The sequence below is a fragment of the Sander lucioperca genome, chromosome 1, assembly GCF_008315115.2.
Source record: "Sander lucioperca isolate FBNREF2018 chromosome 1, SLUC_FBN_1.2, whole genome shotgun sequence".
Taxonomy (NCBI): domain Eukaryota; kingdom Metazoa; phylum Chordata; class Actinopteri; order Perciformes; family Percidae; genus Sander; species Sander lucioperca.
In genome coordinates, this window is record NC_050173.1 from 20,941,639 (window position 1) to 21,013,727 (window position 72,089).

At 39.5% G+C, this 72,089-nt stretch overlaps 2 protein-coding genes across 2 annotated transcripts; one reads left to right on the plus strand and one right to left on the minus strand.

Moving 5' to 3' along the window:
- Positions 1-1,467: 1,467 nt before the first annotated feature.
- fbxo15 (F-box protein 15) lies at positions 1,468-12,354 on the minus strand. Its single transcript, XM_031282160.2, has 9 exons — positions 11,968-12,354; positions 10,070-10,174; positions 7,306-7,557; positions 5,064-5,267; positions 4,857-4,986; positions 4,655-4,737; positions 3,531-3,676; positions 2,284-2,408; positions 1,468-1,931 (listed from the first exon to the last, which is right to left on the minus strand). The coding sequence occupies exons 1-9, from the start codon at positions 12,138-12,140 to the stop codon at positions 1,665-1,667; spliced, it is 1,485 nt and encodes a 494-aa protein (XP_031138020.1). The 5' UTR covers positions 12,141-12,354; the 3' UTR covers positions 1,468-1,664.
- A 3,875-nt stretch (positions 12,355-16,229) lies between these two features.
- On the plus strand, positions 16,230-19,424 carry cbln2b (cerebellin 2b precursor). Its single transcript, XM_031282162.2, has 4 exons — positions 16,230-16,561; positions 16,933-17,465; positions 18,148-18,267; positions 18,371-19,424. Exons 2-4 carry the CDS (start codon positions 17,178-17,180, stop codon positions 18,566-18,568), a joined length of 606 nt encoding a protein of 201 aa, XP_031138022.1. The 5' UTR covers positions 16,230-16,561; positions 16,933-17,177; the 3' UTR covers positions 18,569-19,424.
- The last annotated feature ends 52,665 nt before the right edge of the window (positions 19,425-72,089 follow it).

Sequence of the window (72,089 nt, forward strand, 5' to 3'; positions counted from 1 at the left end):
CTTTTCAAGGTGATGATGACCCTCACAGAAAAAAGGAAGGGAAGCCTCTGAAATCCTATTACCCAGAGATATGTTATTGCCACAGCAGTGCTGGCCCAGCAGCACAGCAACTGTTTCCAACAATTGCTCCCACACTAATTCTAACGCTGTTGGCAGACTTGCCCAGGGTGTGGACATTAAACTCAATTGTCATCTAAAAGTGATTGCATAATGGCTGACAATGCAATTGAGGTAATGTGGTGTTCAGGTATAAATGCCACGATAAGAGGAAACAAAACTTGATTTGCGTGAATCATACAAAAGCAAAAAAAACTTTCATTCCATTTAGACATATAAAGCATGCCCACATTTAGCAAATCCAGAATAATCAAGATAATTAACGGGTAGATGCTTTAAAAATCTTAGTCCCTGCTCAGGGTTGCCGACATAATGGTCTTGGCAAGAGTGAATCCATGTACAACAAAGGAAAATAGCAAATACACCAAACACATGAAAGACGGAACTCTAATGAGAATTATTAGTGATTAAGAATGATTAATAATTAATATATCAGTAATTTCAATACTTTAAGTTAGAATAGATCTGCTAAGTGATGAAAGCAGCTATGAAGGAGGATGACAAAGATACTATTGAATCTCCTTAAGGTGTTGAGGGCAAAATTTCCGAAAGCATCCATGCAACAACCTACTCCTACTATCTTTCCTCCAACATGGGCACAAGGGTTTTCTGTATACAAAAGTGATTCAATGTAAATGGAGCATCCGATTTGGTGCCCCGGTAAAATTATCCTCTTAGAGTGCATGTCTTAATGATTTCTGAGTCACTAAATGTCATAGTGGAGTGGTGTAATACAGTATAAGGCTGGGCAAAATGATTGCAATGACCTGGATCACCTCTAAGCTTAGGTTTTTATTTAAATGTAGTCAATAGATACATATTCAATGTGAATACTACTAGGGGGTGAAGACGGTTGTCACCATAATAAAGATCCACATCTGTGAGAAGGCTTCTGACTTAAAATCCAACAGTGGTTGTCTGTAAATATGCGTCTTCACTTGCAAAACACTACAAACACTTACAAATGCAAAACACTACTTGTTCTTTGTTTAAGTACATTCAGAGCAACTTCAAACTGACTTCAGATTCCTTGTATGTGTACACATACTTGGCAAATAAAGCTAATTCCTACTAGTAATAAATCATTCATTCTATCTAAATTAGGCAATTCAAACTTTCCCATTCTTCTATATTCATGATGTAAGAAAATGATACAATAATTACTTAATAATTAATATATTAAAACTGTAAGTCGCAAGAGGAAAATAAATGACAGTATTATTATGGTATTAAGTCTAGCAGGACACATAATGTAAACTGAAATAAAAAAGGTAAGTAAAACTTCAAAGCCAATCATGAATTATTAATGTATTCATTAATGTATTCATTTAGTCAGCATTTAAAAACAAAATAATGAAAAAGTGTTATCACTGTGGTAAATATATTTTTGAACTGCAACATCTTCTGTATACACAAAATATCACTAAATAAATTCTGATGGTCTGATATAATGTTTAATTGAAATATTAAAAAGCAAAATCATATTAATACCTAATACCTCTGCAATGATTAAAAACCTCAAAACGTGTTCCAGAAATACTGCAGGTTCAGTATTCTCTACTGAAATGCTTGTTGACTTTGGAAACAGTCACATAGACAACTAAACTGGTAAGAACAAACTGCTTCTGTTCCTTCATCCATACAAATTTCATCTTCATCTGACCATCTGAGTCCTGATAGTGGATCAGGAAGTGCTCACCATCATAGTCATAGGAGACGGGGGTCTTCTCCAGCTCCATGGAAACAGGAGAGGCGACACACCAGAAGGGTTTCTTGAATTCATCCAGTAGAGTCAGACTCATGATGCAGCAATTCTGGCAAAAAGTTGACAGATAAACAAATGTCAAGACCTCTTTTCTGCGTGGACAGTCATCATTGTGATTTCAGTGGGGTTCCATTAAGTAAAATATGTATTGTATACTTCTTAAAAATCTTTATCTTCTGTTATGTTGTCAAAAGTCATGATCAAATGAGAGATAACAACCGTATTCTCCTAAGGCTGAAGATAAGAGGGAATGCTTCTAAACTTAACTTTTTAATAGATCTGTGAGCATTACAATAAAACTAGCATGTGGTATCTCTTTTTAATTTGCACTTTTACCACTTTCTTTCTTCCTATAACACATAGTGAAACCGTGTGCAAGTAGCCACCAGCACATGCTGTACCTCCACTGTGCCCTGCAGGGCCTCACACCTCCAGGGAAGGGTAATGCTGCCAGATAGAGGTGTGTGCCTCGATAAGATTGTCCTGCTAATGGCAGTCAGCTGGATTAGGCCGTCAGAGATCTGAGCTGGTCAAAGACAACAACACACAGCAAGTAAGTCTTTACACTATAATAATTAGCACTTTATTGTTAGGTCAATTGATTTGTTAAAAGTCCCATATTATGCTAATTTTCAGTTTCATAATTGTATTTTGGGTTTCTACTAGAACACGTTTACATGCTTTAATGTTAAAAAAACTCATACTGTCTGTGTAAATATACCTGTATTAAAACTCTGTCTGAGACGCTCTGTTTTATCACCTGTCTCTTAAAGCCCCTCTCCCGAAAAAGCCCGGACTGCTCTGATTGGTCGTGTGTTTCCGGGTCTTCCACATCTGTACTCTATGCCTCTGCACCGTCATTGCAGCCAGGGAATGAGTGTAATGGCACTATAGCAGCACTATCTACCTAATATGTACTAAAGTTGTGACATCACAACCATACAAAAGTCCTGACGGCTCGTTTAAAGACATCCTTGCTTAATATTGGCTGTGTGCCTTTCTCTGTGGATTGAGTGTTTTGGTATTTTTACAGTATTTATATAGCACCTCGACCTGCTTTATAATAAAAAAGACATGGAAATTTCACTTTTTACAATATGGGACCTTTAAGGCTAAAGATACTTCAAAGTAAAAAGTTTTGTCATTTCAAAAACATGGTAATCACATGAGATGATGTTACCTTGATTTCAATCTATGAGCAATAAAATAATCTTCAAATACAAGTAATTTCTTGGTGAACATAGCTAATAATATTTTTTTAACATGTCAAACATGCCACATGCCCGTACTATACAGGGTAGCACACTATTTAGTAGGGGTGCACGATTCAGAAAATGTCACGATTCGATATTGATTTTTAGGCTCACGATTCGATTCAAAATCGATTTTCGATTAAAAAAACAATTCACAGTATGTAAATGTAGTTACTTTTCCCATGTATATATATATGTATGTATGTATGTATGTATATATATATATATATATATATATATATATATATATATATATATATATATATACACACTGTCTCTAAAAGTTACAGTACATGTGAATAACACCTCTTATTAAAAAGACTAGAGTTTTTAAATGACCCTCACAATACAGTAGACATACAGTAACTTAATGAATATGAGCATGAATAATTTACTTCTCTGGCAGAAGAGCTTGGAAAAGCTTTGGGACATGATATTGCATACAGTGCCGTGGAGAACAATGTGTAGTTGGTAACCATGGAGACCGTATTCAGGGTCTATGTCATCGAAAGGGGGTTTGATGATTGGCATCACATAGGGGCTGGAGGAAGAAAAGAAAAAAAGGTAGATGAAACTAAAACTGTTAGTGAGTGAAGAGAACAGTCAAGAGGGGTGTTACTTCTGTGAATTGTAACCGTGATGTGCTACAACATTGTATTCCCACCTGAAACCAGGAGAGGGGGCTATGTCCACACTATACTCAAGTCCAACACAATAGGTATGGCAGTATCAAGAATCCTGTGTAGTCCTGCTGATACGTTGTCTATCCTCTCAGATGGTCAGTGAATCACCTTCAAGACTATACAGCAATTCTAGTACTAAATATCACATAACTTTGATTTGTTTATTTTTTAGATGCATGGAAAATGTTAACACTGGATGGTTTGGCCCAACAATGTTCCTAACATTTGTGGCTTGTGGACCTATAAAATAATGGCTACTTGGGACCAATCTACACAGGGATTTAAGAGGCCTAAGGTTGACAGTATACAGTATATGACAAGAAAGACAGCAAAATCTGAAAGAATGTAGACATTTTTGTTTAACATTTTAATCAGTTATTCCTCATTTTTTGTATTCTTTTTAGTAGCCCTAAACCCTGTATTGGCTTACACTGATCTAGCCCATTGGTTTTTAATGACTCAATTAAACTCGAACTAAACACTACAAAAGCAAATTCTAAAATGTATTACCCTAAAATGAATTACCCTCTCTCTGTTTAAAGCTCTGCTAATGATTAAATTGAACTGTTTGCAATACAAAAAAATAACTGGTGTAACTGGTCCTGACGCGTATAAAAATGTGGTACAGTTACATTATCCACTGTGATGATGCTATACAGGTGCCAGTGATGCTGACGCTTCAAGTCTCACCCTGCTGTGCATCGTAGATGGGTCCCATCAGGGGCATCAAATGAATGGCATCCTTTGAATCTGAGCCCTAACCATCTGATGGTGATACACTGCATGCCATGTAAACATGTGACTAAAAAGACTGTTCCTGTTCAAGTGCAGCCTACCAAACAGCAGATCCCAGGATGCTTCTTTCCACCAGCCTGTGGAAGTGGAGGGTGAACATGACAAAGGCAACAGAGCACCGGTCCTGCAAAGAGAGCCATCACTTAAATTCTCACCATTTTAAGTTAAAAGGTGTATTTTTTCAGCTACTACAAACAAATAAATAATACATTTAAAAAAAAAAATAGCAGGCAAAGTAATTACCTTCCAGACTCCGATGATGATACCAGGTTGTAGCAGTTTCAGTTCAACCAGTTTGTCCTGGCCAATGACCTGCGCGCTTTTAGTTAGATCCTGCACGTCTAACTTCGCCATGAGGGACCTAAAGCCAGGTCTGACAGAGCAAGCAAAAAAACAGTAGGTTTCACTGAGAGAAAAGAGGAAACAGAGAGTGTAGAGATGCTGTCTTACGCCTTCAAGCCGGGGCAGTCGAGGGCTACCCTCCTCACACCGTGGAGTTGAAGGGTGGAAATCTGCCGGTAGTTGGGCAAGCAGCCTCCTCCGCTCCAGCACAGTGTCACAGAAGTCTCGCAGAACTCAGACCAGCTTGGCTCATATGTGCCCTTATGCCCGGACTTATCAGAGACGGTCAGCTCCCAGGTGACGTTGATGCTTCTAGAATAAGATAACACAATGCAGAATTAGAGCAAAGAGATGTGACAGATATTCTGCAATAAAAGCATGTACAGTTGTTTATATGCAGTGTAGTATTTGTAGTTGGAGAAACTAATTGAAAACAGAAATGAACAGGCGTCTTACTTTGTAAAGTGGGAAATAACTCACTTTACATTCCCTAGTAGACACATGAAGACACCAGTGAATTGCAATTGCTGAGCAAAAATCAATCTTCACAAATGTATTTGAAGTCAACACAATGCAAATAATTGGGCAGTATTGAGTCTTGCTCTTTAAATTAGGCAAACTAGGAGTTTAATGGTGATAAGGTTTCTTTTGATAGCAGTGGGAGTAGCATGACTCTAGTTAAGCTGTTTTTACTAATGAAATGATATGCGACAAATGAAATTAAACCACAGCTGTTGTGATAAATCTCTTGATCCAATTCTGTCTAAACTGTGATTCAGATCTGCCCCTACTGGGATGCAGCCGGTGTCTCGCTGAGGCACCATCCAATATCAATTAAGTGGAGGAACAAAGCTAAAAACTGGAGCAGCCCAGGGGCCCCCAGATGACCCAGGGGATTTTGCTTAGCATTGTCTGTGTGTGTGTGATGTCTTGTGAAATGATTATTACCAAGGTAAATCGCATGCTCCTCAGTGTCTCTAACAGACAAAACTCCCCACAGGGAATAGTCTGAGATGATGGGAGGCAGGAGGAAGGGGAAAATGTGTGCGGATAAATGTGTGGCTGTGTGTTGTGGATGGGAAGTTGGGGGGGCTAAGTAATTTATTTCAACAATTCAGACAGCCTCTGCAAAGAACACAATTATTTCTACTTCCCCTCTGTACCACAGCGACTGCCGCAGAACTCGAAATTGAGTGCTGCACAGCCTCTAATCAGAGGTTATAAAAACACAGCAGAAACCGCGGTGGAGGCGATGAGGGAGCTTTCCCCTGTGTGCTGGCATCCCCCTGAGCAGGCATCTCGCTCAGACAGAGACCTCCTTTCTCACCTTTAATAAGAAAGTGTCATTATGTGCGATATGAAAAACAAACCACACTTTGTTTTTGATAGCCAGCGGCTTGAACTGTCCTCTGATCTCTACCCTTGAACTTTCTTGACAGCGAGGGTAGATCTCCAAAGTTTTACTGTTTGCAAACCACAAACAGGGCAGGGGTTCCCATAATGCCTCACAGAGCTGCTTTCAATTGTGATAGCAGCTGGACATTAGAGATGTTCTGATACCGATACCGGTATCGGTATCGGCTCCGATACTTCCTAAAACGCTGGTAACGGTATCGGGAAGTACTGGAGTTTATGCACCGATCCTATACCACGTAATAAAGCCCTAAAGAAAATCTACATTAAAGTAGTTTATTTATGTTCTTTTTCCGTTATAACTGACTGTCAAACTGGATAATAAAAGAAAGTTCTGGGGCGTTCATTGCTTGTGTTTGTTCATGTTTCAAATAAAGAGTTTAACATGAGCCAGACCGACAACAAAGATAGAAATCATATCACATCCATACAGGGATAGTAGTATACAGTTGTTAAAACATAATAAAATATATGACACACTGGTATCGGATCGGTACTCGGTATCGGCCGATACGCAAGTTCAGGGTATCAGAATCGGTATCGGGAAGCAAAACATGGTATCGGACCATCTCTACTGGACATACCACACAGATGGTAGATTATGGCATTGGTATACAAAGTATGATGCACACTCCTCCTTTTAGCTGAAATAAAGTAAAGCAGCAAACTGCAAAATATGAAACTAATTGACACAAGGATTCCTAGAGAAATACTGAGATCTTTTTCTCACCTCAGTAGTTTAGGGATTGAAATGCTTGAAAATACATGGTAAAAAAAAAAACAATTAGCTTAACTCACAAATAACACTGCCATGCCACGCTACCCAAGTGTCTGGTAAGTGAAATCAAGTGCCTGGTACATTTAGCAAATCATACACCTCAGGTACTTTATCTAAGTGGTTTTTCAAAAGCAGTTTTTGCCTCTCTCTGTCTCTTACCTGAGGACATTCTCTGTTTGATTGGGCAGTCCAGTATAGCGGCTGATGAGTCCAAGACGTCTTAAACCATAGTCCATGTCACATTTGGCTACAGTCTTGAAGTGCAGCCACTTCCAGTCGCCCGCATCCCGATCATGCACCGCCACTGTGGCTATCTTCAGCAGCATCTCGTCCCGCATCTCATCTATGCGCTTAGGTTTCCGCCTTTTATTCTTGCCCATCTCTGCTATGTATATCTTGTTCCACAGAGCACTACATTGATGGTATAGAAAGGTGAGATGTTAATAGACAAATTCAATTATGTGAAATAAGTGTGATATGCTAATTTGTTACAGGTCTGCTATTCTTTTCGCACATGTTCTTGAATGCATATACTGTATATTCTTCTGTTATTTGTGTGTTGGTTGAGAAAAATGATGCACTCTGATAAAGGTTTCATTTCCTGTTAGAGTGCTACTCATAGGTGGAAGGTCTCACTAAAGGTATAGTTTAGGTTTCATGGAAGGTAATATATGATTTTATAAGCCATAAAAGCAAAAATTCACAGCACAAATTACAACCTGTCAGGACTGACCCTTGAACATTAGTTTCTGTTCTAAGTATCATTACTCCTGCTAGTTTTAGAGAATCACTACTAGTTTTGGTACTGCCAATAGCAAACATTACAGCATTTTGGAGTGAAACAAGGTTAGGTGTCACTAGGGGTGACCCCGAATAGTCAAATATTCAATGCTTTGAGTGAAAGAGCCTGATTCAACTGCAAATCTCACTGTCAAATCTTCGCAAAGCCGTTCTGAAATGAGGATCATGCCATTTTGGCTATATGGGGGTGCTCAATGTCTGATTTTACATAGAACTACCTGTTTTCTCCCAATTAAGTTAATATACAGCATATAATGACATATAATAACATATAATGCTGTAAATAAAAATTTGATAAGAAAGAAACTTTTAAACAAATCTTTTTAAAGTGCGTAAAAAATAAATCCAACCGCTCCATGAAAGATTTAAGTTTCACTTTTCATGATCCGTGACCGATGGAGGAGCATCTTGGCGGCAGGGATTTAAAGGCCCAGTGTGTAACATGTTTAGTTGTTCATTATCAAAATCTGTGTTGCCTGTTCACGAATATTTACCACCACCATAAATTCCAAAATACCTTTTGGCTCGAAATTTTACATTTGCATTCGCATGAACTGGGGTAGACGCTCCATATTCATGCGCCATCTTGAAATACGTTAGCCAGTAAAGGACATACAGGACATACTGCTCCGCCTTTCGCATTTTCGCTGTCACATGATAAACTCACAGGTGCTGCTAATGCTGCTAATGGGTATCGTCGCTTCCCGGCCCCGGCAAGTTTGAAGAAGGAAACATGGAGGACCACACGTATTCAAAATCATAATTTCAGGAACAGGAGTCTTCTTCTTCACCCAGAAAAAGAAAAAGGATATTGAAAAGAGCAAGAGACCGGCTTTTTGAAGCGTGAAGGCTACCGTAGCTGTAATACGTACTGTGAACTGCGTGGCGCGAGAAAGTTGATTGCGATATATGATCTGAACGCTAGATGGGAGAAATTCCTACACGTTGGACCTTTAAATCTTTAACTGAAAATGTCTGGGAAAAGAAAATCTAACGTGTAGTTGCATTTTGAAAAGGTGAAAGCTGATCCCAAAAAAGTAAAATAAGTTGTGTTGTCCAAAAAAAACCTGCGTGAATGAGTCTCTCACATAATAGCTTAACGCTGAGAATACAGAGCTGAAAGTGCTTGTTAACATTCATAATTGTAGTGGATGAACATATTATTGTAACACTGATCGCTGGAATGACCACTGTGCCATTGTGCCACGGCCAAATACATGGGCACAGCCGTGATCCAGTGCGCCGCCTACAGCATGATCCGTCCGTCCCAATGATCGCCAGACACAGCACACTAGACAAGCAAGCCACGGCATTATATGTCGGGTGAAGTAGAAGCAACGTTTGCGATTGTGGCAGAAAAACATTATGACAAGAGGATTGTAAAAGAAGTAGAGAGCGCGTGCATCAGAAATGTTTGACTTTTAATCACAAATGTCAAACATTCACTGGTTTCAGCTCTAAAGGGAATATTTTAGTTATTTAAGTCTTCTGTGATAGCAAACTGAGTATTTTTGGGGTCACCTTGGGCTCTGGGAAACTGTGCTGAAATATTTTAGAGCAAGCAATTAATTGGGTAAATGATCGTCAGAGTAACGTAGAGAGTGAAGATATTTCACTTGCTTTTTCGCTAACAAGAAGGGTGCAGTGTTCAGAAATGCCCTGACTTGTAAGCTGTCTTTTACTTACTGTTGGATTAGATTCCTAACATTCTTATGTATTTATTGTACTGCAGTATTTTCCCTTGGTTTGTGGAAGACTTAGGTGCGCATATTTGGCGGGGGGGTTTAGGGGTCCTCCCTCAAGAAAATGTGATGTTTTTCAATAAAAGAAATATACAATTTCACGTAAATTTGGACTGTTATTATCACCATATCTGTGTCTAAAACGTTGGAAAAGATAGAGCAGATAATAGATAAAAAACACTCAAAAAGCTTAAAGACAAAACTTGTTAAAAATTCCAACTACAATCATTAGATCTGCAAAAAGTCTTTCAGTTTGTTTGATGCTTTTTTCAACGTTTTTGGCACTTTTTTGCGGCCAAAACCGGCTTGGGTGCTGCACCTAAGACTTATAATGGTAGGGAAAACCCTGGTACTGTGTATGTTGCATTAACAATACTTACTTATTATTAGCAAGCTGATTGAAGAGCTTATTGACGTGGCTGATGCTGAAAAGAGCGGAGGCATCCAGGTATGACAGAATCTTGAACAGGATCTCAGATGGCAGTCTACGGAGGAAAAAAAAGGTAATTAGACATCCCTACAAGGAAGTGACACCAGTGTTTTAATACCACCTTTTGTTCAGCATGCGGTTCTTTAGAGGCACTAGTGTATGAGACAAATGTGCTCTCGACAGGCTACTTGGCAATCATACATTTCTGGCAACAAAATGGAATGACCCGTGTTGGTGCTCTGATTCAGTAGATTTGGTATAAAATAAACAACATTAACTTCAGGATTCAGGTTTTTGTAAAATGCTCTTACAAAATTTTAATATGAAAATATGCCTAACTCAAAAAAACAACAGAAGAGGGTGTTACATTCTTAAAAGACACCCAGTACATCCACCACATCTGCTCAGATACAAGTGTGGCATCAGAAAAAGATGTGAAGAAGTGATGAATTATAGTGTGAGTGAGATCCATTCTCAAGTCACCAATGTTAGATATTTTATCTTTCTTGGTATGAGTATGTTTGGGTATTGAAAAATGCTGAAAAAAAGTTGTGGAAAGATGTTCTCCTTATGATCTGTTTTTTAAAAATATTGATCTGGTATGTCTGGTTGCACCTGTCCTGGTTAATGATGCCAATGCCATCCAATTTTAATCTCTTGAGTAAGTTATATATCTGTGTTCAAATTACCTGCCTGGTCAATCACTGACATTTCACTGCATATCAAGCAGCAATCAGATAAAACAACTTCTGGAATGAGACACCAAATAAATAAATCCGATTCAAATCACCCAAATAGTTAACCTCTCATTGATATTTTGAGCCAACATATACAGAGATAATGATTAGAGTAATTTTTGGAAAAGATGGCCAGTAGAGTTGATGACAAGCAACACAAGTCATAAGTTACAGTAGCCTATATCCACAATCCAAAATTGGTAGTAAATATTGTATTTTTATACTGTCTGTATGTTTTATAATATCCACATTATTCATGCTGAATGAACTAAAACTCTAACGAGTAGTCCATTAGGCCTCATCGATTAGGGGATCAACATAAAATGAATCAGTTTTGATCATTTACTATAAGTTTAATTCAAATAATGCAACAATATAAAACAATCTCTGTTCCAGCTTCTCAAATGTGAGGATTTGCTTTTTTGTTTTACTGTGACAGGCATCTTTCACTTTTTCCTGACGTTTTGTAGAATGAATTGTAAATGATTAACTAAAAAAGAAACTACTACTTTTTTAGTGGCTGCCTTCATCTCAACAAGGCTATATTTACAATAATGTGCCATTTTATTTTTTTCAGGGTAAGTCAGTCAAGTGTTTGCATTGCTTTAGATGAAATGTTCCAAGCAAACTGTGACCAATTGCAAAAAGGAAAGATTCATCTGTGCACAGAGGTCTTTCAAAAATAATATAGCCTATATAAAATAACTATTACTTTCGGTGTAAAACAGTAACCTTGCTAAATATGAACATGTCCCTGCTTTAACTGCATTACACCCTTGTTGTTTGACACAATCACAAAGAGAGTTAGTGAGGAATTGTATGCTAACGTTACTGTCTGACCTGTGTTTTCATTTAGCCTACTGCCTAACGTTACATTTAACGGGGAAAGAATAATTAATAATGAATTAATTTTGAACATGTATAGGGTCTTCCACCTGTATTGATTTTTGCTGTGCTTGTATTGTGTGTTGCTTTAAACACGGTCTATAAATCATTTTACAATACAGAGCAATAAGCCTTGAATAGCTAGTTGCCACAGGTTCTGAACACTGCCTGGCTGAAGTGTTGAATGTCACGCAGGTGAAAATATGAGCATGCTCTGATAGATTACCTTTCCATAAAGTTCAGAGTGGACGCTGGAGATGATTTGTCAGCTCTTTTGAACGTCCTCACTGCCCGCACTCTGGAAGTAACTGCTTTTGGTGCCGCCATTTGTTTTACTGGTCTTGACCCCTTTGAGTCAGAAACGAGATCATTTCTATAGGTAACGTTAGTTGAGGCCATGTTGCCATTTGTTTAAAGCGCTTGCCACGCGCGGAGTATGACGTTATGATGCTAAATGAACAACCGTTATTATGTAAACTCCGTAAGTTAGTTTAAAAGTCTCTTCTCCTTTTTGTAGCCACTTCTATGTCAAATAATAACTGTGATAGCGATATATTTCTAAACTGTCGGTCCGCGTCCAGTCGCCATGGTGACGTCCGGTCAATCTCCTTCCACGTGCAGATACAAATTTTCCGGTGGAAGTGGCGATATCTGCCTTCAAAATAAAAGCGGATAAACTGTTAATTTGAGTTTGACGGACTATGGTAATATGCACAGGCTGTGATTTGAATTAATTTTTTTTTTTTTTTTAAATAAGAAGAAAAAAAGATTTCATTCAAATAATGTTGGGCATTGTTTGTCGATTGTCATTCAATATCTAGGTCTGATGTCTGCAGGATTGCTGTGGTTTGAAAGATTTTGAACCAAATAAGAGGGACTCACAAGACTCTAAACAAATTGGTCAAACTCAGGGGCGTAGCACAAAATGCGGGGCCCTGTAGAGGCATTTTCTATGGGCCCCCCCTCCCCGCATCTACAGCTATTTATTCTAGCATCTTTTTGGGCCCTCCTCACATGTGGGCCCTGGGTACTCAGTCCCCTTTCCCCCCCCAGTCCGACTCCCCTGGTCAAACTCGAACCTGAGTGAATTTCAGTTTCTAGTATGTGTCAATATCATAAAGCACTGGCTCCTACATTTTCCTTGATGCAACTTTATTTAGACCATCCCTGCCTTGTAAACACCCACACCTTTAAAATGTCTCACCCCCAATTCATAATGCAGGCTTTCTGTTTTAAATTTGTAGCCTCATAGCCTAAGGTGAGATATCTTTTTTGACTAAATCAAAGTTATTTTCTCTGACTTGACAAAATTCCTCCAGAGCCACAGAAGACATTTACAGTTTTAACAGGCTGAATATTAACAAAAACGACATTAAGGTGCATAGAAAGGTGAAACTACACATGCAACACTGCACAATATGTAACCTATTGAATGTAATTATACACACACAGTGGTGGAAGAAGAATTCAAATACATTAAAATTAAAACCTCAATGTAAAAATACTCCATTAGGCTACACGTCCTGCATTCAAAATTCAAGACCCTGGATTTGGACAACCCTTTCGGTATTTCGCTATGAGTCATGTATGCCACAGTACACACAAATGCATATAAAGACACATAAAACATTTTTATCTGTTTTATCTACAAGCTTTTTTGATAGTTTCAGCCTGAATTGAAAAAGCTAACCAGGGACTGGAGCTGCAAACCATCTCCAGCTAGAAACCTGCTGCATTTCTTTGTCCTAACAATGTTTGCCCTTTGCCCTTATGTTTTTTGGCAGCATAGATAAGTAGTTGTGTCACAATGCATTCTGGTAAATAAAGATATCAAAATATGAATAAAAAATGATTCAATGATTGTCATCATCATCCTGTTGCAACAGAACAGTGTAACGCCTGATTTCCAAAATACTCACCAAAAGAGATAGGCCTACTTTTGATTATTTTTAAGGAGACATCATGCTCATTTTCGGGTTTCTACTAGAACACGTTTACATGCTTTAATGTTCAAAAGACGTTATTTTCCTCATACTCTCTGTCTGAATATACCTGTATTCACCCTCTGTCTGAAATGCTCCATTTTAGCACCTGTCTCTCAAGCCATAGGTGGAGATACTCAGATGGGGGGGCAGTATATTCCAAACAGCCTACATGTGTTTATAGGAAGGGGAGCAAAAATCTGAATGGCTTGTTTTTGTTATTTAATCTAGACAGCCCACAACAAACTGATTGAGTTATCTTATTTCAGAGTTTGTGGGTTCGCAGGCACTCCAGATACCCAAATGTATGTGCATACACACTGAAAAAGTGATTTTTTCATTATATGTTCCCTTTAACCTAGATAACAAAACTTCAGTTTCACATGATTTGAATACATTGTTGAGTGAGATATATGGACACACATACATTGCATTGACTTACTGTGATTGCCTGCAGACTTAACCATAACCACAATATGCCAAACCCTAAGTATAAGGTTAAGTGAGTATAACCCGCTAAAATTTGATGACCTTGAGGGAACTTTCTTATTGTCCCCAAATGAAACCAATTTTGGTTTATACAATTTGATCACACACACACACACACACACACACACACACACACACACACACACACACACACACGTACGTTACTGTAAGTTCCAGCAGGCACAGTACAGTCTGCCATAACCTCTCTGGGTAAGCAATATAACTCCTCATCAGGGTGTTAGCCCAGCGCTAGCAGGGGAGTAACAGGCAAGATTGATGTTATTTATCTCCTCACACATGCTTAGATAGAGGTCACATCTTACTGATGTAAGACCAGAGAGGCATAAGAAAATTCACTCAGAGGTTTCTTTCAGGGGGGCAGTGAGAGAGAGAAAGCTCTGAACTGAATGAATGCGTCTGACAGACTGACCTCATTTCAGATATGGAGAAGCAGATACATAGCTGCACACAAACAGATGGACAGGCAGGCAGATGGACGGACACATATTTGTTATAAAGTGGGCCTTTTAAACTTTATGAAGCATATGGTGGCATGAGCACTCAGGGTGGACCTTTTAGGATGTTAATGCATAATATTCGTAACAGAAGTATTAATAGGACCAACTGTAATAGGTGGACTCTTCATTTTGACAGCGAGATCACTAACAAATGGTTTAATTTCTGTTAAGCAATACCAAATCTAAATCATTAGATGAATTATGTTAATACAAATACTGTAGTTTGTCCAAAAACAACAAAAACAGACTGAAGTCCTTTTCTTTGCAAAAGCAGATGGCTCGCTTTAAGACCCATCCCATAATCGACCTCCCTGTTCCTGGAAGCCAGTAGGCTCTGCTAGCTGTCAGGGAAAATAACCATAACACTGATGTCAGTCTAGCCGATCAGCTTGCCTGATGGAAGTGAAGTCCCTTTTAGGGCAACGGCAGCCCCTGGTACGGCAATACCATGTAGGCCACATCCCTTTCCCTTGCATGTCCCCCGTACTTGACATTTGATGTTTTCTCTAGCTGTGTGTCCTTCTGAAGGCCTGGGGTCAGCTGTGGCTCTTGGATACCTGATGTCACCCTTCTGCATGGTTTGTCAGTTAGCTCTGACAGTGCAATGTTTGTCAAATGGGGCTGAGAAAAGGGGGAAGAATCATGATGATTAAGTCTAAAATAATGTATTCTCTGTGTACTGCAAGTTGTGGATCATTATATGAGGATGTTGCATTTATGGAAGCTTCATATTCTGTATTTGTGTCAACGATTTTAATGCTTATTAATAGTGACATTCTTAAGTAAAAGATTTAATTTTGTCCTCTCAGCCTATCCATTTGCTTGCATGCATTCAAAATACTGCTTTAATAAATTATGTTGAAGGAAATGCAGACTTTTCCTCCCACTATTTACTTGAGCCGATGAAGACAGTCTATATAGTGCCTTCTCTTGCAGATGTGAGTGCCATCATGCATAATGCAGCCAGTTAGCATATCTTCACAAGGGAAAAGACAGCTCATTAAAGGTCTAACTGAGGGTTCGCCACTTATGAAGCCCACTTTCAGACTCTTCAGAGGTGTGGAGCACTGATAGAGCCCCTCTACAGGGCTCTTCAAAGGATGATGACATGTCATGGATTGAAAAGAAAGGCCAAGGGTGGTACAGAGAGGCGCAGGACATTCTCTGTGAAATGGGCTTTTATCAAGTGTCACCTTCTTTCAACTTGCTTATGTGGTGTTTGTTAAATGTGACGTGCATGCAAAATTATTTTCTAATATGAGAGAACACACCAAGCAATAAAACATGCAAGCCAGATACCACACACGTTTGGTATTTTAATCAATTTTATGCTTTGATTTCACTGATAAGCATTCCTGCAGAAGTCAAATCCGCCACTGGATGGCGCACAAGTATCTTTATTGGACTCATACAAACGCTTGTTTAAGTCTCAAATTAGTAACATATACATGCATGCTGAATGTACCATGCAACAGCGAGGTTATCAGCTGCAATCCCCTTCATTCCGGATTAATCAGGGAGAGACATGAGAAACCCACAGCATATAAACAACAGACATTAAGAGCAAGTGATCTCTGTCGTCCCGAGGGGCCCTTGAGCTCACAACATCGAACTGATTATTATGTAAACAAAGCTATTAGTCCACGCATGTGCTCTTAATCGCGGGATACTTCTGAGAAGTCTTTTTGCAGTGGCTACACACACAGAATGGGCGTGAGGTGTCCCTCGAAAGGGAGCCCAGAGACTCTTGCTTTTTCAGCAGCAGCGATCTGAGCGCTCAGTTCACAGTCTGCGAGAGACAGAGAGCATACCAGCGGGATGGATTGCACAGGTAGGTCGTGATTTACCTTTTCTCAACACAAATGGCTGCAAAGTGCTTGTTTCACCATAATTACCAATTAGAACGAGGAGAAAAGATAACTGTAACATAATTTTCCTTGTACATTAATGTGTTACAACGTGTTGTGGCGCACAGTTATAGGAAACAATCCACAATAGCAAAAATAGTTGGTTTGAAAATTTGTATTAATATCTACAACGCGATTTTTAGATTGTGGTATTTATTGACAGCGACTGCCTTTATTTTACGCACGATAGCAATTTTACGCACACAGAATATACTTAAGTTTAATGACTAAACTGAAATTGTTTTCCTACTGCTGTCTGATATGAACATTCTCACTTTGTCTCTTTAATCATCAGGATTTACAACAACAGTTGTCTGAACACTCTCTCAAAATCAACTAAGACGCCGAGGAGGGAGGGGAGTCTCAGCCGGAGTGCGTCTGTGAGTCAGAGGGTGTTTGGTAGAGTAAGGGAGCATCACAGATAGAGGAAGAGAGAGAGGGTAAGAGAAAGGAGTAAGTCTGGACCAGGTGATCGAGTACTAACAAACCTCCAAGGGGCTGCCGGGTTGTATCAGTGTGCACGGGATCAGCGATCCGACCATGGTGCCCGCGCGCTGCCCGGGACCCTGTGCCATACTGGCACTGGTCCTCCTGTTGGGATGCGACGTGGCTTTCTGCCTCGGTCAGAACGACTCGGAGCCCATCGTGCTCGAAGGGAAGTGTCTTGTGGTGTGCGACTCGAACCCTTCTTCGGACGGAGCGGTCACCTCCTCACTTGGCATATCAGTCCGCTCCGCTGGGGCAAAGGTGGCTTTTTCCGCCGTGCGTGGAACCAACCATGAGCCGTCAGATATGAGCAACACGTCTATGACCATCTACTTTGACCAGGTCAGATGTTTACTGAATTTAGCACTTACACAGTACAGCAAAAGTCGATTATTAATCAGATATGGGCCAATATCGTAGCTACATTGCCATTTTCTCTTTTTTTCTCTACAATACCATGAAAAAATATATATATTATATATATACAGAACTTCTTTCAGGTCAGGTTTCATTGTTTTCTTATCCGCTCTGTGTGATCAGAGCCCTATCTATCTATAACCTAAAGAACACAATGTTTTCCTTTGGAAATGGTTAATTTAATGTGCGTAATTGGCGTGATTCAGAATATGCGCTGCCAAAACGAGGGATCATCCATGCAGGATCATTGCGTCTTAGGCCTCGGCCGAAATTACATGTGCATTGTGTTGCTTTTGCTCGGATGTTCCACTAAGTTGTCACGGCTGAGGTCTTTGGACAGCGGCCTGTTATACGCATCAAATTGGGACCCATCCCAAACTGCGAGTGTGCAGCCTTAAACCATTTGGCATACCAGAACCAGAGTATGACTGATAGCCTCTCTGTAGTCACTATGCGTGGCAGAGACGAACAATACATTACTTCAAAATCAGCTGTTGTGTTAAGTGAAGCATGCAGATTGGGGTGTGTGTGTGTATGTGTGTGTGTGTGTGTGTGTGTGGGGGGGGGGGTTAAGCGCTGTCTCATTTTGCGCCCTTCTTGGTCACAGGTTTTAGTGAACATCGGCAACCATTTCGATCTCAAAGCAAGTGTTTTCCAGGCTCCAAGGAGGGGGATATATAGTTTCAGCTTTCACGTGGTGAAGGTCTACAACAGACAAACCATACAGGTGAGCAATTATGAAACACTTGGTCTGTGTTTAGCATTTAATAATGGTATTTCCGTACACCGAGAGAACTGAGCACGGGACTAAACTCTCCCCTCTCCTGCAGGTGAACCTGATGCAGAATGATTATCCGGTTATATCAGCATTCGCCGGTGACCAGGACGTTACGAGAGAGGCCGCAAGCAACGGAGTACTGCTGATGGTTGAACGGGAGGACCGCGTCTCTCTGAAGCTGGAACGGGGCACCTTAATGGGCGGATGGAAATACTCCACCTTCTCAGGCTTTCTAGTCTTTCCTCTATAATCTAATCTGCGATGATCCACGTCGCACGGGACTCTGCTTAGGTTGAGGAACAAAAAGAAAAAAAAGAAGAAAAAAAACATGCCATTTATTTTCAATTTAAATAACTGTCTGCCAAGGAAGCCGACGGAAATCTGTATACCTACACTCGTCCACTATCTAGTCAAATATGAACGTTTCCTTGGAGTTTCATATATTCAAATTCATCAGTCAACTTCACACAATCTGGATGATTAAACGTATTGATCGGCCAGTGGCGTGTGCTTGTCGGGAATGTGGATTTTTTTTTTCTTGCTTGGAAAACAAACTTTGCCAAGAGACAAACGTGTGTACCTGGGCAAAATGGACAAGGGAGAAGATGATGAGTGGAAGAACTGACGTCCTGGACAGGCCGAGTGTGTTATGCTCTATTTTATGTTTGTATAGCCTTAAAGAATATATGGTTTCCGTTCAAGTGAAGTATGTGGAATTATGGACAACCTGAGAAGAAGTGCTCTCACGCCCAAGGCATTTTTTTTGCACGAATGGAAGTTTTTACTTTTACTGTTTTGTGCTGTCAATGGTGTTGCGTTTGGATGCTGAACATATTGAAAATAAGCCAAATGTAGGCCGCTGACGAGTTTATTAAAAGAGAAAAAAGGCGACATATTTCAGCCACCAGAGACGAATTAGAGCCTTTTTATTAAAGAATACTTATATAATTTACAAAGTACATATTCACATTATTGTGTGTTCTACATTTCGGAATCTGCGTAGCTTTGACTGATTTAATGTTCAGTGACGTTGCTCACCAAATGTACATTGTGGAAATAATAGACGAATCCTATGTCCCGCTTAATAAAATATATTGTATTGTATAGGCTAAGCGTATTTATCACTTTTTATTTACATGACTTTGCACTTTAAGACAACAGGGGGACAAAAAGTGTTTTTATTATTATTCGAAGTGAGAGAGTTAGTTTAAACCAAACCAAAGGCCTCAGGAGGAAACAGACCGTATGACCAGCTCGCTTTAGTCGCTGTCCGCGGTGCTGAAATATACAGTTAGACTCCTCATTAAAAAAGTCTCGCAGCAGCACTTGTTACTTGTTGAAATACTTCTAACGACTTTTTTTCATAAGATAAACGACTAGACATGCAAATATAGTTTTTAAGAATAGCATTGCTGGAACGGAAATACTGAGCATCAACTTGCAACACAATACACAGGAGCGCCTTTACGCAGGGCGGAAAGAAACGGAAGAGAAACGCTTCCTGTTATAGAGCATAAACGCACCCCGAATTAAACAAACATACATTTTGATGGAGAATCGCACGTGTTGGAGGCTTGAGGATGGTGTGATAAAACAAGGCAAAACTAGTCTACACTGTAGTTTAACAAGCGCAAAGAGTCCCCAGTCCCCACCCCTGTAGTGTACTTTTTTCCTATCACATAGTTGGATGCCATCTTGTTTGAAAATCAACGTTTTTGGATAATTACACACACACACACACACACACACACACACACACACACACACACACACACACACACACACACACACCTCACTCACACACACACACACACACACCTCACTCACACACACACACACACACACACACACACACACACATTTAACTAAATTCAAGGCCACCTCTAAATCTGAATCAAAACAAAGAAGTGACTTGTGTCAAAATCTTTTAATTAATGATTTTTTGCAGATGAGTTCGGGGCAATTGAGGTATGTACTGAACAAAAGCAAAAGCAAAAGTACGCTGCAACTCAATATCAGAAAGAAATCCCCACTATTTTGTACAATTATGGAAGTTGCAGTTAAGTTGTCTTTAATTTATAAGGTCAAGATACCCAAGCTTATCTCTCTGATGTGAATCTATTGGGTCAAAGGGCAAACTGTGTTGCTTCAGCTTAGTTTGGAAAAAAGCATTTGACCTTTTTTTAGTGCTGTGAAGGCGAGCACTGTTGTATTATAAAAGCTGCTGTGTTAACTCTGGGGTCACTTTTAAACTTCCTGTATGCAAGATGGGCTTTGGTGTTTTTGCAAACCGGTCCTTACTAAAACAGGGGCATCTGTAGGAGAAGATTTGGGGGAAAAAAAACAACGAAAGAATAGTCACTGATAAATACAAAACATGGCTTCTTAATTACTTTGTGTAAGACAAAAGGGGATACACTGCAGACATTGTGAATATTGGTTTATAAACAATGTGTTGCTTTAGTCAATCAAACCAGTTGAAACAGCTCAAGAGTTGAGGTTGTAAAGCTTTTTTTTTTTTTTTAAATCAATAAGATTCTTGAGTGACTTAACCCTTTGGTTGGCTGAACATTAGGAAAATAAAACAAAACCAGCATGACATTGGCAGAAAAAAAAATGTAGTTTATGAGCAATGGAGCCAGAAGAGTTAAGAGCCTTATTGCAACACTTTAAAATAATCCTTAGCTTGTTGAAACACATTCAACAATTGCACTGTGTCAAACACAAACATAAGAAAACAGAAGTGATTGTTTGTTCATCATGGGATAAGAATGAAATCCCAGAGCTTCTGGGCTCAGAAAACATTTGCATTTATAACTGATGATATCATACATGTGAACATCTGGAAACTTGAGATTGCATGCTTGCTTATTCTACGTGGCTATTTGCTTTATATGAAGGTATATATATATATATATATATATATATATATATATATATATATATATATATATACACCTTTATCTTGTGAGTAACAGAACACAACAGCTGAGAACAAAGGAAAAACCTGCTGATAGCCTGCTGATGCAAGTAATAGGACTGCACAAGGCAGCGGAAACTGAGTGATTAGGAGCTTGTGTTCAACGGGTCTATAAAGTGCTAATTGTGCCCATATTTGAATGAAAAGTCTGTTTCCAAATGATTTCCTGAGGTAATTAAGACAGCAGTCAAACACATACTCGGTGCACACAGCAAATGAGAAATTCAAACAAAAACACTTTGGTTATCGCCTACTATCAAATAAGAGTAAATGTAGTCCGTCATGTAAAAAAAATATAACTTCCATAGATTGGGTTATTAAAGTGCAAGATGAGAGATGTTCATTGAGATCTTTATGTTAAATCTAAAAAGAAATATTTTTTGCACCTTCATAGGCACATTGTTTCCAAATGTTGTATAAAATATACCATTATTCCTCCAGTTTACTAAGCCCATCTGGTAGTTTTCATTTGCAGATGTGAAAGTAGAGTCACCTACGTTTCCAGCCATGTTGAGTATAACATTTCTCCACCCCAAAGTACAATCAGTCTTCAAATATGAGGTCCATTTTTATTTATGGAAGCACAGATGGTATTTCACTGTGCTTTGTAGGCCACACGCCATTGACAAGCCCTGAACTCATATGACCTTTTTGCTTTTTAAAGCATTATTTGTTCTTCTTGGTCTCTTTAAATATTTTATTCCTCATGATAGACATCCTTTGAAGATTGGTCATTTTAATTTGTATGACTCTAGGACACAGCAAATGCAGTAAGATCACAGGCTGGCGACAACGTGGGTCCCCCACAGCAGGAAGGTGCCGCAGTGTTCTTTACATTGGAGTCTAAATTATGTAATAGACTCATCAGAGGAAAGTCATCATTAGTGTGTAAACACCAACGCAGTCTACACATTTACACTTATAAGCATTATGCACTAGCATGCAAGCACATCACAGTAAGTGTAATTCCAGCTCATTTAGCCTTGAACAAAGTGGCTTATATTTGGAACTTTCAAAACATATCTTTAATCCACGGCAGGAAAAAATTGAACATTAAAATCATTTTAGCATTTAGAATTTGTTGTTGGTGTTGATCTGAAAGCTGTCCTCTGAAGATCAAGACAGCTTTGACATTCATTTCAGCTCCTCCTGCGGTCTCTAAACATTTAATTACATTGCCTTTGCATATCTGCAGTAGGTGATTTGTTCAGTTTTAACAAGGACGATAGTTGGCAGGTTAAGTGTCATCTTTTCTCTGTTTTTTTTTTTTTTTTTTTTTACACGTTAAGAAAAATGTATCATTTGTGTAAACAAGATAAATGCCACCCTCGTCTTCCTCCTCGCATCAAACATCACTGCAATTTATTTATTTATTTGTAGTAAATGACAAAGTCTTCTATTTTAGCATCAAGCAAGAGCAGGGTTTAATTTGTACCATTTCTTTTCCAATAGTTATTCATAATCTTGCTTTCTGTGGCACAAACCAATTTACAGTTTCCGCTCTTCATCCACCCTGACATCAGCACCATTTGTGTCACAAAGTTGCTATTAGCTTCATACCAATGATAATTTCCTCACATGTCAAAAATGTTATACGCTGTCTCATATTCAGTGCTAAATAGGTCTAAATCAACGTTTTGGAATTAGATTTGTTATATTATGTTTCATAGCGTAGGTAGTATAAAGAAATTGGTGCTTTCACCTTGAAACATCCACTTGTCTGAAGAGTTCTGTCTTCACAGATTCCAGTAAGAGCATATACTGAGGATAAACTTGACCTCAACTAAAGACTAAAGACGTTTCTTTTCTGTAGCAGTGAGAAGCTGTCTGCTTCAGATCCAACATTTACTTTTCATTCAGAGACCCGAGGTCAAGAAAACATGTTGATACTGCCGGCACGCTGCAAGACCTTTGAGAAATAGTTTCCTGATCTATCTTAAATCCAAAACTGTAGTTTAAGAGCAGAGGAGTTGAGCGCTTTGTTTCACTCACTTCCTCTCAGAGCCACGGAAAACAAAGTAACGAGAAGCAACAATTATCAAGTAATTATCTCGAAATGTGCATTTTCACCGGCTGATCTGTTTGACTAATGAAGCCAAGTTTGATGCGATATTTGTGTTTGGATATTTCATCAATTTCTACAGCTCTTTCTTCTTTTCAGTGTGTGGACGTGCATTGTATCTTTTCTCAAGACACAGTGCCAAAGGAGAGAGACCCTAACAAGATTTTCAACCTTTACTTTTGATTGCAGATGGGCTAAATACATTGGTATGCATGAGGGGAAAAGTCTCAGAAAAGGTGTCTTTTGCCATAGACTCATTTTCTCCCAGTCCTTTCCCTGTTATGGCTGAAATTGCCTTAAGTGTAATTGTGTGTGTGAATGAGCCTTTCACAGCATTATTTTTATTCAAGCTGTTCCCAGGCAAACCTACAGGCACTTCCTTTTGGGTCTGAAATGACACTTAGGGGCCCGTTCAATCGAATATCTAATGTGGCTGTGAGTTAAAAAGGAAGTGCATACTGAATGTCAGGATTTATCACCACTTTTAATGGTCCAGACCTCTTAATATCATCTTTAAAACCTTTTTCCATAGGCTTCCTTCCAAATGAGCCCTGCTAATTTCATGGGCCATGGTAATGGTGGCATTTTGTCGGCAAAGCATGGAGACATAACCTGCATAAGACATAAAACCACCTGTGCCCTCTTCCACCAGGCAGTAAGACAGAATTAAGCACTTTTGCACATTGGGATATTCTTAATTGAAAGACTATATCAGGTGATATATATATATATATATATATATATATATATATATATGTTATAATAAATCTTTTGAGACAAATTTCACCTTAGACTTTGGGATTACAGTTGAGGTAGTGCAGTGACCTAACTAATTTGCACTTGAATAGAAAGACACTGATGCATACGGAGAATACACAGAGAGGATAACATGTGGCAGTGGCTTGTTAATAATGCATTTGTTTGCCAAACAAATAAATAGACGCATAACACAGACAAACATCAGTCACAGAACCGCCTCTGTGAACAGGCCCATCCCTGAAGAAAAAGGGGCGAAGGAAAAAGACAGAGAAAGTCTGTTTATTCCTTCTGCCACAGCCTGCAATATCCATACCGCTGAAACACGCAATTCCCCAAAGAAAATACAAACTCGTCCAAGCCCACCCCTCAGCCCCCCGCCACACACCGACAGTAAGCAACATGGAGCCAGGCAACCCAGGCTCATATGAACAACTCCTTGATGTGATGGTTCCAATACATCATCCGTCTACACATTAGATTCAGGCACAGCAAGCCTGAAGAGAAGGCATCCTGGACCCAGCATCTATAACCAGTTTAACTACATTCATTAGAATGGGAAAAACTGTGCCTCAGCAGAACTAGCTGGGGAAGATGACAAAACACACACTGCGAGTTGTTGATCTGTTGGATCACGGACACACATAGGGAAATACACACACATGTGGCATGTGTAGAATGACTAACATGAACACATTGCAGCAGCAGCAGCAGCAATAAGACTATTTTTACAGGTGTAGGTGTGGATTCTTGGTATGGTAATTTTATAGATCATTTGGAAGGGATATAACATGGGGTTTAATAAGATTACATTTCCTGCTACAGTAACTGGAAATAGACTATCACCACCAACCACAGCCAAGAAACCAGTATATGTTATATTGCTAATGGAAACCCATTCATAACTCAATATTTGAGGTATTTCATCCACAGTTTGTTTTCTTAGCAGATGGGACCAAAGAGACCACAAATCAGGTGTCAAATGTAAGTGTTTTTTTTCTTTTTTCTCTTGTATGCATGGATCGTTATAACTATAGTAGTCTATATCCTTGACATTCCACTTAAGGGATTGCTCCGTTATTGTTAGAAAATCCACCAGATTTCACTCATTTAGGCCAGATATCCGTTGCCTTGCGCTGCCTTTGTGTTGGCATTTTAAACTCCGGTCCATTTATGAGGACCATGGTTAACCTTTTCTCAGATCTCTGCAGGGTAAATCCAGACAGCTAGTTAGACTATCTGTCTAATCTGAGTTTTCTGTTGCACGACTAAAACAACTTTTAAACGTACACGTTCCACCAAAACAAGTTCCTTCTGAGCCTATTTTGCAGCGGCACCGTGGTTTTTCTCCGGTGCTTAGCATCGCCCAAAACGATTGTGATTGGTTTAAAGAAATGCCAACAAACCAGAGCACGTTTTCCTCCCATCCCCGAATGCTATGTTGAGTAGCCAGACTCTCCTCCAGCGTGCTTTGGAGGAGGTTCTGGCAAAGCGAGGCTATAACTATAGTAAGAAGAGTGTGCTTATAGCAAATATATTTTGCAAAAAATTCAATAAAACAAGAAGAAAACTAAACAAAGTCACCACCTGGCTGACACCTCTCACGTGATTCCTGTCACCCTACAGATGTTAAGAGATTAAGAGACTTTTCTATAGATTATTAAATTTGCCACAGCTCTGTGATGGTATGCGGAGCACCCACAACTACATGAAACCTCTGCACTATTGTTCTACACTGTCGGAGACATGACATCTGTTAACTTATATCTCTTAAGTCTCTGTATTGCTTTATAGTGAGACCAGACAGTTACCAGCTCTCCAGATTGCATGCTATGACTACTACAAAAGTAATTCATTTTAATATAACACAAGGTGCAGTGATAAGAAGTGTCTAGAGAATTAGAGTTATGAGTTCCATATTGATTATATTCCTTGGGCTGTTTTTTTCATGTTTGATGTCACATTTCTACACGATAATGAGCTGAACTGACAACTTTTCCCAACATAGTTGAAATGAAGATGGCATGAATGTATGTAAAGAGGAAAGTGACTATTCCCATGACACAGGAGGTGTTAATCACGACCCACATTTAAGTCTATCAGTCTGTCAAAAGGAGCTTTCTCACCTTATAGTGAGTGAAGCTAAGTACAGAATGTACCCAGTGTAGCATATAGGTGTAACATAGGTGTTTATAACTTCATTTAAAAAGAAATCCCTGTAATATTTTGCATAACAGAGAGGTTGAAAGTAACCCCTAACCCAGCACGAACAACACCTTTTAGCTATGCCCCAAATCCATACTACATACTAAATCTACACAGTTTGTACATTCTGATGTAGTGCCGCTGGTGTAATACCAGAACTGGAGCCGGGCGATCGGGCAACAGAAGTGGGTTCAGCAGCTGCTACCAACATCATGGCAGATTCGAAAATACCAAAGATGACATTGACTGAGGAAGCTAAGAAGAGAAAAGAAGGGAGTGACCGAACAAGTGCCGGACCAGAGTAAATCTGGATAGGCTTTTCATTTTGGCGAGTTCAAATATGTATTTATTGTTTATTTATGGTGATAAGAAAGCAGTTTTATTTCTTCCCATGAAAAACACAATTTTTATTATCCCAATAACCCAATTGCTGCATTCATACTTGACTATAAATTAGAAAGTGCTTAGAGAAGGAAGAATCAAGCATTACATTCTCATCATTAGAATGAATAACGCCCTCCCATCAATAGCACAGATCAAACTCTAGAATAGAAAGTTATTGTCCAGTTAGGACAAATACAGTTGAACAGTGCTCTTTTTTTAACCTTTATTTATTCAGGGAAGGTTCACTGAGAGGAATCCTCTCTTTTGTAGGAACACCCTGATCACATTCACACAGTTACACATCCATACCTGGAAGCTGCCCAGTACAACCACAGTCTGATGTGCTGGCCACTGAGCAGCTCCACTGGAGCGGTTGGGGTTAACGGCCTTGCTCAAGGGCACCTCAGTGGTGGTAATGAGGGAGGGACAAGCGCTGCTCTTTCACTATCCTCACCCAGATTTATCCTGTCGGTCTGGGGATTGAAGCTCACTTTTCTAATACTTCTAATACTTTCTGATACTTCTGGCTTCTGAACTGGTTGCAGTTCCACTCTGGTTCCATTAGGGTGCGCCCACAGGCGAGTGCAGAATAAATGGTGGTCTTTGGAGCTATACCCCTCAAAATCCACTTTTCTCAGGATATAATTTTTTGTCTAGTAATTTGAATGTTGCATTTGAAAGGGGAGGCTAAGAAAATACACACTGCTGGGTGTTCTAGCTTTTTTTTAAATTTGTTTTTATGTTCTAAAACGGCTTTTAAAATGTCAATGACGTCATACACATCGTACGGCCAGAGATACTGCTTTACGGCAAGCTCTGAGTCACTTCCTTTTTTCTCTCAAGGCATCAACAATACAACTGACAGGTTAGGCTCTCCCTCTCTCACTCTGACATTCTGGTTCTGCTTTGGATGCCATCAAGCGGGATCTCTGGTCGTAATCAGTCCTTCACTGACCAATCAGCATTCATTAGCAGAATGCTAGCGTGTTATGGACAACAATGACTGAACCTGTAAGAAATCGAAAGGACATGAGTACTCGTTCATTCAACTTTCGACCTATAATCCATGTTGAACTTGCAAAAACTACAATCAAATCTGAGATTTCTCAACGGCAATCAGGCGAAAGAGACATATTTAGCCATCTAGCTCCATAGTCCTATTCATTTTGCACTCACCTGCGATCACCCCCAGTGGAACTCTGGTGGAACTGCAACCAAATTCGGTACAATGGGGCTAAATAGGGAGTGAACAGGCTCTCCGTAGACCGGCTCTGGTTATGGTGACAAAACTGCAAACTGCTGCACAATCTTGCAGAATTATTGTTCAGCAACTAACAAGATAGTTAGCTAGCAATGAATTACAGGTGTTGCTTAAAGTCCTTCCACAAGTTTACACCATCTCTCGTCATTTCAGTGTAACACACCTGTACTGAACATACAGTATTGTGAGCAGGAGTGGTGCTGAAACAAGATGGCCTCATTCATAGAGGATCTTAGCATGTAGACAACCCCAGGCATCATTATTTCTCTCTTTAATAAGCTATTGTCCTGGACTCCTGGATGATGCTGCCTTTTAATAATGATACATACATGGCTCCTAACTGCTGCTGGACAATTGTTTTTGGACACGTTGACAGTCACAACTACATGTATTATTTTAGACAATAAGAAGAAGAGTTATGAAACATAAGGGATTTTCTACATAACTTTACAGATGTGGCAACCGAACCTAGAAATGTAATGGTGTCCTGGAACTCATTATAATTATAGTGCTTTTGTCATGTAGTCGAGACCCATTTATTGGATAATTTTAGCTCATAACACATAGCACCGGCTTCACAGTATAGTACACTATACTCTGAGGTATTGTAAAGGAGAAATAGGAAGGATTTAAGGAGCCCCTGTATTTCTCAATACAAATCTTATAGGAAAAATATATATTTTAAGAGGGTTAGTGCCATATCTTCTCCTGGGACCTGGAATTCATGTCATTATTCTTTGTCTATACACCTTTTAAGAATTCCAATATTGACAAATTGCATGTAGCTGCAGGTCAGATCAATGTCTCCATGGGGAAAGAAATAAAAGCCTAAGCATGTCAAGCTCATCTTATCATAAACATACGAGTGGAGAGGCTTGGTGGAAGGACTGAATTGAGCTTGTGTTCATCTGAGCTTCTCCACAGCCTCAGGCATCATGGGGGGACCTTGAGGAATGCTACAGGCGTGTTTAAGGGCAAAAAAGAGAGAGAGAGACTTTCGATAGGCTGGAGAGTTAAGGCCAGCCTGCGATAAGTCTACCACAGTGAGGATGTAAATTCATCTCAGTGTCAATAATCACCTTAATTTTCCCCCTCCTGACATGAGAAGCTCAATGAGGGAATATAAAGGGAAAGGAAACTTATTTTCACGCAAGCTCTGACAGTTCAATGCATTGCAGCTAAAGAAAATGCAGATGAGACACATTAAGAAAAGGTATTAACCAGTTTGACAACATGTATGCAGCATAATGAAACATGCTGCAAATACAGAGACACACTGCAAATTCAGACAATACAACCAAATATAGAAACACTGCTAATTATGAAAACGCAACCAAATATAGAAACGCTACCTCCCATTTTCCTCCGTTTTTCTGTTTTTATGCTAAGCTAAGCTAACGTAGCTGGCTCCAGCTACGTATTTAGCGTACAGACATGAGTGGTATCGATATTCCCATATAACTCTCTCTGCAAGAAAGCGTATCAGCGGATTTCCCAAAATGTGCAACTATTCCATTAATTCATTAATTTAAAAGGTTTAAACCTGAGCCTAAGCTCTCAAAGTGTTTGCTTAGTCAGAGTGCTTCTTTTCTTCATGCAACCAATTAAATATCAAATTTTTTGTTGTTTGATCAGTTATCCTACAACATCTAATCCATTCCTCGCTTGGCCTGCGAATGAGCTGGTGTGTTTGCTCTACGGCTGACAGAAACAGCCTATTGTTGGAGGTGGAGCGTGCGTTGGCTCAGATGACATGTTTAAAGGATGCGTTAGAGCCAATCCACTTTGGGGAGAACCTTGTGCGAGACCAATGCCGGCATGCTGATGAGCTTTGCTCAGGTGTTGCCAGAGGCACCATGATTATGGTCGGAGCATGCAGAATCATTCCAAGAGCACTAATGGCTCAGGAGGAGGAGTAATTTATGCAATACACACCAAACCACACACACGTTGAAGCAGTACAAAGGCTCCCCATTGGTAACGCAGTGACATTATACTCAAAAGGTGAGAGGTCAGAGCCACTACCTCTGTCCAGGATATTAAACGCAGCCATCTCGACTGACCCTGAGATTGCAGCTCCAGAGAGCAAAATCCTCCACACAAAGCCTCTCTCTACAAAGTGTACAATCCCATGCTGAATTTCATCATTTTGAATACTTAAATATTCTGTGTATTGACTAAAAAACTTAATTCAGAATTATTGAAAACCATTTAGAATTACATGACAGCAGTGCTTAGAGATCCATTTTTTTCTAAAGCTAGTGTCTGGTTTGTGTTGAGATTTGTCCAATCAGAGTCCTTCCCATCCACTCTGCCCCAGTTCTCGAATAGTCCCCATCTGGTTTGACAATCTGTTTTGATGGAAATCAGTTGTTTTGCTCCTCTCTCATCTCCACTCTCTGCTCTTGCGGTTTTCACTTCAAGTTTCCCTGCGATCATGGCTCAGACGCTTAAGATGAAACTTGGGCATGATCACAGCATCTCAGTGCCTCACAGTGCTCGCCTCCTCTGGGGGAATAAGGCCTCGTACAATAGGAACTCTTAGATTTCACCTAAAATAGGACTTAGATATTATTGGGATGGAAATGTAAGTGTTGGGTCTCCGTGTCACTGTAAAAAGAGGCTTTTTCACCATCTGTTAATCTTTAAAATCTGGATTTTTTTTCAAAAGCTGCTCCATCTTATTCATTTTACAAGACCATTAGTCAGGCTAATGGTTTTGTAGATTTTTATAGGCGCTGAATGATGTGTTGTTTTATTTCCTTTTATGTATTTTTCTCTGAAATACAGATGGACTTCATTGTTCTCTTATATTGAGGGACAATATACGTATATCTTCCCTTATTTGATGAACTGAACCATGAATTAGAAAAACAGGATGAAATCATGATACGAATTCTGCATTTTAATCAATGCTAAAGTTAAACATACAAAATGTAACAGTTACTTATGAATTATCCAATACTTTTTTTCTGGATTTAATACAAAATGAACACTGACTTTTGTGCATTCACTTGTGTCCTAACCTTATGTTCCGTCAGTATTACATTTCAGCTGGCAGGGAAGTTTTATCAGCTTACATACCTTTGGATGTCAGTGTTGAAAGTGTAAACACAGTTAAGAGAGTCAGCAAGAAAACAAGAGAGGAGAGTCGACTTCCCCTCATCGCCCCTCCCTCGTCTATCTCTATGGAATAACTGTGACTACCATCACAAACTCTGTCAACAACTGCCAATGCATCTTCAGACGGTAAATCATGATCAACGGGGAGAGACTCTACCCAGGCAGAGAGGTGAGGAAGCAGAAGAAACGGCGTCTTTTTTTTTGCAGAGGTATTGTGAATATTCTTTTGTGTCCTGTCTTCCTACTCCTGCCTTTTATATTGCAAATTTTTGGAGTGTTTTTAAATGCAAAGGTGGTGTGCTTTTTCTACTCCCCAAGTGCATTCCCATCCCAAAACACTTTCTGTACCCCCCCCCCCCGCCCGTCTCTCTTTCTCCTCTTTCACCCTACACTTGATTTTCCATCTCCCACAGGTTCATCAGATGATACCTATTCCTCAATGTTCTTTTCTTCCCTCCTTCCCATCTCTGCACATATATTTTTTTAGGTTCTGACTTTACTTCAAAGAGGTTTTAAGGCAAGTGGTTCTACCTTTCCTGTCTTTCATCTGAATGTGCATGAGGAGGATACAGCCAGGCAGCTGTCTGCTCAGACTGAGCTTCTGTGAACTGAAACCACAAAACGCCGCGCAATCTACAGCTGTCAAACCCACGGATATGAAGGACATATGCACGTGTATGTAAAGACAATCGAAATGCTTTCATCTCTCTATAGAAAAGGAAAGCCAGCTACAGTAGTCACTTCTAGCCTCCTTTAAAGGCCCAGTGTGTAACGTGTTTAGTTGTTCATTATCAAAATTTGTGTTGCCCATTCACAAACTTGTCCTTTTTCATGAATATTTACCACAACCATTAATTCCAAGTATTCCTTTTGGCTTGAAATTTTACATTTCCAGTCGCATGAACTGGGGTAGACACTCCATATTCATGTGCCATCTTGAAATACGTTAGCCGGTGAGGGACATACAGGACATACTGCTCCGCCTTTCGCGTTTTCGCTGTCACATGATAAACTCACAGGTGCTGCTAATGCTGGCAATGGGTATCGTAGCTTCCCGGCCCCGGCAAGTTTGAAGAAGGAAACATGGAGGACCACACTTATTCAAAATCCAAATTTCAGGAACAGGAGTCTTCTTCTTCACCCAGGAAAAGAAAAAGGATATTGAAAAGAGCACGAGACCGGCTTTTTGAAGTGTGAAGGCTACCGTAGCTGTAATACGTACTTTGAAGTGCATGGCGCGAGAGAGTTGATTGTGATATATGATCTCAACACTAGATGGGAGAAATTCCTACACATTGGACCTTTAAAGCCTTGTGTGCTCAGGAACAGAGGGATGAGGGGTGATAACCCACCACACATGAACCTTAAAACATGCCCTACATCAAAAGATCCACCTGTTCTGCGTTGAACCCCTTAGATTCTCAAACTGTTCAGTTAGTGGTGGGCAGGAAGGAATAAAAAAAAAAAGAGTGCTTGATCCATGTTCAGCAGTGTGGGCTGTATTTAATCCTTAACACAGACTATAAAAAAATCCGGTTATATTCAGATATCCTTTTTTAGGGTGGTGCTTTAACCCGTCCTACCCCTTTTCTTCCCCACTCCGCTTCCTCCTTCATGGGCTGTCCCAGGTGTTCCTGCATTTATGTGATTTAACAATTAAAAAAAAAAGTGCAGGGGAAGAAAGGGAGTCCTTGTGAATGCACCCTCAGGCTGCTCCTCTTTTATTGCGTATTGTACTTCCTTTGCTCCACAATGTGTGTGATGCTATTCTTTACTTCTCTGCTGCATGGGCTGTTTCTGTTCAACTAACAACAGTCCCCTGGTGAATCAAACCAGGAGATTATAAGGACATTCAAACAGGCCAAATTGGATTCCAGGAGAGCTTAAATCAATCTAAAGTTAAAATCGCAGAGAAAGAAGCTTTTGGGATATTTGAGGAAAGGATGAAGATCTAGACAGGGAGGGTGGTGAACCAAGGCAGTTTTGGGTAATATGAGCGTGAAATGCTACAGCATCAATTACTGAATGATTGAGGATAATTCAACAGGAGGGAGGAGGATATAATGGATAAACAGTGATTATGCCATGTCCAGATTGAGAATGTTCATATTTACAGTGCGACACTAGGACAACAACAGCTGTATTACTGCTTGTCATTTATGCAATATGTATTTCATTGCAGCATGCCTCCACTTACCTCATTCTTATAAGGAGCACAATACAGAGAATCCTGGCTGCTGAAGCTGATAGATTGTGGTCTTTTCAGGAGCACTGTTGTCATTCTGTCGTATTCTGTTCAGTTCCATGAGTAAGAGGTTGACTTATTTACACTGAATGGCAAACTAATTGACCTGTGTGCCACATTGCTACAGCAAGTCATGGTTTAATACCGTATGTCATAGAAATCGTGCTTTAAATCTGCCACATTTCTGCTTGAAATTCTGAAAAGGGACAGCTTTCATCTGCCAGGAGCCAAACCTGCACCACCCCAACTCTGGTTCTCTCTCTCTCTCTCTCTCTCTCTCTCTCTCTCACCCACCAGCCCCTGCTTAGTTTAGCTTGCTAAGTGATAGGCCATGGCATAGGCTTCTTCGTTCAAAAGACAGGCGCATCATTATGGAGCTGAAGAGTGCAGTTCCTGCCCCCAGGGGAGGGATGACAGCCCATCACCGCCCTGGGGCTTACCTTACTTTGGACTATGGAAATCAAAGATGGTGCTGTGAAATTTTAATAGAATAGGATGAAATACCCATAGCTTTCTTCTTCGTCCAGTATTAATTCTGCTGTTGGAAGAGAGGTAAAAAATCTCACACCATTTTGAAGCAATATGATTAATCATTGAGTTAAGGCCAGGCCAATTCACAGGGAAATGGTGTTTTTGAGGTTGGTGAGAGTAAACAAAATTTCAGTCAATGAGGAAACAGTGTCAGATGTAATGGTTGTGCCACAGTTGGCTAAATGTGGCTAAAGATGAGTAAACATTTTGATAATTCACAAAAACACTCACTGAAATACTTTAATATTCCATTTGTCACAGAGGAAGACTTTTTTGGAAAATGATCAAACCTTTTGTTTTTTGTCTTTTGAGGTTTGCTTTGAGTTAGCACTGTTCCACATCTTTCAGCATCTCTGTGGTAACCTTGTTCTGTCAGTACCACAGTTTTGCTCAAGCCTCTTGCAAGGTACAGTACTGATTTGCAGCTATTCATGCCAAACAAAGACTCTCATTTTGACTGAACTGAAGCACAAGTTTGGATCACATGCCTTGAATCACTTTGCTATTGTATGGCTCCCTTCACTCCAATTACTCAATGCTCTTACTAGAGAGGCTCATATATATGCAAATGTGTGGGATATGAGAATGTAAGTGCATTTATTGTAACACTTTGCAATAAAGGTACACAAATAACTATAACTACACTTATACATAGCCATATTCTACTGCTCTTCATACTATTCATCCTCCACATACACTTATTCTTACTACTCTTATAATGTTACTGTTTCTGCACTACAATGGTACTGTTACTACACTGCACATAGCTGTACATAATGTACATATGTGTCTATATGGTTCATACTGAATATCCATATTTATTCTGTTTTTCTTATAATATATTCTGATAATACACTGCATATGTCTATATTATTCTTACTACTACTATTATAATGTTACTGCTACTACATTGCACATATCTGTACATGTTCATACATTGTTCATATTACATAGCCATATTTATTCTGCTCTTATAAAGGTAACTGCTAATACACTGCACATATTTATATTTAATTTATATTAATCTAAACCACCTTCTGTAAACCAACTGTATACTACTTTACACTGCACTATATTTCTTGTCCTGTCTATATGCACCACCTATCTATATCTGGCTATACTTTGTATATCGCCTTGCACTTTTCTGCTCTTTTGGCACTTCTGGTTGGACGCAAACTGCATTTCGTTGTCTTTGCACTTGTACTCTGCACAATGACAATAAAGATGAAGCTAATCTAAAAAAAAAATGTCTGAACAGTTAGGAGCTTAGCAAATAATACAGCATATGGGTGTTAAAGCTATAGTGCGTAGTTTCTGCTGCCCCCATTAGGAATTCTAAGTAATGACAACAAAACTGTCGGCGCATCCACATGATACAAGCCTTACGTGGCCGTGCACCGCCCCCAAGCCCCCTTCACACAGTTGCTTGTAACCAAGGAGGACACGGATGATTAAAAAAACATGATGGACTCTTCAGAAGAGGTAATTATCTTCACTCGAGTTTCTACGCGGGAAAGTCACCGGACGACACAATCTTCTGAACGTAGCCATACTGAGAAATACAGAGAGAGTTGTGTGGAGCTGATAGTCTTAATTAGCTTTGTATCAACTCATTTGGCAATGGCTTGAATGTAAAGGATGTTCATAAATATCAAATAGTTACACACTAAAGCATTAACACGTAAGCTGTTGTTTTTCATAATGTATATGTAATCGTATTGTATGTTTATAACTTTTTTGCTGCTTCTTGGCCAGGACTCCCTTGAAAAAGAGGTTTTTAATCTCAATGGGATTTTTTCCTGGTTAAATAAAGGTTAAATAAAAATAAAAAAATTAATATCAATATAAATGTAATTTGAATATGATGACTTTTCTTCATTTCTGCAGTCTGTGATAAACTAATGGAGTATTTACAGTTAGAACTCAGGCTTCTTGTCAGTTTGATAAGATGATGTGCTACTTAACGTCAGTAGAAACATAAATGGTTAGTAATGGTGACGTAATCTTGAAGTATACAGTCCTAGTAATTTCTGCACCACTATAAGCACAACAATATTAACTCTATAATATGAATAAAATAAGAAAGATAAATTGTAGTTCTTGTTTACGTGCTATTTAACACCTAATCACACGTTGTCTCCCCACCTGTTGAATTGATTGGAGGATGTTTTTTTTTTGTTTTGTTTTTTTTTGCCAACAAATCACACGAAAAGTCCAAAATCAACAATGAATTGATCATACTAGCATATGTTTCTCTGTGAAGCCAAAGCCTGATATAGGCGTCAGAAACTATTAAATACAGATCAGTGACCAAACTGTTGCACTGGGTGACATTTTTCTTCATTATAATGAACACGGCCCTGTAGTTTATCTCGAGCCAGCCTCACATTGAATTTAAAAAGAAGAAGTATATACTGTCACATGATTCACTTTTCATCACATCTCATTTGTGATGAAAACAAATGAGTGCCACAGACTGGCTGAGGAAGTTAAAAAGTGCTGAAAGACAGACTAACTTTTGATATTCATTGATCTCGCCCAACATTATTTGATAAGGATTTGTTGATGGCATGACATGACTATAACACCCACTTTATACATGCTCATGCAAGGGAGTTTACTACAAGGGAGAAGGGGAATTTATCTATGTACGTTTTATCATTAGCGAGTAAAATACTGGTCCACTAGAGGGTCAATCACCTTTGAATCCCTTCTCCTCTGTGCGAGCCAATATTCCCGCTCATCTTTGAGTTCTCCATCCTCACTCATACTCTGCTGCCTGCTTTCAGAGACGTACCATGTTCCAGAGCATCACATCACCAGAGGCATATCGCCAACTTATAATGCATATCGCTGCGATAAATGGCTAAAACCTTGACGTGAGTGTCCTGACTGAAATTATCTACTGTATAACCCTCAAATATAGTCATTCAGGTAGGCTACTACTTTTTAGTTGTTCATTAATTAGCAATTAAGTCCTGATTTGTTCCTTTATTGCAGGAATGTGTGCACACATGTATTCTCTCTCACAATATCAAATGCATGTATGCACTCTATACAGACTCACATTAATGTACACATGCCAACAGTCCACAGCAGACTACAAAGATATGCACACATGTTAATTTAACAAGGTGTGCAATGGTATGCAGACAGCAGGCATAGGAGTATGAAGGTGGCTATCCTGCACCACTGTTTCTTGATTTAAAACATTATTCAGTGGAACAGTGGGGATTAAAGGACCCCCCACAGTGCGATCCATTTTGGTTCCTGAACAGAAATGTGCTATCTGGGCGGTGCTCTGCCTGCCTATACACACAGGAGTCTTTGTCAATGCTAATTGGCCAACCTACCGACTAGCAAAGTGGAACACAGCTTCCCAAACACATCACGCCTTGTATGTTATTGAGTGAATCCAAATAGTACTATGCCGGTGGCACTGCTGAAGCCACCAGCAGCCCCAGGATCTGATAGGGGAGTTTAACCTGTAATTTTGTACCTACATGTGGCACACTGGTCAGAGGGACATCGTCACTTCACTGATTGCAGGTTGTGGAGAGAGCAACCTCAACCAGCTCATCCTCTACCGCACTAATAGAAAAATATCAATTCTCTGACACTTAATTCATCTCAATTTATTGTATGTTCTTTCCATTGAGAACCTATTAGCACATTAGCTGTGTGCTAATTCTGACATGTCTGTACAGCCAAAAAAAACAAAACACATTGAGAAATAGATTCCTCTCAACTATTCTGTGGTACCCAGTGTAACTGTCAGAAGCTGCTCGTTGGTGGTAAGCTAGCAAATGCCCCCATTTAATGTGTAGTGATTCTTTCTGTGGCATTTTGCCTCCTCCTGTTGTCTCGCCTCTCTTATTAACATGCACTTAAATTCCCTTTGTTCTCTCAAGTGCTCATTAAAGAATTCAGTGCCTTCTGATGTCTATAGTTTTACATAATTAGAACCCAAGAGGGTTCCACATGTGCACTAAAGTTCTCCATTTGTTTTACTCTGCATTAGAGGAGCAATTTGTTTAATTTCTCTGGAGTTTAACCTTGCTGACTGTGATGGAAAAGCACCTGGAAATCTTGCATTCCGTCAGATATCTGGTGAGAAAGCATTGCTTGTGAGTATTGTCTTCCGTGTAGCGTCTGTGGGATATTATATATCAAGTTGTATACATTATAATTTACAATATGTCATTGTCTTAAAAGCATTAAATAATAATATGTTATCAATCTTTGCGTAACGATCTATAGCAAATTCATAATTATGATACATTATAAATAATTAAGTTAAGTTATATATTACAACATTTGTTTATTAATATGCTGTTGATATGCTTTTATTGTATCTATCGACATGGTTGGATGTGATGAAAAACATTTGAATACATTTACTTTGCTTTTGACATATGATAACTGTTGTCAGTTTGCATCTGTTTTGGCTGACAGAACCAATGTTGTCTAACTTCACTACCGTATACAGTATAAGTTGTCACCTGAACACCTTGTATGTCCAAAATGTTCGGAATAGGTTGACATTTTGGTATATACGCTTATTTGTTTTCTTGCCCAAAATTAAACGAGAAGATTTATACCACTCATGTCTGTACGATAAATATAGAGCTATACTGTCGATCAGCTGGTTAGGTTAGCTTAACCTGAAAAGCTCAACTTGTTATCTTGTTTGTTTGATCTGTACATAAATGTAAGTGTAAAATTGAAAATCCACGGTTTTCTGGAGGTTATGTGCTGGTCTTTATTGGTTGGGAGTAATATCTCTGCTGGTTGCTTAGCTACTGGTCCCGGTCCCAGCACTAACCATCCCCACACACACACACACACACACACACACACACTCCTCCTCTACGTAATGTATATGTATATGATCTTCCAGCCTCCATCATGCGCCCTCATGTCTATCACCACAGACCCCCCTGAGCCATACTATGTCCAGCTGCCAGGCTTTTTGAGGGGAACTGGGAACTTGGCAGATATGTCCCCTAAGAGCCTTTCATTTCCGAAGCCAATATTGCAGACTTTATTCTTTCTCATAAGCTATCAAAAATAAGGATACAGAAAGTGTGGTTTGTTTTCCAACCCTTTTCTCCTCTTGTCATGATCCTGCTACAGCAATTAAAGAATAACATTTGGCAATATTTACCATACAACCACTAGTGCCAACATGCGGGACAAGGACCGATTTATTCAGAGCTGTGCCCATTCCTCAGCACTTTCTTTTGCCATGATCATTCTACCAAAGATCCAAAATGCAAAAGCCCTTTGAGCACATTCCTTGTCTTACAGCTGTGCAAGGCTAAGGGTGAGAGTGATACATGTGCGTGTGTGTGTGTGTGTGTGTGTGTTAATGTGCGGTAGTTTGACTGTAGTTTGTGTATGTCCGGGGGTCTGGAGTACGGAGACTGTGAGTTGGGGAGGGCTTAATGTGGTGTTCCAAAGTGACTGGCCCGCCGAGGAAAACAATAAAGCACGAGTGACAGGAACAGATGGCCCTCTTTATTGTCCCCTGAAATGCAAACACTGAAAATCTTTGCTTGGTGGGTGGCATTATTTTATATTTATTTCCTCCCTCCTGTCCCTCTCCCTGCTAATAGCACTGGTGGCTGGCACCCACCCACATTTAAGACTAAAAAGCCTGATAAAAGGTTGGAGCCAGATGCTTATTATTGGTCGCTTAAGATTCAGTGGGGAGTGACACAGAACAAAGATGACAAGGGTGGCACAACTGTCTCAGCAGTTGGAAATGAGAGCACTACAGTTAGGGCATCCACATGCAATAAAAAGTTCTAAAAGCAACAGTACAGCATCACTCCTTGTTTGCTACCGTGTGCACTATATTTACTTTCTGAAAAATGGTGGTAATGCTTACAGACATCTTAATATACTACTCAATATGGAGTAAACTAAGTGTTTATGATGTAGGGATTGTAAATGAAGGAAAGACTTTGGACAGAACATGTGTCAGGGTTGCAATTTATCCAAGTAATGGGCTTCTGATAAATATTTCATCTATATTCACTTCCATTTGCCACCTGATGTGTTTGAGGCTGCTACAGTGTAATCAAAGGCATAATGGACTTGCAATGGTATGCTAACCTAGCATACTGCACGGAGACAAAAATCTTCTATGCTTCCCGCTGTCTGACAAAATTAAAAACAAGACTAGTTGAATCATTGTTAGGCAAAACATTTGACAACCTATGTTGATGTACTGGAGATTAAAAAAAATCTTTCATGGTCAAAAAAACTAACCCTGTCTTTTGAGGACATTATTGCTCACATGGATAAATTAAATTAAAAGTGGGGCCTAAAGACAGATGCTGTGTGATATGCCTGCTATTACCTTTTTGTTGGACTGTCAACCATCTCAGTCCAACCCTGTATCCTAGAAAATGTGTTTATATACAGTAATTGGTTTTCCAAATTACATTTTGGTGGTAAACTTGCCTTGATTATGATCACAGGCCAAGTTTTTTTTTTTTCTTTTTTTGTAATACATTTGTAAACAAACAGTAGTTGTGGGGTGGATGGTGGGTGTACAAAGCACAATACTTTAACACTAGAAATCAGGGTTTGCATCCTGAGTTTGGCAAAAGCACTTTGGTTAAGGTTGGTGAAAGATTACATTTAAATGAACATGTGTGCCATGCTTCTAGTCACTTCTTCTGTATTAAACCAATCGTTCTATAAATATAATTACGTGCAAAAACATAACCATAGAAAAGATTAATAATAAGCTAGTATGAAAAGATATTTTGTTGCAAGATCTTGACCAAAAACAAATCAAATACATCATATCAGTGAACATTTTACTGTCCCTGTCAGGCATCTGTGCCCAGCAGCCCATGGTGTCATCATATTTGCACGGCGGGTAATCATGCTGTTACTGGGTTTCACTAGCAGTCTGCTTACAAGTAGAAGTGCTAATATTGGCAGAAGTTACATTTCGACCGACAGAGTTAATCTCTTTTTGTAATACGCACAATGTAAAGTATAGCCATCTCTAATGATAGTGTAATGAAAATAATTACCGACAGCTTTAAATTGGATTAGGGAGATTACTAGTTTAAGCTCTTCATTACTGAGTCTTTTGCAAAGAAACCTTCCATTTCACTGGTAGTCTTAAAAAAGGATCCTCAGACTGTCAATTTGCATTGAAGCAAAGTTCAAAAGATGACATTAATACTGTGCTGAAGCTCTTCCCCCACACTGCTCTTTGTTAAATCATTGCCTCATTTGTCTCCGTTACTCCTCCTTACCCCTTACTCATTTCTCCTCCTCACTAACTTTTGCTCATCAGCGTCACACGACAAACCCGCTCCCTCTCACTTTGTGTTTCTCTCTCCTCCTCCACCTCTTATCTTCCGCTAACTCTCCCCCTCTTATCTCACATGCTCTCTCGTTGCCCTTCTCCATTTCCTACCTCTCTTTTTGTCCCCCCCCCCCCCCCCCATTCTTTGACACCTTCTCTCTCTCTCTCTCTCTCTCTCTCTCTCGCTACACGGCCATAATACAGCGGTGGCCGCCCGCTGGGTTCATCGCTCCTCTCCCTGATAATTCCCCTGTATTAACTGGCTGGAGTTATTACCCGTTATATGAGATGTCTATGTTGAGAGCGCTTTATGAGATCCTGGTCCCCGTGGATAAGATGATGGAGTTGGTGAGTGCTGTCATCCCCCAGCCATATAATGGCGACAATTGGGAAATACACAATGCCATGGATTATTGATAGAGCCATATCTGCACTTCTGCTGACAAATTCCTGGCCTAGGTTGAAGGGGCACATAATCCTGAAGAATAACTCTGCTAATATGGCCGCCTCCATGCAGTAACACCACTGCTCTCTTTGGGGTACTTTGGTTTCTCTCCTCCCCTGACAAATGATCAAGCATTCCCAGTGATTCAAATGAGAGGGTGAAGATTTATTCCAACAATAGGCTCTCCCACACAGAAATACAGTATCACCCGATTGAATAGACAGTCTTCCTCCCAATACCAAAGATATGATTGTATTTTATGACAGGAAGCAAGAGAGAATGCAATTGAATGAGGAGGACATACAGAGTTTAAAATTTGTCATGAAAACAGCTCTTAGGCTCTCACAAGTAATTTCCAACATATGGTAAGTACTGGAAGATGATACAACAATTTAGCAACGCAAAGATACCTCCTCTCATTAGCAGTTCATCACCCATCAAAACGAGTAGAAACAAGGTAAACAATCCTGCACTCCCTATAAATAGAGTGTAGTAATTCTCCTGGCTCTCATTACATGCCCCCTCCCTCTCTATTCCTCAATCTGTCTGATGCGCTGTGGTGGTACTCGGGCTCAACAGCGTTTAGTCGGCGTGAAGACCACAGGCTGCAGTCTCAGTTAGGGCCTTCATTTTTGATCCCAGATGCAAGGATAGCTCTGAGACATGTGGGGGAAGCGAGAGACAATAACTGATCAAATGCAAGCGGTTAACAAAGCTACCCAGGGATGCCGCTGCGGGTCCACTAAAAGAGGCCTCCTCGGATGGTGCGCCGATGTATCAGAGGCTGTTGTGTTTACACTAGTCTTTCAATACCTCTGCACCAAACTAGTGGCAACACATTTGCACATTTGTTTGAGAAATCGTATGCAAATGACAAAACAAGCATCTTGTTGTGAATTGCTCTTCATTGCTCATCTCGAGACTCAAGCCTCAGTAGCCATGTTGCTTTTCAGAGGAATATGAAATTACTATCACATTGAGGGAAATCAAAGTCTTGTTGCTGCAGTCCTCTGGGCAGCATTGTGCAGTATTGCTTTGGAAACAGGCCTAATTGGTATGTGTGGGCCAAACTCACCCCACTGCCTGAAACTAGCTGGCTTCATGTTCACAACAATTGGATTTGGAATAGCTGCCCTAGATTGTTTGTGTTTTGCAGTTAGGGTGCGTGTTTGTGTAACATCAAGAGTGCAAAGCTAATGCCAGTCTTTCCTCTGTCTACCATATTAGAATGCATGACTCTTGTAATTGCTTGATGTCTATTATAGTGAATAGCATCAACCATGTATTTTTAAAAGTGGTGGGTGGCTGTAGTCTCTGAAAGAAAATGGAGGGATTTGAGCTGAACAATTAGTGGCAGCTTCCATCTGACAGACCGCATTTCTGCCTTTTAGCTCAGCGTATGGTCTGGCTGTGGACCAGAACGCAAAGAAAAAAAACATTAAGTCACCTATAATTTGCTTTCCCACAGTCACAATGTCAAACAGACACATGACAGTTTAGTGATTCATCTAGTCTAAGCACAATGTCTGCCTCCTGAACGATGATTGGCTCTGGCACAGGGCCGGCCTCCACCATGCAAGCAAAGCGTGTGGCTTCCTGAGTCAAAACCTGTGATGCCGTCTTCTTCACTGTGCGCCAAAGCAAGTATTAACCTAATATCTCATGTTGAAATGTGGAGGCAGGGAGTTTCTTCTTTGCATGTGTCCGCATTCTGTGGTCCCAACACAACCTACCGTAAGGGGGACATGTTGAGTGAAAGCTCCCCTGCCTGCCTCTCACCTCTCATCGGAGGCTATAAATGCACAATGTGTTAATAATTTGGGGAGCATATTAACTCTCATTCTGTTGTTCAGCAAAACCCTAAGCACTGCCGGTAATGTGCAACGTGCTCACCTCCAACATGGAGGTTTGCCGAATTAGCTTGCGCCAGTAAGTTTTTTCCTCCCAAACGCATCATGGTGCAATATAGGGAGAGAGAGAATGTGATTACAAACAGTAAGTTATTGCCTCGGGCACAATTAAAACTTTGCAGACGAGCATTCCTGATTGCAAACTGAATCAGGTATGGTGTTGGTGGGACATGTTGCTTGTTAATTGGTTAATTACGGAGCAGGAAGGCTTGCTGTACAAGTATTAAGAGTGAAATGTGCTCTACATTTTCTGTCAGTCCCACATGTAAACCAGACACTGGGGCAGCCCCTCGACTAAAAATAAGCTCATCAGCAATTTGGAGCTGTGTGGGCTGTATCTCATCATGATGGAAGAGCCTTCATAAATGGGAGCTCGCTGCTCACACACCACAATGCTCTCCTTCAAAACATACAATCTCGCTAGATGTATGTTGCCATAGAAGCTGTGATGTTCGGATTCAGAGAAAAATGCCTTCATCCCCATAAGTAGGAAGAAAATGGTAATAGCAGTTCTACACAAATCTCGTTGGGTCATTTTAAATAAAGAAAGAGGTTTGAAAATGCATCTTGGAAATTATTGGAGGTTATGTTTTGTTATGAAGCTGTTCTCTGCAAGATAAGGAATAAATCTGGTTAAACATGGACTGGCCCAAGCACTGTGAAGTGCACAGCCCCAATGACTTAACACCATGACTTGCAGGTGTATTGCTTCACGCCACATGTTTCTGACAAAGTCAGGAAAAAAACAGCCCAGAGCACGGACTAGCCAGAAGGACAGCCTGTGTACACACGCACACACACGCACATATGCACACCTCATACCTCTGGAGGAAATGTTGAAATTTCTTAGTCAATGCCCTCAATGCCACAAATCCTACAGGTCTTACTCAGAGCCAGTGTTCACTGTTGCTTGGGTTAATCAGAAGTGTTTTCTGACTGCAACTGCATTTGGCTTTGATTAAAGGAAAGCCACAGGCTAAAAGCTGTCCACATTCCTTTATGAGCATGCTTTTCTGACCTTTCTGTTCAGCGAGTCTTCTTAGGACTGAGGACTTGACACAACATGACATGTTGCCAGGTCAGTAAACATGGTGTTGCTGGAGATGAAACAGCAGCAAGCAGAAAACAAATTGGAGATTTGATGCACCCTTTGATTTTTTTTCATTCATTATGTACAGCCAATGTTTTTGATTTGCGGGTGTTGTAAATAGTGGAGAACATTTAGTATAGGTCATTACAAATGTTACTGCAAATCAGTGCAAAATTGAGGCTTAATGTGTTTTTTGTTGTTAAAAGTGTATTATCTTGGCTGATTTTTTTCCATGCATGTAAGCATACAGGTGACAAATCTAACTTTTGTTGTTGTCCATTTGCTTTTCTTTTTTTTTGTTGTTGTTGGAAAAGGCTTGGATTTCTGACTCATAGTTTTTTATTTATGCACCCGTTCATAAATTAACAGAAAACCAGTGTAATTAATCTGTTTTCTTAATCTGTCTAACATGTCAACACACTTTGCAGCTCAGATATGTGGAACATTTTAACATTACTGAGTGAAACTATGCTGTCTTTGTATTACTGTAATAACAAGGCTGGTAGTTGCCATAATATTGTTCAGGATTTTTGTTTTAGCAAAATAAACTTGTGCACTGCATACTGTAAATTCCTGCCTGGTCTTGTTAATTGTTTTTCAAATAATTTAAGTCTTAGATGCATAGGTAATAGGAACCTATACTTTAGCAGGTCAAAAATGTATAAGAAGAAAAGATTTTGTTAGGTATATATGCTCCTCACAAACAAGATTTTTTAGGAATAGGTGGAGTTTATTTACTTCTACTGCAATACTTGCAGGATTATTATACTACATTTAATTATATTTTACAGTTCATGTAATTGCTTGCACCCATGTACTAATATGTACTAAATGAACACCATTTTATTGTAAATTGTCTTTCATTACCTTTACTGACCTGTACAGTAAGTAGGTCCTGTTATTTAATAAAATAAAGCTAAATAATTCACAATTTATTTTTCCAGCATAGATTTAGAACAACATCCCAGCAATGACTTGCATCTCCCCTCCAACGCAAGTATCCACTTGTCACTGGCTCATTTAAGTTGCATTAGTAATAGTAGTAAACAGATCAGTAATTGCTAGTAAGTGATCAAGTAGTTAGTGTAACATCTGTTTACATAGCTTTATTTCACATTAAGCTGTCTGTAATGTGAGATTAGTGATACATGTAAGGTTAATGAGGCATGGCAACAGAACATTAGTAGCCAGTAAAATAATAGGTAGCCTTATTGTTAAATGTTGTGGGAGGATTGCATTGCAGATTTAAGAGGGGGGACAGAGATGGATGTACTGTCTGGTATTCATGTCACTTGGCAAATACTTGTTTGCAGATGTTGGCAGCCAGACAGTAAACAACCAGATTGATACTGTAACCCCTCCAACAATCTCACCCTTCTCTGTCTCTCTATTCTGCCTCTGTTCTGTAGTTAGAGCAGATAATTACTTCTACAATTAACCAAATAAAATCAACGGTTCTGTTTTGTTTTCTTACACAATTGCTCAAGAATCTCTCTTCACCTTGGAAACCACTTCCTCAGCTCACCCTGAGCATGTTGATGTCTTTGCCAACAGGTCTACAGTCTGGCAATGCCACCCACTGGCCCACAAAGTTCACGGTTGCACAGGTATGCCAAGGTGCCCACTACCCACACAATCCTCTTATCTATCGCCAACTCAGCTCGGATGAAGTAAAACTGCTGTTATTTCACTAATACAAGCTTGGAGGTGTTGGTGGGAAGGAAAAGAAAAAGGTAAAGAGATGCTTTCTATAATGAGGGAAGAATCTGGTGGTTGCAATTTTCTCCTGGCAGCATGCACACAGCTTGAATTCGTGGTGGAAATCCTAGTAAACATTTGCACAATAAACTATTGTTAGGGATATGTCTGAATAAATATAGTTACTAAACCCGTACAACAAGGTAAATATACACAGCAGTGTTGTGTTTGATAACCATCATCAGAATTATTTGTCCTTTTACAATTGCAGAACCACTACCACCTTTTTATAAATGAGCAATAATGCCTCCTGTTGCTAATAAATTATAAGTTGCTAATATATAAACACATTATACCCAAGTAAAAAAAGGCTAAACACAGCCAATTGGGTTCAAAAGAGTGTCACATGAAGCATATTATTTATACAATAAGATGTGACTACAATTGGGGGAGTGTTGGCTGGGGTCTCCAGGTTTTCAGATTCAAACATTATCCTTTGCATAAATCATAAACCCTGTACAATTACAGTCTTGTACACATTTCTGTTTTACGATTCCCTTTCTCCACCTCACATGCACACTCCTTACCACCATGCTCCCACTGCCACAACAACAAAATGTTAAGCTTGAAATCACACAACCCACACAGAGTGCTAACATCACATAAAAAGCATTGGCTGGATGTGAAGTAATTTATTGTGGCACTTGCTCATACTGGCACAGAGGGTTACATCATTGGCAGTATGAACTGGTGCCTTGCAGCTAATATCCTGTAGATTGATAGGATATTTTCTCCATGTCTGTCTCTGCCTTTGCTGCCTTCCCTTAACAATGCCAAGAGGGTATAGACTGTTGAGATCTGTGCACAGAACAAATCATGCTGTTGTTCTAGTATTGTTTGACAAACATCCAAGAACTCGGAAAGGATTGACTCAGACTTGCATATCATTCTGTGGTTTTGGAGACTAAATGGAAAGTGCCAGGGGTGAAGTCAAGGCAGAGAACGCCGTGAATGGGCAAACTCATTTAACAAGCACAGGACAGGCAGATGGTGCAGCGAAACAAAAACACAGGGGAAAAAAGCCAACAAAAAAGGTAATAAGAGCGAGAAGGCTCACATCAGATGGAAAGCATGACAGAGAATCCCCCTGGTGAAAAGTTGTTGTGCACCACAGTTCTCAGATCTCTCGTCCAGAAACCATCTTGAAATACAACAGGAATAGCAACAAATGACAGTCTCCGAATGTTGGAAACATTTATCCTGATCTGTCACTGGAGCAGTCGGCGCCCCTGACTGGAGTTAAAAAGTTGAGATTCAAAACAGTAAAAAGAGGAAAATTTGTCCTTTTTGGTACACAGCAGATTTTTTAAGAACCCGTGATAACAGGATGTTGTGATACCCAGTAGGCACAAGAGGCTTCAACATTTAAAAGAAATCAACCAATGGGGAAAACACAAAGAGTTCAGATGTAAACTATAACTTCAGAGGACATTTGTAAGCGTTCTCACATAGCAGCCATGGTGTCCTCCTCGTGGTTAAAGACACTTACAGACACTTGCTTGCTTGGAGTGCGGTCCATGGAGTCTATCTTGTTGGGACTAACACAGTCAGAGGAATAACATTTCTTATGAATCTCACCTTGTAGCTGATATCAGTGGCAAATATCTTGTGCATCAGTAGAACTATGAGGAAGTCTGGCCAGAGGGTCTAAGAAGGTGATAGGCAGCAGACTTACAGCAGAGATGTGTTCAATGACTAAAAACAGATTATTTATTTAGTACACTTGTAAAAAATGTATAAAGAAGACAAAATCAACAAACACGCTAACTTGGCTAAGCTAAGGAAAACAGCTACACATCTGTCCTTCTCCCTCATGTCTCCCCCCTTAAATAGGCCCGCCAATCTGTAGCACAATCAGTTCAGGCAGAACCATTTTTCTCTCAGGGGTGTCTGTCTCATACATTAAACAGGAAAATGACAGTGTTACAAGTATCAGTAAACATCGTCGCAAGATACAACATTCCTCACCATTTTGCCAAGAAGAAAATCATTACAAAACAAATAATTTAGTAATCAACTGATCAGTACAGCAGATTAAACCAAATGACAACCCTCCATATATGGCATAAGCCATGACATCATTGATGACATCAGAAAAAGCATAAAACCAGGAAGTGTTTGGTTGGCACTATCTTTTATATGTAGCTCCTGGAAAATATGGTGAGTAAAACCATAAATCAAGAAAACTTATATGTTTGATGATATACTCATCTGTGTTTCAATTTTAACCAGAGTTTTAACCAGAAAATGTTAATGGTAACTGTAACAAGATGTAATTCTAAACTAGTATTGGGTGGGTAATGCCTTATTTCTTTTTGTCCTGGAATTTTGTTTTTGAATTTTACACTCGGCAAGCTTGCAAAACTTTTAGCAGTCCTTTAAGAATGGAGCCGAAGCACTACACCACATTTTTTAGTCTCATGTGTGCAATAAAAGTCCAAAAAGCCTAAATGTAGATGGTACCTCTGTGACCCAAATGTATACCATTATATGAGAGGCACAAACAGAGCCTACAATGCTAAAGATAAACATGTTAAAATAAATAAAAGTCATGGTTTGAAATGGCATAAATGTCACACCTGGCTTGTGACATGATGGGAATCTGTAAGAATGTTCACCAATACCATTTGCAGGTATTTTGGCATCTTAACCAGGTCACCAACAAATTATTTATATCGTAATTTTCTTTGTCCGATACATGTGGGCAACATTGTGTTAAAACCTTACTGAAAGACCAAACATGAAGTGATCACTTAACCAATTCAGTTATATACAGTATGAACACAATGTCTAGGTAGCAGGTGTGTCCCGGTCCAGGTGCTAATTGTTGGCAGCATCTTTCTTCTGTCACCTCCTCCAGCCTGAGCGTGGTGGTTTATCTCCTGGTGTTTTAGCCCACTATGGGTAAATCACATGAGTAATTATTTCTGCATGGACAAATGGGGGACCAACTTAATAACAGCATGTAAGTGAAAGAGAAAGTGGGCACCAACACATGCTCAAGGTTGCTACCATAGATTGGCCTGCTCCAACTGCTAATGGTTGTGTTTGTATTCAGATCCACACATGCCCCATCGTTTACCTCACCAGAGGCATGTGTGTTCGGTGTTAGGTATACTGACAACCATTAGGCTAATTTAGATCCCTGTCTGCATAAGTGAGCGTGTGCACCCTCGTGTGTTCAAATGCACAGCTAATTTGGATTTTAAACAATGCGCTAGCACGGCACTTCAAAAGGATTACTGTGCCACAGCCTACATATTCTCCGTATATGGACTGTTTGTAGCCACACAGTTATCGACATGTGCATACTTGAAATATGAAATTGCACTCTGTATAATTGTAGCCGTGGAGAAGTGCCGTCTATGAAAGTGACTGAAGAGGAAAGTAAATGGCATCAGACCAACTCCAAAAGATTTCCTATGTTCCGTCCATTCATTAGAATATTTTGACACATGGAATTGATTATTTTTACATATTCATCATTTGCACACATGACTGGCTGTGGTGTTGTAGGTCTCAGCACTCAACAGAGTGACTAGTGACCTTAGGCTTTTTCCTGTACGAGGAAAAAGTGAGCTATGACAGATCTTGTCACAAACGCACCACACACACACACACACACACCTCAATGCTGACTATGGAGATAAATAAATGAACATCCGTGGTCCCTCTCCACCCATAAAATATAACCCACAACCCTTCCCCAGGTTGTTGTGATTTGGAAGCAGCTGTTGTTGTGGTGGATTTGCCCCTCTCTTCCAGATCACGTTTCCCCTCTGCTTCTCCCCAGGGAAGCTCTGGTAATATTTTTGCGGTTGGGAGGGGTGTCTAAGAGAGGGGGAGTGCGCAGGAAGAAACCTTGTCTATAGTTCTCTGTCAGAGCTTTAAAGCCCAAGGAGATACTTTAAATAATGGAGCACCTGTACCTACTGTTTGTAACACATGCATGCACACTTCCACTCATTTATGTGTCTGTGTACAGTAAGTGTGGCTAGTGAAACAATATAAACCAGAGACAAAGAACTTTACCAAACAAGATGTTTATTGAAGGGTTCTGCCTGTATTTGAGCTGTATAGTATATATAGAGCCAAAACACTCATTACTTTGCTATTAAATTCTCATCTACCACAATTTGCAGATGTATGTTTCTGCCATCTCTGGAGATGTAACCGTGAACAGCATCTTTATAAATTATCCATTTGTAACAATGTGGATTTCTCTCTGTCTCTTTCTCTCCCCACTCAGCAGCTCCCTCATTTTGCAAAGCATCTGCATTATTGCTAATCACCTGCTCTATCTCCAAAGATATTTATTTTTTTGAATAAGAGGCTATTATTCATCTGCCATTGCTGAACACTATTTTAATCATGACCTTCTCAGAAGGACTGCAGTGAATGCTAAATTATTTTTTTTTAAAGTCTTGCAAAGTGATTTTTTTCATTGTAGCAAAAGTTTGAGAAATACGTGTAGCCTATTTACTGTATTGCTAAAGGGTTAGATAAGACCGACCACATGTTTGTATGGTGAATATGAAGCTACAGCTAAGGTTAGCTTAGCTGACAGGGAAATAGGTAGCCCGGCTTTTTCCGAATAATCTGCCAACCAGCACGTCTAAAGCAACCAGTTCAGGAAGTCATTGCTCACCGCAGCCAAGATTGTTTTTGTTTTGACACTTTGGTTTTCGTACAGATTATAGTCAAACAAGATATAACGTGTTAATTATTGAGCTTTAGGGATGCTGGCAGGTGGATTTTGTTACCTTTAGACAGATTTAGGCTAGTTGTTTCTCTTTTTTTCCCTTTTTGTGCTAAGCTAACCGGGTGCTGGTGGTAGCTTCATATTTACTACACAGACATGAGAGCGGTATCAATCTTCTCATCTACCGTTAAGAAAGTCAAAAAGTGTATTCCCAAAATCTCCCGAAATGTTAAACTATCTCTTTGTCATATACATAATTATCATCTTATGATCTTGCTGATTGTGATAAAGATCTGTAACCTTTTTTATACAAGGGAGAAAATTTGGCGAACATGTGTGCATTTGTGTATGTGTTGTAGGATGTGTTTGTGTAGTAGCGCATTTCAATGTGCACACGGCATTCCCCATTAATTCAAGCTTTATGGTTATGGTTGGTGCAAAAAAAAGAAGCATTTTCTTTCCCTAAATAAGTCATTTTGAATTCAGCACCCTGAATATGTTTATTGCCATTGTCTGTGGAATACGCTGGAGCTTTTTTAATAGCCTGCCCGGTGTGCGCTCATCAATCACAGAGCAAGAGCAGCCCTCTCGCTCTCTCCACAGTCGCATGCTAACTGAGTTACAGGGCCCCGAAACTAACTCCAAGTTTTGAAATGTGATAAAAGTAATCACATTTCTCCCAGTCAGTATCCTTACAGATGTGAATCGATGACATTAATTACTGCATCTTATTATACACCACAAATGTGTTTTTGTTCATTCTTATTTATGAAAGAGGCCCTGATAATTTACCAGGAGGGGTGGGAAGTAGGGGAATTGGTGGCAGGGTTTGAATGCTCAGCAGGAGAGCCATATCCAAAAAAGCCATTCAGCCCCCATATTAGTATGCAACATTAAACACAGAGGGAAAGAAAAGCAATACTTAAGTTTGTGAAATACTGCTTTTTCATTATTTCTGTTGTGTGGAAAAAGAGACTTCAGGTTGTGTGTTTCGTCGCCGCCCTGTCTGTTTTCTTGAGAGATGTGTGCTTACGATAGATTATTATTTTTTTTTTTTAAAGAACGTGTTACCTCATGGGACCTGGAGACGCATACGTGCCAAGAGACTGCATCTGCATGGCATCAGAAGAAGAAAAATAAGGAGTAGAAACCTCAAAGGCCATATAGCAACAGTTAACAGACAGGAATCCAAAGGCCCGGGGTGACGGAGCTTCTAACTAAGACAGAACACTTCCCCCTCATAGACAAGTGACATTACCAAGGCCAGTGATGCGCGACTAAAGCCTCATAATTGTTTGGGTTTCCTTATCATTCACTCTTTACCGCTAAGTGCCCATATGGAAAAGAAATTACACTTACTCAAAGACGATGTTATGAAATATAGAGAAGCACTCGAATTACGGCCCAGTTCATTTAAGCATTACGACAGAAGACATCCTTGTACCACCAGCGTTGAGCGGGTGGAAGACTCCACAGAGGGTGCCACTGTGTCTCAGCCATTTATCCTTGTTAGAATCTCAATAACACAAGTCTCTTGCACATGACATTTTTCAGTCGGCTCATCAACACAAGTGGGATTTGTTTGAGTTTAGCTGTTAGAAGATATTTCTTTTCATCAGGGAATATCACTACAATCTATTATTCATTTTTAAAGAGTTTCTTATGTGTGTTTCAATCTTTATTAACAAGCTATCAAAATAGTGCCGTTTGTTACTCTAAATAATTTATTTTTCCACTTTAGGGTAAAATAAAGTCGGATTGGATTACCCAGATGACGCTGTTATAAAAGGTTAATTGGATACACTGTATTCTCAGAATACAGATTATAATAGAAATTTTTTTTTCAAATAATTTATCTTATCTATGTTTCAAATACACTCATTAGAGTAATGACACTATCTCCTCGTCATCGCTTTGATCATTTTGCATTCATCAAAACATGACTTAACCTTTACCCTAAAACCACATACATGGTTATTCATTACCAAATGTAGCTCTCATGTCATATCAGTTGTAAAAAATAATCACAATGATGAGTTTCTTTCCAAAGACGCATGTTTTTAATTAGAACTCTTTGCCTGGAGTAAAAATGGATTTTAAACTGCTGTTATTTGGCAGGCAGTGTATGAAAAGAAAGGCCCTGAATTCATATTCAGCAGAGCCACTAGCCGGCTGTTGAGGTGAAGAGTGGACAGGTTAAGAGGTTCCAAGCCACTGAAGGGGAGATGCAGGCTGTGATGGCATCGGATGAGAGCGGCGGCTGCATGCTGTGTGAGCGTCAGGCTGCCACTTGCCACAACTGGTATTAATAAGACTGGGCTAAGATGAGCTCTGGGACATGGGTGACTCAACATGTGCTCGTGCCGCTGATGGGCAAGTGCAAATGAAATTAATGGGTAAGGGAAATCAAGTGAGTGAGCCTGAAATCAAATTACCAATCCAGCCCTCAAACAAATTAGTTGGGTGCCAAAGTTGTAATTGATAGCAACACATGAGCATGCTATTGAATCAGACAATATGATCTAGCATGCATCGCCTCTGATGTGATTTGTTGCTGTATTATCATGATTAAATATTAAAGATGTTTGGATGACAGTGGCCCCCGTGGTATGTGGCCTCATAGGACGATATTGGGGGGGGACTACTGTAGCTGAATTCTGATTGGCCCTTTGGCTCGGCAGCAGCAAACAAAACTCTTTCTCAACTAGTATCTTTACTACAAATGACATAATTCAAAAAGAATAAAATAAAGGCAGTGTCACATCTTTGCCCATCTAATCTGACACTGAAAGGAAGCCGGGAGCTGAAGCGCTACCTATGCAGTCGTGGAATACAGTGTGTAATATCTGAACAGAAAGAGTAAAACTCTCACTGGGTAATAATATCACAGCGATAATACATTTAGTCTGACAGCTACAGCAGCTCTGTTGGTAGCATTTATTTATTTGGTTCATAAATGTGTAAACTCCGATACCTGGTAAAGGCTTACTCTCCCTCAGTTCCATGTGAGGCTTTTGATGCAAGGCTTTTTCTTCCCAACAATAGAGAGGGCTTTTTATATAATGAACTGAGATGCTTTTAATAAAATATGATGATCAGCTAAAAATTGGTTTGAAATCAAACACTCCACCGTGGCTCAGCAAAACGCGTATCTCAAGGCACATCCACTCTGCCTGCATAAGAGATGAGAGATGGTTTTTTTTCTCTTTTCAGATTTGCAAACCTTCAAACCCCCTAAAACATCAAACCGTTATTGCTCCACCAAATTCTTCGGCTTTGTCCTCACAACTGCAGTGCATATATGAGCAGATTCTTCATGATAGGGAAAATATTTCATTCAGTAGCTACCGGCTTCATAATTCATAAAACATTGCATACAATTGGAATATCAATTGGCCTATAGCATACAAAGACAACACAGAATTGTAAGTCATTTGAGCGGATTAATAATTTAAATACTGTTGCAATGCCATGTAATATTGTCTTATTTGCTCGTCTTCCTATTTAGAAAAGCAGCTTTACAGTACTGTAAACAATAATAAAATGTAATCTAAATTTAAAGAAAGCAACATACTGAGGCATTGTGATGCTGCGGGAAAGTAATAAAACTTAGTCATGTCTTTGTTTTCCCTTTATGATCCACTCTGGCTAATAATGGTCTATTTGAAAAGTTCATCCTAATTAAATATTGCATGCAGCACAGTATGCATTCGCGACAATCTATTTGGGTAAACCTCAGAAATGAATAACATACTGCATGCACAAGCACACACAGCATTGCCTTGCACACATCGCAGTACACAAAAGTACACATATAGCCTCCGAGAAGCACACATGCACACATCAAATCATCCACCCTGACATGTTTATGATTTATTTCAGCCCAGCATGACATTTCAAGGGACTTTGTCCTCAGAATTGAGCACATTCTGTTTAATTTTGCTGTATTTAAGCTAACTGCTGAAACTTGTCTCATTGTTGGATACAGTGGCCACTCTCTGTACAGTACAATGCATTAATGTATCTGTGTGTGTGTGTTTGTGTGTGTGTGTGTGTGTGTGTGTGTGTGTGTGTGTGTGTACATGCTTAGCCGAGTGTCTGTGCATGCGTGCATATGTGTCTCTTTTTCTGTACCAGCACAGAGCCGTCTCCTTTGAAGTCTGTTTACTGTGCCGGAGCCTGGCTGAGAACACTGGGATGGCAATCTGTGACACCATTGACACCTGGCATGTAAACATTGACAATAACTCTGTTATAAAAACCTCCTGCAGGTTTGCCCTTTCTTACCTTCAGAGGCCTTGGCTGCAGACACAATGCCCCCTCTGTTCACTGCAACCTCCTTTGTCTCTCAACTTGAAATGCCTTCATTTGTACTTTAAATGCGGCCTACTTTATCAACTTCTGTTACAGTTTCATAATGCAATTGCTCACACCATCCACTTGTTTAAACACTCCATAAGAACTTGACAAAGCACTTAGATCCATTGCTTAAAGGGACAAAAAATACTTTTCAATTAGTCTTTATTTTTCCTCTTACCTGTAGTGCTATTTATCAACCTAGATTGTTTTGGTGTAAATTGCCCAGTGTTGGAGATATCGGCCATAGAAATGTCTGCCTTCTCTCGAATATAATGGAACTAGATGGCACTCGGCTATATTTAAAAAAACTCAACAAAAATGTCTCTTTTCAGAAATAATGTCCAGGTTACTCTAGATAATCCGCAGACCTGGTTGTGAGCAGTTTCCTGTAGTAACTATTTTCTTTCTACCAAACTACACCCGCAAACCATGCAGAAGGAAGCACACTCATGGACGAGCGAGATCTTAACATAATTAACATTAATAGTGTCCTCCTCTGCTGAGCTGTAGCTTTAGATAGGTGAGCTAGCAGAATTGGTTAGCTACAGTTATAGCTCAGCCGAGGAGGATGCCATTAATGTTTACTTCTTGCACTGTCACGAGCCTCTCGTCCATTGATTTGGGGGTAAACTGTCCCTTTAAGTAACAATACAACAGTGTAGAAATACTACAAGTCAAAGTCCTGCATTCAAGTAAAATAACAAAAGTACTATCAGCAAAATGTACTTAAAGCTATGGTGCGTAGTTTCTGTCGCCCCCATGAGGAATTCTAAGTAATGACAACAACACTGTCGGCTCGTCCACATGATACAAGCCTTCCGTGATCGCGCACACGCCCCCACCCCTCCTCCACGCAGTTGCTAGTAGCCAAAGATGACACGGAGGATTATGAAAACATGATGGACTCTTCAGAAGAGGTAATTATCTTCACCCGAGTTTCTGCGCGGGAAAGTCACCGGACGACACAATCTTCTGAACATAGCCATACTGAGAAATACAGAGAGAGTTGTGTGGAGCTGATAGTCTTAATTATCTTTGTAGCAACTAATTTGGCAATGGCGTGAATGTAACGGACGTTCATTAATATCAAAAAGTTACGCACTAAAGTTTTAACGTATCAAAAGTAAACATACTCATTCTGCAGAAAATTGTTTTTTTGTGACATATATATTATTATTTATTACATTATTAGATTGTTAAAACTGATGAATTAATGTATAAGTAGCATCTTACTGTTGTACCGTAGCTGGTCAAGGTGGATTTAGTTTTTACTACTTTATATACTGTTAGCTAGTCCAAACCAGGGGTTGTGTTAGGGGGTCACAAAATAAATCTAGGGGGTTGTGAAATGATTAATGGGTTAGGAAAGAAGAAAAAATTAAGTTCAGCTACACACATTTTTGTTCATTTCATGGACTTTTCTGTAATCTTGGCTTTTTGTGTGAAATCATGGATCATTTTACCTCTTTGGGCCTTGAACAGTTTTTTTGAAATCGATGAAACCATTTGAGAAGTTAAGAGGAGAAAACTTAGACATCTAAAGTGAGGCACCCCAAGTAAATACTACTTTTTTTGTAGGGGTTCACAAGTCCAAAAGTTTCTGCACTACTGGTTTAATCTATAACAATGTGTTGCATTTTATAAGCCTATCATACAGGTATTTTTTCATGTAAAATCTTAATCTACAAAGTTACAAGCTACAGCTGTCAAATTAATGTAGTGTAAAAAGTACAATGTTATCCCTGTGAAACAGTGTTGTAGTACTCGAGATCGGTTTTGGTCTCAAGACCGGTCTTAAGACCAATTTTTGTCTTGGTCTCGTCTCGGAATGGACCACATTTTTATTCGGTCTTGTCTCGGATGAAGAGGACTCTGGATTTTATTTCAAGACCGGTCAAGACCACAACTGCAGGGATTTTGCTAAATTGTCTGTGCATTTTCTGATTTAGGCCTATGTGTTAAAACTTGCACATGCAACCAATAACTTGACTCATATCTAATTTGAAATGTTACTGTAAACCCCCCTCTCCCTGCTCCCTTTACACACACTCCCAAGAAAGTGAATGCGGGAGACAGGAGAAGAAGCTCTGGCTGTCTAACACAAATCTGGTCTTGGTCTTGTCTTGGTCTTGAACCCCTCAAAGTCTCGGTCTTGTCTCAGTCTCGATACACTCTGGTCTTGGTGATGACTGACCGATGATCTCGGTTTAGGTGGTCTCGACTACAGCACTGCTGTGAAATATAGTGGAGTTGAAGTAAAAGTAGCATGAAATGGAAATACTCAAGTATAAGTACCTCAAAAGTGTACTTAAGTACAGTTACCTCCCACCTGACTACCTGTAATACCTAAACATATTGTAGCACTGTGTGTACAAGTCATCTTCTCAGAGATTTAACACCACACATTTTTTCAGTTTTTCTTAATTTGTTTTTTATTGAGACAGTTCCTGGACAGGAGCAAAAAGGAAAGAAGAAGAAGAAAAAAAACAAAAAGCCAGGATTTACGCTTTCCATTTCACTGTGAACTTCACTAACCACTTGTCTCATGTCACTTCCTGGACCAATAATCTCGTAGTCACCGCTGTCCTTGCTCACACGGAGGGCTCTTATGAGAAACAATTTACTTTTTGAGCATAATTTGTCACCGCAGCAATGCTGCTTCATTATCATATCATCCTGCTAACTCTTGCCTTTGTTTTGACAGATAGCTTTCATAAGTCACTGGTAAAAACCTTCAGCGGACGTTTGGGGTTTTACTGTCACATAGGCTCCATCTGCTCGGTTTGGTGGGGTTTTTATGCTGTGCCATCATTCACCTCCCACAAGCAATAAACACTCTCACTCTCTCTCTCTCTCTCTCTCTCTCTCTCTCTCTCTCTCTCTCTCTCTTGCAGTGTTGGAGGTCTTTTTTATAATTCTCTTTCATGGGAAGAAACAACAGAGCAAGAAAATAGGAGGCAGTCTGTTGGTAACACGGGGAGGTTTGATCTATCGTCTGTGTTAAAGCTCAAGCCCATATTCTCTTCTGTTTTGCATAAAACCTATACAGTGAGTGACACTGTGTTTGCCTCTTAAGAGAAAAAAATAACTGCAAAGATCTTCTTAGGAATTTATTCTGATTAGAAAGCTTCATGATGTAAAAAAAAGCTCAACTTGAGACTCCTGTTAGTGGAAATATCACAAAGCGGGGTTGGCATGTGTATAGCAGCCTGTGCAGCTGTTAAACATATCCCTGATAAATACATGGCATAATCTATGTTAATTCCTCTCTTTTCTACTGAATTTACAGCACATTTCATGCATTTGTACACAGCCGGGCGAGTGATTTATGAACCCTGCCCACGACAGACATTAGGGATGAGATACAATTGTTTTCTCAAATCAAAATAAATGGGTCACACAAGGTTCTCTTATCGCCAAATATTTTGCAGTAGAAAGCCAGCCTTGCAATATTGACTGTTTAATTGAATCGTGTGAAAGCACCCTCGATTTGAAACAATAGATTTGAGGGATGAGGAAACTGTCAAGTCATGCATCATAGTCAGCATTTCACTTTAGGTTGAGGACAAAATTACTCAAGTGCATCTCAATCTCTCTTTTGCTAAATGAATGCACAACATAATATTTTTCACAAAAAAACAAGCTCTTGTGGATTTTGACATTTTAATAATTTCACCAAAAACTTATGACAAAATGTAAAATAGCTTTTTGAATCAACATAAAGTAAGGCATTACCTCAGGGCAAGATATTGAATCCTGATAAGACATGAATAAATGTCTCAAAATGAATGAAAGTTATAAAAATAATAATAAATAAACAGCTCCTCCACAAGCCTCACCTATTAAAAGATCTTTTTCATTTCTTTTCACTGCCATCAATCTCCCTGTTTTTCTAATTTCAGCTTTGTCATGTTCACTTTGTTCGATTAGAATCCACATATAGTGTGACTATATCAATTTCCTCCACCAGAACCAATGAAATTGCTTCCTTCAACAATTTGGTCTTTGCAGGATTTTATAGGAGAACCATAACCATTTCTGCCATGAAACAAAGAAGAGAAAAACGCAGCTGTATGGCCAATTCAACTGTTATCAATCATCGAACTTGGTTGCCTTCATATAGTAAGAGCGCTCGGTTGTTTTGACAAGAGTTTCCATCAGAAATAAAAGTTGTCTGAAATGCATGGTCTTTTTGTGCACAAGGAGAACAGGGTGAACTAAACCCGCACCTTTTAGGCTACTGTAGGTGTTGTTTTGTTGTTTTGAGACATGGTTATCATGTTTCAGTGAACCTTTAGTCTTAATGGATATAAATTCAGCTTTTTTTTCCCCCTTTGAGACCTCTATTTAAAACAAAAGATTAGCTTTAATCCACATCTGTGAAACTGGCCCGTGAGGTTATTTAAACATGTTAACACACTAAAGGTGATGCAAAGGAAGTAAGGAAACTGGCACTGTCAAAAAAGAGACACTACATCCTGGCATCGAGCTGAAAATATATGGTCATATAGATTGACAACTATTTGCCCATATCCTGTGAGTCCTCCAAAGTTTCATATCCAAACACTAAATCTAATGTTCCTTGTGAATATTAATAAAAACAAACTGTAACAAATATATGGCCTGGCTGTAAAACACTTAAAACACTGTTAAACAGTGTGTAGTTCTTCTCTCTTTCCCTCCTTTCTCTCACTCATACAAATACAAGAACATGTATTCCCACAACAGAGCATGACTTTTATTTTGAAGTATAAAAGTTTAGAATGTCTAGACAAAGCATTGTATCCCTCATGCACACTAAGGGTGCACTGTCTTTCAAGGGCTCATTAAATGCTAAAAAGCGGTAATATTTGTGGTCTGAGTGAAAACTTTTCATTAAATTCAAGGCTGCTGTGTTTCTCTGGTGTTCGCCTGTGGCATCGTTGGCTCCAGACCGCACACGCTGATCTCCGGGTTAATTCTTGGGTTCCCTCCATGGGATTATTGATCCCTCTATGATGAAAGAGAGTACTGTACAACAGTGGTCCAATTATAGTTTCAACACCTGCACACGGCACAATCATTTGTTTTTGTGTCAGTGCATTAGCAGTCATTTGCCATCCATCAGCTGTCATCAGACTTCCTTGATAACAAAGTAAGATCTTATTTAGCTGCTCCCGGACTACTTTATGTAGAATAAAACTTAATAAAAAGGAGTGAGTAAGACATCTTCATAGCACGTCCAAAAGAGCTGCTTTAAATCATTGCCAATACAAGAATAATACACTGTATATTTTCATGTGCAAAGATCAAGTGATCATAAATTAGTAAGTTGTTTGTGTTCATTAACAGAATTGTCAGATGGCAATAAATGCAAATTTGCCAATTTAAGTATTATTTAGTTACTAATTGCTGTTGTCCTGGGGTTAATGTTTTGCAGAGAGATAGACGGACAGGGGATAACTGTGAGACATTTGGTAAAGAGACAAGAGACGGCACATCTCCGATAAATACCTTGTATTCCCTTTGGCTATCTCCATCAGCCACACTTGACATGGAACAACATTAGACGTGTTGATTCAGTGCATGACCGCATTGATTTGCTTTTATAGTAACGTTGTCATGGCACACACCTTAGATACAGCCATGGGGGAGACCGACAAACAGTAAAAGAAGATGATGTGAGAGGTGAGCCGTGTCTTTAAAAGAAGCTGTGGTAGTTTGTGTATTTGTGCAGTCTATCAATCTTTTCAGTGGTCATTCTCAATGGCCGTTTTTTGAAAGATTCACAAATGATATGATGGCATGAATCCCATAAAACATGTGGTCACTATGACAACAGTGGTGGGCTTCTAAAGGTTTAACACCAGGAAATAAATAGGATATGTGCACAAATGCACCTTTCCTGGTTATTTTAATTGCAGCACCAAATGGAAAAGAAAATGCCTCCTTTTTTGTGTGGGAGACTTGACAAAAGATAATAGCTGGCAGTGGTGAGGAACAAAATCTCCCTCGCTGTCAGTCTACCACCTGCATTGTTATGTTATGACACTTCAGACATCTGGAGTGCACTTTATGTTTTGAAGCATCCAGTTTTCCACAGGAAGAAATTACCAATCAACAAGGAGGGCAGCTGTGTCCTGAAGGCTTGTGAGGAGGGTTTGTGACTGCAAGGTTGCCAGTTTGACTCCCCAGACCATCTGGGGATATCTAAGATGGGGGAGGTGAATGAGAAACACTCTGTCCTCCCCCCGACAACTGCTGCTGAAGTGCTCATACTGTATGTAAGGCAGAAAGCTCAAAATGATCCAGTGGAAATTTTCTGGTAATACTGGCCAGCTTCCACAGAATGAGAAGGTTGCTGTGTGTAGAAACCCCCAGGCAGCTGGGATAATATGTGCTTTGTATAAGCTTGCCTCATATGCAGTTTAAAAATATAAATAAATAAAATGAAATAAAACTGGACACTTGATGTTGTTATACAGTATTTTACATTCAAACAGCATTTTTGCACATCATGAAGTTGGAATCAAGTGTGAAATAATAAGCATGTAAATTACTTGAAAATGTATTAAATTACTCTAAGTCCCATCCTCACCTGAGGGTTACAAGATAGGTTCAGAGTGTTTCAATGCTGTCTTAAAACAATAGCCAGGTGCCCATATGAACATTAAAAGAGGATTTGCTTGCAGCAATTATTTCTTTTGTTCATACAAAATATCCTTCTCTAATGCACCTTCTATGTACTGTAAGTGATGGGGGACAAACTCCACAGTCCTTGTTCTGTGCAAAAAGGCATTTTAAAGTTAATATGATGCTTCAGCAGTCTGAGTTCAAAGTGAGTATCTTAGTATAACATTCTTGGGTTTCCCAGGACAATGCTTTCCTGTTGAGCTACAGTGAAGGGATTGTGAATTTTGTAATAAAAAGTGTGTAACTTTGGAAGATATCCACTTGACCTAACTAATTTGGCCAGTTGAAGCCTCATTTTAGCTTAAGTTAACTTTTGGATACATTTTTGCACCTGTGGATTTTGTCCCCTATCACTTACATTAAAAGCGCACTATGAAGGGATCGTTTCTTGACAGTATGAAAGTCAAGGATTCCAAATCATAATGCAAACACAACAAAACAGTCAGGGCAAAAATAATCTAAGTAAACTAAGTGAAACAGGTTTCGTCTGACTCTTCCAATGTCAGAGAACAATCCTTGAAACGCCAATAAAACTTGCCAATGCAAGTCCAAATGTTTGTTTGGATATACCATAGTGATAGGAGAGACCTGTCTCCTAATAAGCACAACTGGGGAGATTCTTGATGCAACCACTCTCCAAGACTTCATCCATGAGTCCAATTTTGTTTACGTTTAACTGGTGTATAATTATACCTGTGCATAATTTTAGAGTGCATTTCATCTGCCACTATCCATCCATCCATCCATCCATCTTCGTCTGCTTATCCGGGGTCAGTTCACGGGGCCAGCAGCTCCAGCAGCTCCAGCAGGGGACCCCCAAACTTCCCTTTCCCAAGCCACATTAACCAGCTCCGACTGGGGGATCCCGAGGCGTTCCCAGGCCAGGTTGGAGATATAATCCCTCCACCTAGTCCTGGGTCTTCCCCGAGGCCTCCTCCCAGCTGGACGTGCCTGGAACACCTCCATAGGGAAGCGCACAGGGGGCATCCTTACCAGATGCCCGAACCACCTCAACTGGCTCCTTTCGACGCAAAGGAGCAGCGGCTCAACTCCTCACGGATGACTGTGCTTCTCACCCGATCTCTAAGGGAGACGCCAGCCACCCTCCTGAGGAAACCCATTTCGGCCGCCTGTACCCTGGATCTCATTCTTTCGGTCACGACCCAGCCTTCATGACCATAGGTGAGGGTAGGAATGAAAATTGACCGGTAGAACGACATCTTTGCCTTCTGGCTCAGCCACTATGTGTTTCCCTATAACCTCTTCTATGTTTCAATTACGATTTTTCTTAACTCTTCACAGTTACCGTACAGTGTTTGCCATCATTTTATAAAAACGGTTGTTGATTGCGCTCCTTGGAAATTAAGATAAGGTAGTAGTTTGAAAATTCCCTCTTCTCCTCATGTTCTTATCTTTTCCAACCATAATTCCCACTAGATAATTTGATTTCTCCATTTGAGTTGATGGATTCCTCCAATAGAATAGCTTATATTGAGACACATGTAACAGCTTATGAGCTTTTATTCATTTATCTTTGGAATACTCCAGAATGGGTTTTATTACTATTGGCCCAAAGGGGGCAGCAAACTCACCTTCTTTTGATGTTCATGCAAGTTGCTTATTATCTCCATTAGAATCAGAATTATTCCAATGTTCAGCCAATTTTTTTCATTTTAAATGATATTCCATACAATTCGGTAATGCCAGCCCTGCTAAAGTTTTGCTACTGTGTAGATTGCATATGTTTATTCAGGGCTGCTTCCAATTCCACAAAAAGTCCCTAAACAACTGATTAAATGGTTTAAAAATCTCTTGAGGAATGTTAACTGTCGCCCTCATTGAATTATAATTAATCTGAGCTGCATCTATCATTTTAATAATGCTTATCTTTCCCCATGAACTCTCATGTATTACTTTCCATCCATCTAAATTTGTTTTAATCTTTTATTGTAATGGTGACATTAATTACCATTATGCTGGTGAGATCTGCATAACGTTTTACTATAAGATCATTCCTGTATCTATCTGCCTAAGTTGCAGTGAATTAATTACTTCCCACGTTCCCAAGTTCTTGACTGGTATTACCTCAAACTTGCGGCAATTACATTTGTAACCTGATATTTTTGAATATGTTTTGAACAAATCTAATAATATAGAGGCTGAAGAGGCAGGGTCTGTAGCCACAAAATGGAATTCACAAAATGAAACAACTTTTCTCCTCTTGCAGCTCTAACCCCACAAATCCTTGGCTATAATAGCCACTGAAGTGGTTCAAGATATAATGTAAACAACAATTGAGAGAGCGGGTCCCCTATTTGTAAGGACTGATGCCTGTGGTTCTGCATATATCACTTTAATCCAATTTAAAAGGGGCTGTACTAATGTAAAGACTAATTTCCTGAGGTGTACTGACCACGTGTCAGTAATAATATTATGATTATGCATTCTTTTTGCTTCAATTGGCGATTTCGCCGACTTTTCTCTACTTTCGCTATTGGTATAAACACGGCAAATTCAGCTTTCTTGTTATCTCATATTTACCATCACACATCTGTTTTATGATTTTCAGATAATGATTTTTCATTTTGTTTTAGCTCAGTTTCCTATTTATTGACTTTCTCCTTATTATATGTCTACAGCTTTGATGTGTGGGTAATGATTTTACCTCTAATAAATGCCTTAGAGGCCTCCCAGACAGTCTTTTCCTTTTCAATTGACCCAACCAAAATGTGTTTGAAAAAAAAGTTTCTTCTGATAATCACTGCTTAAATGTTGGATATTGAAAAAAATGAGTCAAGTCTAACTGCTCCTTGTTCTTTGATCATTAGGTCTCTTCATGCTTCGACCCCTATCCTACTGGCACGTTTTGGTCTTCTTAGCAGCTCAGCACTTATGCTTATACTGACCATTCTCTAGAGCCATTATTGGACCACCTGCCTGCTCCAATCTTTCAAATATAGCAGCAATATCTAAGTTAACTTTAGCCTGTGAGGTATTCACTAGTCTCGCATTGTCAGACCTATCTCCACAGCGCTGTGGCGTAAGGTCTGGCTACACCACAGACACATTCTGGGATAGGAGGAAAAAAACGCTCTGACCACAATCGTCTTGGGCAAAGTAGTTTCTGCAAAATAGTCAGGGGAAGGTACTTGTTTCGGTGGAACACTTGAACCCCGCAAGAGAAAACGTCAAATACAATAGTAAATGAAGTTAACTGTTCACACAATACAGTAACATGAGCTATTTAAATTAGCTGGATACATGGTCAAACGTAATTTGCTCTTACAAGTGTATCGCCGTGTACTTCGTCCACAGCAATCCCACCAATCGGTCCCAAAACTTCTCAGTTAGAGAGTAAATGCTGTAGACATATTCCTTGTAAATCTTTACAATTATTCACCGAAAGAACCACACAGGCCTGCCTTATTGCACGATCCAATTTTCTTCAAAACTTTTTTTTTTGAAAAAAAAAGCCAAAAAAGCCATTTTCAGCATGTAGTCTGCTAGCTTGAAGGTCATTGTTGTTTCCCGCAGCGAAGGGATTTTGAGAACAGCAACACACAGAGAGCGTAAGAGAAGTGGCAAAGCCTGACTCACACGCCGGATGTCAGGCTTTATCCTGGAAATGTACTTCCGTTGATCAACGACTAGGTTGTGACTATGACTAGGTTTTCACTGAGTCCTGAGCAGCTGAGCGGAGGAATGCCGAGATCCGCTGGATTATGCCACGGAGGGAAGCCAAACAGTGTTCATCTAAACACACTGCCCACACTGCCATGACACAGAGCTGGTTTAAAATCAGGAAAGTATCCCTTTTAGTATACATGTACATCTCCTTATACTAAAGAAGGTCATATGTCCCTTTTATCTGCATCTACTGTTAGTTACAATTTAATGAGTATATCTTACTCTGACATTTTTTTATCAATGATGAAATATTTGTACGAGTTAGATTAGACAACAATTCTGGGCAAGAGCAATGCAAAACAAAAGAAGAGAAATAACAGATGCATAGGAAAAGGAAGAAAAATCTCAATTGAAGACATAATATCTCAAGTTTGTAAAAAAAATCTTTCTTAAACAAACAAAACATTATACAGTTTGAATTGACTTGTTAAATGTTTTTTTTATGCACAGTCAGTAATTTCAACGCTTTCCTTAACATAAGGTTGTATTGTAATTATTAAGCAGCTGTAGTGTGAATGCGTTGTTTTCTAACTGTCTGTAATGTGTTAAGCCAAATTCATTGTACACCAGCTGTGCTGTTTTGCTATATTCAATATATCTGATATGTAAACACACTGTAATTGCAGTGATGGAGTAATTATGTATTAGTGCAGTATGAATCAATCTATTGATCTATCTATTTGCACAAATGCAGTAATGAGCACTAAAGTTAGGTTAAAAAAGTTGTATTTTTTCTCATCTTGTTTAGTTTAACTTTATCAGTTGCTGGACCTGCTTGTAGTTGGCACAGACAGGAGCTACATTATGAATCATAAAAATCCTGCTAAGAATATACCCATGTGTTAACGCTGCGTCACTTTATGACATACACGATGAACGAGTTGTTGTTTTTAGTGTCATCTGACACAATTTATATAAACTACAAAATTAGATCATCCCATGCGTGTTACAGTGTGAGGGTGTGAGTGTGTACAGTATGTAAAGTGCAGCCAAGCGTGTACATATTCAGTTGCACTTCTATGTGTGAAGTAATGCCTCGGATTGAAGTTTTCACTTTAACACTTATTTGAATTAGTTGTGAGTCTATATATCCAAAGATTCAGTATCAAATGGTTGTAGGAAAAAAAACTTGTCAATTTTGGGAGTTGCAGTGCTGAGAGTCTCACCTTTTGCTCTCTTATCTGAAACACTACGAATGTTTTGACCTCAGACCTTGAGGCAAAGAAACAATTCAAATACACCTTTTATCGCATCTCATTCAGTTTTCTAAGTCTGCAAGTTGAGAGAGAGAGGAACCAAGAGACAGATAGAGAGAGTTGGGTGGTGGCCCTCAGCGTTTATCAAAGAGCTTTTCAGAGCCTTTGACAACGCTTCCTCGCTTGCCACGGCAGCATACTGATCTACAGGAGCCCACGCACAGGCACACAGATCTCTCCAAGGTTAGGGTGATGTGTGTAATGCCAAACAGAGCTCTTTAGTACTTGAAAAACGGTTAGGGGAGTAGATAGGGCTGCAACTAAAGAACAGAAAGAAGAACAGAAGAACAATTCAATTCAATTTTCAATTCAATTTTATTTATAGTATCAAATCATAACAGGAGTTATCTCGAGACACTTTACAGATAGAGTAGGTCTAGACCACACTCTATAGTTTACAAAGCCCCAACAATTCTAGTAATTAGAACATAAATTCAAATCAATCGGTTGGTTGCTTTTCCAATTAATCAATCAATTGTTACGTGTATATGTTAAATGTCAGAAAATCTTTAAAAAATGGCCATCACAATTTCAAAATGCTGTCTGTCCAACAGCCAAAACCCAATATTCAAATAATAAAGATATACAACAAAGAAAAGCAGCAAATTTATCTCTAACATCTTAAAAAGTTCTAATCAGCAAACGTTTGACTAAATGACAAATTTATGAATCAATTATCAATTGACTAATCATTTCAGCATTTCATGTAAACACACATATGGTCTCTTAATGGACTGGATGCTGACTTTGGGAAGTTTACAAACCATTATCCTGAGCCAAAGTCTTTTTTTTTCGAGTTAAAGTTACATTCATTAAACACATTTTGTTTAATCAAAAGCCTTTTATTTTTGTAAAGTTAACAGGAAAGATAAATTTTGTATTTTTTTGAATTTTTTTCAATATATGAGTATATAAGTATGTAAGCTAAGCGGCCAAACAGGGTTATCCTATAACAAAATAATAGCCTGATCTAAAACTTCTTAAAACTATAGTCAACTGGAAACATTAGAAAGTCATCCGAATACGTAAACTGCATATGTGTGAAAAGCCTGTCAAGCGTAGCAACGTAACTAAGGGCAGGACTTGGCAAATGGTCAAATCTAGCACAAATTGAAAAAAAGTCATTTTTTCAATGTCTCCTGTCTCTCTCCAGCTAAGTGGTTTATTTTTTTGAGGGTTTATTTATTATTTTATCTCTACCCTTGCTCACATACAGTAGGATACACATCAGTCTTGCATTGCCAGACCTTCCTCCACAGCTCCACGAAGGAGGGTCTGGCAAGTCCACACAGCATTCCGGGATGGGAGAAAACATTCTCTGGTTTATTGGCATGTCTTTAAATCAATCCCAATAGTCTTGGGCGGTGCCCCGGTGCTGCTGTAAAATAGCCTCAGGAAGGAACTTGTTTTGATGGAACATGTGTACCTTCAAAGGTTGTTTTAGTCGTGCAACAGAAAACTCAGATTGGACAGATAGTCTAGCTAGCTGTCTGGATCTACCCTGCAGAGATCTGAGGAGCAGTTAACCATAGTCCTCATAAATCGACTGGAGTGTAAAATGCCAACACAAAGAAATTGGAAGGTAACGGACATCCGGCCGTAAAGAGTGACATCCGGCAGAATTTCCGGCTGCAACGGAACAATCCCGGAAGTGGAACATCGTGGATATAGACTAGATACACATTAACACACATTTACAGTACTGGTCCTGTTTTCCTTTCTAGCAGCTTGTGGCCTAACAGGACACTCCATCAACAGTGATGCAAATAGCCGCCCCAGCTGTCACCTATCAGGGAGTATCCTCAGTGAGTATATAACCAGTCGTGTCCCACCACTGCAGCCTACGTCTCCCCTCATATACCATTACAGAGGGAGGGAAAACATTGGTGGAAGCAAAATAATGGGTCCGCTTAGATACGAGGAGGAGTAATCTAGGACAGGAATTAAACTTTCATCTCCTCCAAACAGCATTTTAACGACTCGACTGATTCGTCTCTCTGCAACAGTGCCATTTGTAAACTCAGACATGAATTATTAACAGGGGAGCTTTGCATATATCATCGAGACTCAGCTTCGGACAGCTTTAACATCTTGGCACTCACGGCCACACCCTCTCAGGTTGTGATCGAGATACAGTAATAATGGAGCTTAGCACACTTTAGTAGACACACATAATAAGAATTGCATTAATTTAAATTTAGAGAAGCATGGAACAGCATGCTAAACCCAGATTATTCACAGGGTAAATACAATCATTTTAAAATATAGTTTCTTCTCCCTTTTTTCTTTCTCCTGTCAATAAAAAACACACACTGGAGAAAAACTCCCAAGCTCAAAACTTCCATTTGTCATTATAGGAAGGTAGCATAAGGCTCCAGTTAAGGTTTCTGCTGCCTCTGCAGTTCTACCTATATATATTGCCTTGTGTATAGGAATTGCCAACAAAGAGACGATTGGAACCATATGCCACTCATTTATTGCAGTGGGGTTTTTTTTTCACAGATGCAGCCTTGTCATTTACATATTTGCATAGAAGAAAATTGTTGATTACGTCTTTTTCAGGATGTGCAGTCGTATATCAATACCCCACACCTTTTGTAGCAGGAGCACACTGTTTTTTCTGTAAACATAGGAAGCAAGTGTTACCCAAACTGACTATGACTATTGGGGATGCAGTTTTTACACATATGCCATGGATACATTATGTGCATTCATGTTTGGGATTTATACAATTAGGGTTTCCATCCTATTCGGGCTGTGCTCTATTAAGCATTGAAGTGTGATTTTATGATTTTATGAACTGTCGAATACAAAATAGGCAGACATCACTATTACTACAACAGGGACAAAGTGTAGGTCATAAAAAGTGGAAAGTGAAAAAAAACTCTTAAATAGGCCTTTTAATTTCACTTTATTGCTGCAGCATATATTAAATAAAAATGCACAAATTAATATTTAAATATGGCCATTAAATGTGTTTTGTGTTGTTAGCTATACGACCCCGGCTTGTGCCATTGCTAGGAACCGCAACAGCAGACTGGAGATCGGGTTTCTAGAGTATATATTATATTGACCAATTTCAATTAAAGACAATGCATCAGATCTTTTACTTGCTTCCCTAATCAGTGTTTTTTTCTTATTCAAAAATAAGCTGCTATTATTTATTCAGCTGTGATTAAAAATTGATTGGCACTTATGTTGGGTGCCAGGGCTAGAAAACTCCCTGTGCATCACTGCTGTTTTGTACCTTGGAGCATTAACTGCAATAAAAGTAGATGACTCCGGAGCCACCAAAGGGCCGACTGGGGCAAAAGGTCCAGTTCATGGAGGAAGGTGGAGGAAAAATAAGCAATTTATCTGAGAGAAAAGAAGCTCACCTCCAAGACGTCCCTTGGCAGCAACTCAGAAAGAGCTGGATACTGCAGCAATATACAATGGACCATCTTTAATGGCATTAAAGCGATAGTTCACATTGATTGCAGCTTGTAAGGATCTGGAATCTAAATCCAGTCACCTGGAATCTGTTAAATGTGTATCACACTGTTTTAGAGATTTAGTTTGGCACAGTTTGACAGTTTATATTCAGATAACAAGATACAGTGAAGGGCAATGTGTGTGTGAGATGTCCATATACAGAATGCTTCTGGAGTGGAAGACACTTGCATATGTCTATGTCTGTGTGTGTCTGTGTGTGTTTACTTCCATCTGTTTTTTACAGTATGGTCATTGCTTGGGGCAAAGAGTCAAACTGTGTGTCACCGGGAGGTGTCAGGTTATGACGGAGCGTCGTAGCTCGCGGAAGTCAGATGAAGTGGTAATGGTGGTTGTCGTGGTAACTTTTGTTGTGATGCTGCGTCGCTGAAGGTCAGGCTGGCTAATGGTTTTCCAGGATAAATTTAACTTTACTTTTAGTAAAACTGCCTCCTTCAAGAAGGTCAGCCACATAATTATGACAATATAATATATTCACACCACTTGACTTTTTAAACATTTTATTGTTTTGTGTGTATTTTTCGTTGTCCAATTTAAGCAATGTTTGCATCCAAACATGAACTGTGCTTTGTAAATGTGTTCTACCATTCATTACTTTTGGCTAAATTCAATCTGACAAAATAAAACTTTTTTTTTTTTAAGTTAAATAAAAAAAAAAACGAGTAAAAAAGTTCACAAATATCCCGCTCAAATTGATATAAATCTGTATATTTATTATATTTTAGGGTAAAAAAAAAATCTGTATCTAATCAACCCTCTTGTAACATAAGAAAATGTGCAACAGCTCAATAAGTTATGGCTTTTATGACCATTATACTTAATGCAAAGTTAATACATACAGTACGTGTCAGAACATTTCTGCATGCATCAGTGTGTGTGTATGCATGGGTGCCTCCATGGGGCCAGAGGCCTGGATGAGTGCATACAGAGTCATGTGCCTGGCAGCTCCCTGCAGCAGCCTCAGACACACACAGCGCTGCTCTAATTAGCTGACCTGTCACCATGGACACCCACAGCTGTGCAGCACTCTGGGAGCGGGCTGAGCACAGACAGAGGCTGCAAGGTGCAGAGAAAGCCAGCAGTGAAAACACAGACACTGATGAACACATCCAAGACTTCTGTCATCACCTAGGGGACAAGGGACGCCACCTCATACTTTTGCCTAAGAGGTCCTTCTGCAGCTTTGGCTTCAAATACTTGCGATTACATTAGGGCTTTTTGTGTGCGTTGCAGAACAGCTTGTAAAAAGTAGTTTTATACTTTTAGTAGATTTTAGTGACTTTTCTGCCAATGGTAACCCTAGTTTGCTGCAGGTTTTGGCACAATACTGACTCACCAAAACCGAGCGCCGACAGCGGCGAAGGCCCTCTTGAAACTGAAGGAATTATTATTATTTTCTTGGCAAATGAATTGCCTTTTTGAGGGGCTTAACATATTCAAAAACTCACCAAAATTGTCAGTCGCATCGAGCCTGGTGAAATTTTACGTATTTTAAGGGTTTTGGGAACAGGCGCACA

Excerpts from the sequence above, each read along its gene's own strand:
- fbxo15 (XM_031282160.2), bottom strand. The coding sequence starts at position 12,140 with ATGGCCTCAACTAACGTTACCTATAGAAATGATCTCGTTTCTGACTCA. Across the intron at positions 10,175-11,967 it reads ACTCTGAACTTTATGGAAAG|ACTGCCATCTGAGATCCTGT; the intron begins GTAATCTATCAG and ends TTTCCTCCGTAG. Across the intron at positions 2,409-3,530 it reads CAAGCTCTTCTGCCAGAGAA|CTCAGATCTCTGACGGCCTA; the intron begins GTAAATTATTCA and ends GTCTTTGACCAG.
- cbln2b (XM_031282162.2), top strand. The coding sequence starts at position 17,178 with ATGGTGCCCGCGCGCTGCCCGGGACCCTGTGCCATACTGGCACTGGTC. Across the intron at positions 17,466-18,147 it reads TGACCATCTACTTTGACCAG|GTTTTAGTGAACATCGGCAA; the intron begins GTCAGATGTTTA and ends TCTTGGTCACAG. Across the intron at positions 18,268-18,370 it reads ACAACAGACAAACCATACAG|GTGAACCTGATGCAGAATGA; the intron begins GTGAGCAATTAT and ends CCTCTCCTGCAG.